The 72,089-nt window shown below is 50.0% G+C and overlaps 1 long non-coding RNA gene across 1 annotated transcript; it reads right to left on the minus strand.

Annotated features, from left to right (window-relative positions):
• Positions 1–12,110: 12,110 nt before the first annotated feature.
• Positions 12,111–40,648, minus strand: LOC134420488 (uncharacterized). Its single transcript, XR_010028365.1, has 3 exons — positions 40,562–40,648; positions 38,243–38,378; positions 12,111–12,226 (listed from the first exon to the last, which is right to left on the minus strand). It is a non-coding gene; the product is annotated as an uncharacterized LOC134420488 (long non-coding RNA).
• Positions 40,649–72,089: the final 31,441 nt, after the last annotated feature.

A 72,089-nucleotide genomic window follows, 5' to 3' on the forward strand; every position in this document is an offset into this window, starting at 1 on the left:
TCTGCCCACAGCATTCCTGAACCCACTGACACCATTAGGATGAGAGACAGAAACTGCTGTAAAGCACAGACGAGCCACCTGGTGTCTGACATCTCCCCTCTTTCTCTACCCCCTCCCCACATCTATACGGATCACACAGGCTTGGATTCTACCCTAACCCATTCTCCAGTACCTCTCCTCACTGGATCCCCCTCAGATAGCCCACAAAATGGAGTCCCTCCTCTGGAGGGGGTCGTCAATGTCAAACTCCCTCCCACCCCCAGCGCTCTCATCAAATCCTCCCCCTGTGTTGGATCCCACCCCTGCGTCAGGTACCACCCCTGCATTGGGATATCCAGCGCTTCCTTGCCTACTCCCGCTGCCCTACCCCCTCCAACTCAGCCCCGTTGCGGATCCCATACTGTCGGAGCCGGAAGTGTGAGGGGCGGTAACCGGAAGGCCGCCATCTTGGCTACCAAAGGCCCACAAGACCAGGCCTGGCCAGGCACCCCAAGGCCCCGCTCCTCGGCCAGAGACCAAGTTCTGTCTTCTGGAGAGGAGAGGGAAGGTTCATCCAACCTTCAGCATGAGCCTGAGGATTCTTGGACAAGAATGTCGAAGCTGGCAGCTGAAGAGGGGGACTGGGAATTGGTAGCTAAAATACAAGCAGCACTGCTGCAGTAGCAGAGGGGGACTAAGCCCCAATTGGAAGCTCTAATACATAGCAGATGAAAAACCTTTATAAAGCAGCGCAATACCATGGGAGGGGCTTGCCCTATATTAATCATTTGTTAAATAACATCTATCCAATACATGTGTTGGTGCCCCACAATTTGCGCCATTTTATGCACATCCTACTTTCTCCAACTGATATTATTCTGTGGGAAGGAATGGGGAAAAAATTACTACAACAACTATTAAAAGACTATGCTAGAGAAGACAGGCGGGCATACCTAACACTAGACCATCTAGCCAGGGAGGAAGATTTCACTAAACCTAATTCAATAGACCTTCCCTGAGCTCTGTTAGAAGAGACCTGCAGGGACCTGGGAATTCCCTTCTAAAATTTATTGATCCCCTTACACAAGCAATAGAGAAGAAACTTGAACATCCAAAAGCCAGGAAGGTACTGCTTACTAAACTTGCTGAAACAAATGCCAACAACACCTTTAAAGACATTTTACCTTCTCTACCCCTCAAAAGAAAGCCTACCATTGCACAAATGGTCGAGGCATGCACCATTAGGCCATCCTTATACTGTGATGCTAGCCGAGATAATGCTTCCTGTCACGGTGTAGTAGAGGTGCTAGTAGCCTCCCAGCTTATTCCCTGGCACACTCATGAAAAAGGATCTTGCTTTAAATGTGGAGAGATGAGGCATTCTCAATAGAATTGTAAAAATACAGAATATTACGAGGGACCTTCTAGGTGTCACAGCCACTGCCTCCCTCGTCCACATGCTTTATAACACCAGCAAAACCACTGGCCTGCGGGAAACCCCACACAGACACAGAAAGGCCCCGCACAATGACACCAAACGCGAGGCCGTTCCACCCCATTCTCGCCAACACCATGGAGAACCAGCACAGTGACCTTCTCAGATCCAGCGGGACAGCTCAATCACTGCAGAAAACTTGACAGAAGACAGCTCTGCCCTGGAACCCACAGGCAGCTGGTAAGAGCCTTTTCAATGCCAATCCACGATATTTATGTTCACCATATTCCAAAAGGCAAATACAGGCCTGAAGGATGGCCCAAAAACATTTTGATTTAAACCAACACCAGGGAAGGGATGGAGACATTAACTATACTACCTAAGGTACTCGCCTTGACGTCTTTGCAGGAGATAACTGTCCAGGCTCTATGCTTATACTGTCCACTTTTCATTGCAAAAGGAACAGTTATAGCCAGTGCCTACCTCCTACGGGACATGATCACCACACCATCTCATCCAATGGTGATGTGGGCACAGACAACAGGCAGAAACAGTCCCATTCTAAAGTGTGCTTGGTCATTTAAAGCGAGAAAGAGATGTCTTTCATGACTTAATAGATACAGGAGCTGACATCATGAAAACTTCCTGCTCTGATTGGCTAAAAGAATGGCCCCTGGTTCCAGCTGCTGGGGTAATTTTAGCCATTGGGAGAGCCACTACCAGCTTCTGGAGTCAAGGTACCATCTGCATCAAGGTCCTGAGGGCACAGTTGCTACAGTAAGATCATTCATCACCCAGGCACCAATAACAATTGGAGATAAAGACCTCTTGTCCCAATGGGGAACAGGGCTAGAGATCCTATCAATACCTCAGCATTTCTAGACGGGGCCACTGAGTAGTGTGCCACCCTTCAGTCAACCTGGAAGACCAACAACCCCATATGGGTGGATCAGTGGCCCCTCCCAGGCAGAAAGTTGAAGGCCCTGCAGTCCCACGTGCAGGAGCAGCTGTCTGTGGGCCACATTGTACCATCTACCAGCCCCAGCAATGCCCCTGTCCTTACCGTATGAAAGCCTGGCAAAGACAAGAGGCGGCTGCTGCAGGACCTCAGGAAAATCAACGAGGTCATTGAGGACATGGGTGCCCTCCAGCCCAGCCTGCCCTCAGCCTCCATGATACCCCGAGACTGGTAGATATGTGTTATACTTCTAAATGACTGCTTTTTTGACTTCTCCTTGCACCCCAATGAAAGCCCCTTGTTTGCTTTTTCCGTCCCCAAATCGACAAGCACCTTAACAGAGGTACCAGTGGACTGTATTGCCTCAAGGGAATGAAGAAGAACCCAACTACATGTCAATGCCTTGCAGCCCAACTTCTTTCGCAAGGCCGGAAAAGATGTCCTAATGCTATCATTTTTCATTACATGGACCATATATTAGTTTGTGCAGAAGCTGTGATCATTTTGGACTTTGCAGTACAGGATGTCATCACTGCGGTACAGCAGAAAGGTTTTGAGATTGCAACAGATAAAATCCAAAAGACAGCCCCCTGGAAGTATCTCGGCCAAAAATGCTCAGAGAGAACCATCACAGGCTAAAAACTGCACATGAAGGACAACCCAAAACTCTGCATGAATTCCACCAGCTCTGTGGAAGCATCAGTTGGGTATGCTCACTGCTGGGAATCACCACAGAAGATCTAACGCCACTGTTCCTGCTGCTCCTTAAAGGCAGTGAAGGACTCGATTCCCGTGATCACTGACACTGGAGGCAAACGCAGCTGTACGAAAGTATCCTGGGCGATTCAAACTAAACAGGTACACAGATACCACACTACTTTTCCTTTCTCCCCGGCAATCCTTGGTGTGAGTCCAAAATTCCATTCAGTATTGTTTCAGGGGGACTCAACTATCTCAGATCCCCAAATACAAATTGAATGTGTCTTCAGAGCACACCAACCTACTACAATGATAACAATCCAACAGAAAGGTATTACACAATTATTCAGGAAAGCTAGAAAACATCAGTGCTCCCTTGCAGGAAGAGACCTTGTGAATATATACTTACTTCTCACTCCAGAGCACCTCAATTGCCTACTTGAAACATCTGAACCACTGCAATACGCCTTAGACAGTCTTTAAACAGGCAAAGATCAGCCACCAATTCTACCATCAAACCATTTCTGTGCTGCACAGGATGTTCAAAATTACCCGAGACCTGGCAAGATCCATTGTAGCCACCGGCCCAAATTGTCAGGAACATGGCCTTGCTTCTCTCAGAGCAGGAGTCAGTCCAGGAGGACTAGAGAGTCTCCACATCTGGCAATCAGACATCACACACTAGGCACCTTTCGGCAGACTAAAATACATCCACGTCTCAATCGACACCTCTTCCACTGGGAATTTTGCCTATGCCCATGCTGGTGAAAAATCAAAGATGCTATAAAACATTACTTTTTAGTTTTTTCCACCTTAGCAGTTCCACAGGAAATTAAAACTGATAGTGCTCCTGCATATACCTCACACTGATTCCAACAAGTTTCTGTCCACTGGGGTATAAAACATGTCACAGGCATGCCACACTCCACCACAAGACAGTCCATTGCCGAAAGGGCCCAATGTTCCATCAAAAGGATCCTTGATCAACTAAGCTGGGGAGTCCAGATATTATCTTCCATTGAGAGACTGGCCAAGGCCTTTTACGTATTCAACTTTTTTAACCAACTCAATTATGGAGCCAACTCCCCCAGTCATCAGGCAGTTTACTAATTCAGCTGCAGCCCAATTAAAAGAACAGCCACCTGTGTTGAGCAAAGACCCTGAATCTAAACAAATTTATGGGCCCTTTCCCATTAAATACTTGGGGAAGAGAAGATGCCCTTGTCTTTACAGCAACACTCCTAGGATCGATCCCAGCAAAATACAGAAAAACTCTTTCTGGGAACGGTGAGGAAAACACCAGAGCCACCATCAGAAGAACAGAATGGAAGCCTAAGAGGGACAGCAGCAGCCTGGAAAAGAACAAGGAGAAGGACAGAAGAAGATCTCCTAAGCAGCGCTGACCACACACACCAAGACCAAGATAGCTCAGACACCACTAACCAGGATCTATGTCTTACATTTGTAAAAATTATATTTTAGCATTGATCCATGATTCTTCTAATAAGCTGTGTTCACACCCTTGGCTTACGGGAGAGAAAGTTTAGTGGCACCAGAACTTAAATTTCATCTCCTGATCACTTTATCTGTTTATGTTTTGGCCACCAATGCCTCCAGATACTAAATTACCAAAGTCAGAGGATGCTGCCGTTGGTTGCCGCTGCAGCAGGAATCTGGATGCTCCTCACTGAGCCACATGCCTTCAGAGGGGTGCTTCCACAGACAAGCCACAATTTCTTGTCCATGGCCATGCCTGTCAGGCATTTGAAGGCATGTGCTTTTTCTACCTGTTCTCACATAGGGAGTCAGTATACCAGGGCATCCAGCTCCTAAAAGATCAAGGAAAAAAGATCCAGATGGAAGGCAACAACGACTGGTTTACTAGACTTTCCAAACAAAGGGGGGATGAAAGGCTGGCTTTCATCTTTAGTTAAGACTCTTGTGTGGACTTTGTTTATTGTATTCATTGTGTTGGTTATTTCGTCCTATTTTGCTAAATGCCTCCAAAATTCTAGGGTAGAAACCTTCTTTATAGACAACAAAAAGAGGGGAGTTGTGAGGGCCCAGGGGCCTACCACTGGAACTGTAATACCTCAGGGCAAAGTGACCAAGGAAAAAGAGAGACACCGCTCTGAATGCAATGGTGCCACCCATGGGCATTTGCAGGCTCCGGATGATACAGCTCGTTTGTTTCGTATTACCGAGTTAAACTGCTGTGTTTTCCTTATATGTAGACCCCCTGGAAGGTTCTCCCCTCTCTTCTACAGTTTTGGTCCTGGCTCACTGCAATGCTACCCTGATTTTTCTCCCATTTTCCATCTGTGTGCCCAGCCCCAATTTGTCACCTTCCTAGGCCCTCTTCAGGGCAATCCACAGTGTTTGCAGTTCCACACAAAGATCCCTCACTCGCCTTGTTCACCAGCAGTTTAAGCAAGTGTGCTCCCAGCTCGGGGAGTGCAGGTCCCTCACAGAGGCTGGCTGTGGGCAGGCGGGAACACAGAAACTGAGTGCACGAGGGAACGTTGCCTCTAATACAAGGCATGAATCCCGTTGCCCACCCCAACCAATGCCTTGCATTTTTCTACATTTTCCGTCTTCTCTCGTCTCACGTGTTATTTTCCCCATTTTCTCTTACTGGGAACTTGGCTTCCCTGTCCTTTCTGCAGGTCCAGCCACATGTGTGACCCTGCAGGAACAGCCTGACCCAGGGAATTAGGAGATGACTCTTGGTCAGGAACTGTAGTGACAGGACAAGGGGGAATGGGATCAAACTGCAAGAGGTAGAGGAGACTTGATGATGGGAAGAAGTTCTTTACTCTCAGGGTGCTTGTCCCTGACACAGGGACCAGTGCAGAGAGGCTGTGGATGCCCCATCCCCAGCAACATCCAAGGCCAGGTGGGACAGGGGCCACAGCAACCTGCTCTGCTGGGAACTTGCTCAGCTTGGAACCAGATCATCTTAAGGGTCCCTTCCAGGCCAAACCATTGAAGGATTTGATCATTCTGCCATCCCCACCTCCCACTGCGCAGCGGCCCTGAAACTTCAGTGACATCACAGCTCACAGAGGGTTCCAGGTGGAACGTCCAGGACCCAGAAACGAGCACAGCAGACACTTCACCGGCTGCCAAGGGTCAGTTGCCACTCGCTCTGCGCTCTGACCCTCAGCGCTGAGGTTCTGTTGCTGCCTGGGCTTTCCCTGCCGCCTGATCTGGAGCACCAATCCCAGCAAGACTTGCTCTGCTGTGCCCATGGAGGTACAGTGCCATGCCAGGCAGGGGGCACCTGGCTTGGGCAGGCTGCAGCCATGTGGGAATGGATGGTGTGGGACAGGAAGCCCACTAGGAGATTGTGCTGCCCCTTGCAGGCTGCCAGAGACACTGTGGAGGAGATGGATGTGGAGCAGGGGCTGGATGAGGTAGAAATGATGGAGGTGGACTCCTCCTCTACTTCCATGTCCTCCAATGTTGAGGACATGGAAGTAGACGAGGAGGAAACCATCGAGGAGATAGAAGTAGATGAGGAGGATGACAACGAGGACATGGAAGTTGACGAGGAGAACGAGGAGGAGCCCATGGTCCTTGGATGAAGATGCAGCCCCACAGGTAAGACAGGCAGATGCTTCCCACGCCCTGCCCACACACACATCGGGTCCCCTGATGCCAGGCTGGGGCTGGGCTGGATGGCCCCGCTCAGGGACACGGTGCCCGCAGGGGGCCTGGATTGTGCTGCCACAAGCACCAGCCCCGGCCTGCCCTGCGCTTGCCTGGGGCCACGCCAGCCCTGCCAGCCCCGGCCCAGCCCCTGGGGCCCAGCTGCCAGCCCTGCTGGGCCCAGTGCTGCCAGCTGAGTCCAGCTCTGCTGCTTCCTTTCTTCCAGGACTCATGCACATGATGGCACTGCTCCGATGCCTTTGTAAATACGTTTGAGAATTCAGAAGTTGCTTGTAAATATGTTCACGGCGTTGGAAGTTCTTTGTAAATATGTTTCGAAGATTGTTAGCCCATCAGATCCCATGTAAATATGTTCTGTACATTATTCCTGTTGTTGTAATAAAATTGTCACAACTAAACTTCTTCTGTAAATCTGAGATTTGCGGATCTTCGGCAAATAAATCCTGTTTTTTTTTAAAACCTGACTTCTCTTGGCCATTCCTTTGGGCACGGGCAGCCTTTGCACACTTGTGGGTTCCACTTGTTCCGCGTTCCCGGGGCTGGAGGTCCCTGGGGGTGCTGGCACGGCCACCCTGGGGCTCGGGGCCCCTGGGCACATGGGCTCCCACTGACACGACACTTGGCACTGGGCACTGCTGCTCTTCCTGGCCTGGGGCACAGCGCTGTCCCCAAGAGCTCAGCTCTCACCAGCTCTCACACAGGGCGCTCTCACAGCACTGGCCCCTGCAGCCATGCCACCAAAGCAGGCAGCAAACCTTCAGCCACCCTTCCTGCTGCAGCCACCGTCACTCCTGCGCCCATAGCCAGCAGCAGGCCACAGCCCTGCAAAATCCACCTGCATGCTCTCAAGGCCACCACAGCCTTGGCAACTGGGCCACCTGCATCTGGGCTGCTGCAGGGGCTCATCTTTAAGCCTTGGTGCCTCCAAAGGCCCTGGGCTCTGCTTCCCAGCCTGCTCTGCTGCCCTGAGCCCGCATTGTTCCAGAGACAAAAGTCAGGCCAGGGCATCCTCACCCTGCCCACATTCCTGCTGCTGCCAGCGGCCACGGGCCCCTGGGCCCCACTCGGGTGACAGCTGCAGGGACAGGGCAGCCTGTGCTGGGCAGGGGGCACGGGGCTTTGGGCCCTGCTGCTGCTGCTGCTGCTGCTGCTGGGGGCCATGGGCCCAACAGGGCCCCGAGCTCAGCCCCGTCCCGGGCAGCTGCCCCCAAAGCCCCACACTCCCCGAGCATCCCCATCACAGCTGCCAGGGGAAAATCCCATGGGCTTCAGGAAAGAAATTCCCCATAGTGACTAAACCAAAGGGTCCAAGGGGAAAGTCAGCAGCAGCTGAGGTTTACAGCACCTTGACAATGGTGGCTGCAGGGCAGGTGAGATCTCCATCGCCTCTGGCAGTGCCTGCTCTGCACGTGAGCCTGTGCGGCTGCTCCCAGGGGGACACAGCACCTAGATCAGGCCAGCCCTCAGCCCCTCACAGCTGATCCCAAGGAACAGGCTCAGAAAGCAGTTTCAGACCACTGCCTGCAGATATTTCAAAGGACTACATGTCATTCATGGAAGCCACATTGTACATTTAGTTTTGGTGTTGTGGCACGAGAAGCCATGAAGTTGCCTCTGAATGTGCACTCAGGGCACTTTTACTGCCATCCCACAGGGATCACAAAGGAAAGGCCTCTGCTTTCAGCACTGCTGAGCTCCTCACTACAATGATATCTCAGTAGGACGCAAGGTTGTGGAGGCCCAGGGGCCTATTACAGGAATTATAATACCACACGACAAAAATGACAAATTACAATAAAGTGAGGCAGCCCTTTGAATGCAATGTTTTATCAGTTTTACCAGGGCTTACTGAATGCAGCGCCGGCACCCTGCAGCAGCAACAGGGTCGGCTCAGCTGGTGAAGCCCAGGGGATATTTTGAAACATCTGCATGCAGCACCACCAGAGCAGTGAATGTGGGGACAGCCACCTGCAGTGCAGGATCCTTGGATGATTTTTTAGTCCTGTGGGTGGGCCACCCTTTACATCAGGGGCAGCTCTGGGTAACAAATTATCCAAAGCTGAGAGGGACATATATGTTGGAGTTAGGGATGTTCTCCTTTCACAGTGGAAGACTTTTACAAAGGAAAGTTGGAAGTCATTTGTTCATTGGCTGTTTACGGAGTTCCCAGACATTTCTGTGTATTCTGTTCATTTTATAGCATTCTGGGACTGAGTTAGGAAAAGTCTCTATTTTTAGAAAACTCAGGGAATGATAAGAGTCGCAACATTTTACCCAATTTTTCATATGATTTATGGAGTTTTCTCAAGGCTTCAAAGTTCTTATATTCAATCCAGTCTTTGCGTTCCACCTCCCCTCATTCCTGAACCGTCTGACACCAATAGGATGAGAGACGGAAACTGCTGTAAAGCACAGACAAGACAGCTGCTGTCTGCCATCTCCCCTCCTTCTCTACTCCCTGCCCAGGTCACACCGGCCTGGATTCTACCCTAACCCATTCTCCAGTACCTCTCCTCACTGGATCCCCCTCAGATAGCTCACAAAATGGAGTCCCTCCTCTGGAAGGGGTTGTCAATATCAAACTCCCTCCCACCCCCAGCTCTCTCATTGGGTCTTCCCCCTGTTTGGGTCCTACCCCTGCATCAGGAACCACCTGCGCATTGGGATCCAGCGCGTCCTTGCCTAATCCCGCTGCCCTACCCCCTCCAACTCAGCCCCTTGCGGATCCCACACTGTCGGAGCCGGAAGAGTGAGGGGCGGTAACCGGAAGGCCGCCATCTTGGCTACCAAAGGCCCACAACACCGGGCCTGGCCAGGCACCCCAAGGCCCCGCTCCTCTGCCAGAGACCAAGTTCCCTCTTCTGGAGAGGAGAGGGAAGGTTCATCCCACCTTCAGCATGAGCCTGAGGCTTCTTAGCAGAGGATGGAAAAGCTGGCAGCTAAAGAGGGGGACTGGGAATTGGTAGCTTAAATACAAGCAGCACCGGTGCAGTACCAGAGCGGGGCTAACACCTGATGGGAAGCTGTAACACACGGGGAGATGAAAGATCTTTGTAAAGCAGCGAAAGACCACGGGAGGTGCTCACCGTACTTTAATAATTTGTTAAATGCCATCTTCACTGCACATGTTATGGTGCCTCACAATCTGCTCCATTTTATGCACATCCTACTTTCTCCCACTGAAATTCTTCGGTGGGAAAAAATGGGGAAAATCTAGTAAAACAATTATTAAAAGACTATACTAGGGAAGACAGGTGGGCACACATAACATTATTCCATCTAGCCAGTAAGGAAGATTTCACTTAGACTCATTCAATAGACCTTCCCTGAGCTCTTTTAGAAGAGGTGAAAGTGCTGCAAAGACAGCTCTCATGCAGACACCCAATGGAGAAACACCTACTCTAGATTTCACAGACATTCTGCAGGGACCTTGGCAATACTTTCTAAAATGTATTGACCACCTCACACAAGCAATAGAGAAACAAGTTGAAAATCCAAAAGCCAGGAAGGTACTCCTTACTAAACTTGATGAAACAAATGCTAATAAAACCTGTAAAGACATTTTACCTTCTCTACCACTCAACCCAAAGCCTACCATTGCACAAATGGTCGAGGCATGCACACTTAGGGCATCCCTACACTGTCACACCAGCCAAGCTAAGGCTACCAGTCAGGGTGTAGTAGAGGTGCTAGTAGCCTCCCAAGTTATTCCCTGACATATACATAAAAAAAGGACCTGGCTTTAAGAGAAGGGAGATGGGGTATTTTCAACAGAATTGTAAAAATAAAGCCTATTACCGGGGATCTTCTAGCTGTCACAGGCACTGTCCTCACTGCCCCCCTCGTCCACACGCTTTCCAACACCAGCAAAACCGGTGGCCTGCGGGAAACCCCACACAGACACAGAAAGGCCCCGCGGGATGACACCAAACGTGAGGCCGTTCCGCCCCACTCTCCCCAACACTGTGGAGAACCAGCACAGTGACCTTCTCAGATCCAGCGGGACAGCTCGATCACTGCAGAATACTTGACAGGAGACAGCTCTGCCCTGGAACCCAAAGGCAGCATGTAAGCGCCTTTTCAATTCCAATCCACGATATTTATGTTCACCATATTCCAACAGGCAAATACAGGCCTGAAGAACAGGCCAGAGACATTTTGATTTAAACCAACACCAGGGAAGGGATGGAGACACTCACTCTACTACCTGAGGTACTCGCCTTGACGTCTTTGCAGGAGATAACTCTCCAGGTTCTATGCTTAGACTTTCCCCTTTTTAATCCAAAAGGAACAGTTATAGCCAGAGCCGACCTCCTACGGGACATGATCAGCACACCAGTTGATCCAATGGTGATGTGGGCACATACAACATGCAGAAATAGACCCGTTCTAAAGTGTGCTTGGTCATTTAAAGCGAGAAAGAGATGTCTTTCAGGATTATTAGATACAGGAGTTGACATCACCATAATTTCCTGCTCTGATTCCCTAAAAGAAAGGCCCCTGGTCCTAGCTGCTGGGGTAAATATTAGCTAGCAGGGGAGCCACTACCAGCTTCTGGAGTCAAGGTACACTCTGCATGGAAGGTCCTGAGGGCACTCAAGTCACTTCCACTGCCATCCCAAAGGGATCACAAAGGACAGGCATCAGCTTTCAGCACTGCTGAGCTCCTAACCCAGCAATGAAATCTCAGGAAGAGGCAGGAATTATGTGCTCCAGAGATTCTGGACTCCAATAATTGGCATAAATTCCACAGGCTATCTAACCCAATGACCTGCATGTTTCTTTTTCCTCTTTCTCTCATCTCTCATGTCACTGTCCCCAAAACCTACCATTGCACAAATGGCCGAAGCATCAACCTTTAGGATATCCTTACACCATGATGCCAGCCTAGCTACGGCAACATTAGTTTGAGCAGAAGCTCAAATAATTTTGCATGTTGCAGTACAAGATGTCATCACCGCTGTACGGGAGAAAGGTTTTTAGATTGCAGCAGATAAATTCCAAAAGACAGACTCCTGGAAGTAGTTCGGCCTAAAAAGCGCAGAGAGAACCATCACACTCCAAACACAGCAAATCAAGGACAACCCAAAGACTTTGCCAGAACTCCACAGGCTGTGTGGAAACTGTTTTGGTGTCGTGGCCTGAGAAGCCATGAAGTGCTCTGAAAGTGCACTCAGGGCACTTCCACTGCCATCCCAAATGGAACACAAAGGACAGGCCTCTGCTTTCAGCACTGCTGAGCTCCTCACCCAGCAATGAAGTCTCAGGAAGATGCAGGAATTGAGTGTACCAGGGAACCTGGCCTCTAATAAAAGGCATGAATCCCACAGCCCACCCAACCCAAAGCCTTGTATAACTGTACCTTTTTCTTCTTCTCTCTTCTCTCGTGTCACCTTCCCCATATTCTCTGTCCGGGAGTTTGGCTTCTCTCTCTCCTGTCTGCAGGTTCAGCCGCACGTGTGACTCTGCAGGAACAGCCTGACCTGCAAGCAAAGGTCACGTTATTTCAGAGCACTGCACTGTTCCCGCTTGGGGAGGAACTGGGAACTGGAGACATGTGCTCCTCCTTGGGAGCAGCTCCTCCCCATCCTGCACAGTGAGGAGTGGGATATCTACCACTGACCTCCTCCCATGCAGCAGCACCCCTGAAGTGCTGCTTTTCCCTCCCAGAATTGCCACCCTGAGCCACCCAAGGTGTCCCTCCGCTGCCGGGCTGGCTCTGATCCACAGTGGAGGTGGAACCCTGAGCCCAGCAGACACTGATTCCTCCCCTTCTAGCCCAGGTCCTAGCAGAGCACTAAAACTCCACACCAGGAGTGGATTTGGAGGCTACATGGAGAAAGGGGAATTGTGTCTGATTGGGGCAGACAGAATAAAATGCAGCTGCCAAAGGGAAATCAAAGCATCCCAGAGAGTACAGCCAGGTACGCTGCACATCAAGGCTGTGCTGGTGTAGAAATACTGTATTAAAAGGAATTTATGATCACTACTATCTGCCAACAAAAATACACAGAATACATTAAGCTTCAGTTTTAAATGCAGAAAAGATACGAAATTCAGAGTGGTTTTCTCCACAAACACATCTCAATGGCCAGCCCAGCACTGGGGTCAAGGGGAGGCAATATTTTGTTGCTACCTCTTGATGGCATTTCTTCTTCTCCTAATGCAGGAATTCTGCCTGCCCAGGACAGCAAGGATGCAGGTGAACAGCCACAGAGCTGCTCACAGATGGACAGACAGACCAAAGCTTCTCATCTTCACCCTTCTGAGGAGGATTTCTTATTCAGCCTTTCCTTTCTCTCTTCCTTTTACCTAAAAAGATACCTGGGATAGAGTAACAACTTGCAGGAGACAGGGAGCATCTCTTACCAAAGGGAAGTGAAGGTAAGGGTAATTATTTTGTAGAATAAATGCATGTACTCACAGACAAAAAGCTCTGGTCTTGGGAACAACTGGATTGATCCCTCCCTGTTCAAGACCAAAGAGACATTTCCCTGATCAAAGGACCTGGTCCCTCCTGTGTAAGACTGGGATGTTTGTCACAATTCAGACACAAGCATTTCAAAGCCTGTAGTCACCCAATAGGTATAAATGCTTTTAGAAAATGCAGGAAAATCCATCTTGGAGGATTTCCCATTAAAACAAGGTTTGTATTTCTGGTAGACTCTCTTTCTCTCCATCAGTCCTGTCCACTGGAAGCTGCATTGGTTGGATATGTGAGAGGACAGGTGTGCTTATCTCCCCATTTTAGGGGAGGATAGGCTACATGTTCCTCCTCCACACTTGGGATGCTTTCCATGGACAGATCCCAACCTTCTCCTGCTCCTTAAATTTGTGATGCACAGGACCTTTAATCTCTGTCTATCTATGGGAGCATCCTCCCACGCTGAGAAATCGGGCTCTGCAGGAATTTGGTGCCCTCACCAATGTGTGCCCCTTGCTGGTGGTGGAGTGCTGGTCAGAAAGGAGTTTGTAGGATCTCCATGAAAAGGCCAACATCACATCTCCTGTCCCTGGCTCGGGCAACACCAGAACAGGGCTCTGCAAGCAAGGAAAACACAGCCAATGCTGACCTGCTCTAGTGGGAGACGTCCCTGCCCACGGCAGGGAGGTGGAACAAGGTGAGCTGTGAGGTCCCTTCCAGGCCAGGCTCTGAAGGATGAAATGCCATCGCGGGCTGAACGGGAGGCGGGAGGACAATCCCCTCCTCCGCAGACACAGCCAGGGCCCGGCTGCCTCCCCCCAAACCCAAAGCGTTCCTGACCGTGCCACCAGCGCTGGGCAGGCCAGGTCACAGCCCCAGCAGTGGCTGTGGCAGCTCTGGGCTGTCACACAGCCGGGAATGGCCCCTGACAGGGAGCACAGCACAGCTCCAGCTGCATCCAGCCACAGCAGCCTGCCAGGGAGGGGAAGGAGGTGGATGGAATCCCATCGAGGGAATCACCCAAAGGGAAAGCACAGGAGCAGGCTCCAGAAGGGTGGGGGACTGGGGGGTCCAGCCCTCTATTCTCAGTGTGAGAAATGCTACTCACTTCCAAAAAATTTAAAAGGTTTATTAAAATCCTATCAAAAATAAAACAGAAGACTGAATAGAGACAATATTACAGCGCTGGGAGCAGAGGATTTTCCCCACCATGTGCTCACCCACACCAGGGAGGTTTCACCTTTTAACCCTTTAGCCCCCCCAAAGTTCTGTCCATCGACTCCTCCTTCCCTGCCCAGGGGTGGAGATCCCTTCCTGACACCTTGAGTGGGGCTCAGGTGCTGCCACAGGAACGAGTGACCCTCCCAAATGTCCGAAACCCAGGGCATCCCTGATAACAACACAAGGGGGTAAAACACAACTATTAAACTTCTGTTAACATTTCCCTTTTAAATGTGAGAGTCAACCATGGCATTACTCATCTGTCTAATCAGCAAGCAGAAAACAAAACCAAACCCAGGCCTGGTGCTCATGAGCTGCACCCCCAGCACAGTCAAATCCCCGAGGCTGCATCAGCCCAGGCACAAACCCTTCCTGCTCCTCCTTTGCAACACTAAATGGGATTCAACCAGGAGCATCCGAACCCCAGAGCAAAACTCACAGCCCTGATGTGTTTAAGCAGCTCTTGGTGCTCCAGAGATTTCCCCTCCCCATCCAGCACAGCGACTCAGGCTCATGGCACAACAGGACAAATGTGCTGCTTTAATAAATAAACCACGAAAAACATCTCTGTTTTCAATAAAAAGATTGACACTAACACATAAAAATGTTGCAGCTGTTCAAGGAAGGTCTTCTGTCTTATTTAGTTTGGGGTATTTTGAAGTCAAAAGTGTGTTTGAGGGAAGGTTGGCTTGAATAATGTGATTAAAATTGCTGATTTAGACGAGTAAGTTGGAAATCTTGAATTTTAATCATGTTTCAGTATGTAGCTTCTAGACATTTCCCTTAAAAATATTGATTCTCTTTGATTCCTATAATTTGATACTATTCAACAACTGGGAGCACACACTGGAGCAATACATGTGTAAGCAATTACACAGCTTCACATGCTGCTAAAACAGAACCATTTGGTTAATAGCTTTTTCCCAAGAGAAATTAATTTCTTACTTATTGTTTGCATTAAGTTGCATTTGAGAAATGAAACTCAATTGAAAAAATACAAAACCACATTTTCATTTAAGCCATTTCGTAACATTTTTTTTCCTTGACACCTCAGACAAATAAAATATGTGTATCCACAGGTAGGCACTGCATAGATGTGTTACTGAATCGTCCCTCTTCCCTGAGAGCTGCAAATCCTACAGCTGCCAGACCTCATCCCTTGCTCCTCATAAAGGGAAAGAAGAGTTTCCATTCTAGTTAATTTCCCAGCTCTAAATCAACTACCCAGTGAGCAGAAATAGCAGTGAAATCCCCTCCACAAACCTGCAGAAGGGTTCCAGCTGTGGAGAGGGAAGCAGCAAATTCCTGCTTCCACAATTGGGTTGGAACCCTTACCAATTAAAAAATATCCCACTCTTGGGATTTTTTTAACCACAACTAAAATAAATTAAAATCAATTAAAAGAAAGATCACAGACTCACAGAATGGCTTGGGTGGAAAGGAACCTTAAAGCTAATCCAGTGCCATCCCCTGCCATGGCAGGGACACCTCCCACTGTCCCAATGTCCAGCCTGGCCTTGGGCACTGCCAGGGATCCAGGGGCAGCCACAGCTGCTCTGGGCACCCTGTGCCAGGGCCTGCCCACCCTCACAGGGAACAATTCCTCCCCAGTATCCAATCTGAACCTGCTCTCAGTTGGAATAGGTGTTATTGCATTGCCTTGGGATGATGGATCAGGAGAAAGCCCCAGGGTGTGAGCAGAGCTCCCAGTGCCGCTGCTGGGGACGTGCCTCCCACCTGCTCCTCAGTCACTCAGCTGCCTCACAGCCAAAAAGACAGTGTCCAACAGGAAAAGTACTCCCAAAGGATAAAACCCTTGCCACTGCACAAATGACAAGGCCTTTATTGGGAATAAATGTCAAAGCAGAGCAACAGCGTTTATTTTCCAAACAGGAGACACTGATCCTGTGGCGACGCTGCAGGGATGGTGTTATTCCTGCTCCTGATTTAATCCCTTTATCAGCTGCAGAAGCACCAGGACAGGCTTTGATCTCCCATGCCAGCTCTGACTGACACTGCTGTCCCCACGAGCTGTCCCCACCCCTGGGTGCTGCCTCTGCAGCCCAAAGCACCTGGAGGTCCCTCTGAGCACTGGCACTCCTTCATTTGGATGCACTCTGCCCATAAAGATGCTTAAAGAGACGCTGAGGAAGACTTTAATTTATAGCCCCATTCTTTTAATCTTGGTCAGCCAGATTTTTTCAGACATCTGTTTATATCTCCTTATAATATATTGGCTGGAGCAGCAGCACCAGGCAGCAGCTCCCTCGCAGGGGCTCTGCTGGTATTTATAAACCAAAGCGCTTTCTCTCGTGTGCTTTATGTTATCAGCTAAACCTGTCCACTTAAATTATTGCCTTGTAACCAAATCACAACTATCTGTTACTCTGCTCTGTGCACGTTTCCCAGGCTCTATACCAATATCAAGCTTTGCAGAGGCTAAAAACAAGATTATAAATTAATAAACAAATGGAAAACAGGACATGCTTCCACCAGGCTCACAAATGAGGGAGGATCAGGCACGTTGTGCACCGCATTAGTAAAAGCAGAGGGTTGCTGGTGGAATATGCAGCACGCAGTGATAACCAAAGAACCCCATCTCTCTTCTTCTAGAGCAACCAAATGATCAGCTGTGTTTCCTCACTAAAGGAGAAAGGTCTCATCCTGGGCTCCTTTCCAGCACATCATTCTACATTCCACAGGTGGGTTTGTGTTCCAGCATGGGGACAGGGCTGAGCCCCAACTCACTGCACAGCTACAGGCTGGCAAGTTGTACATCACACACTGACCTGCAAACCTCCCACCAAGGTTGTGCAGTAACTCACTGCACTCCTGAGAGTGGCTTCCCATCCCATCCCATCCCATCCCATCCCATCCCATCCCATCCCATCCCATCCCATCCCATCCCATCCCATCCCATCCCATCCCATCCCATCCCATCCCATCCCATCCCATCCCATCCCCACCCCTTGGACAAAGCTGACAGCCACTGACTGCCCATCAAGAGGAGCCCAAGAGGGACAGGAGACTCTCCCCCTGCAGCAGCACCCTGTCCCCTTGGCACAGGAATGTCCCCTGGGAAGGCTAGAGCAAGCGGAACAAAGGTGATCCAGCTCACTGAGGCAGATTCCTGGCTTGTCCCCAAGTGAGCATCCTTGTTTGCCATTGTAAGAGAATTCAAAAATCTATCAAGGGTTTGAAAACAAGCCCCAGTTATGAGTCAGTAAGTGGCCCTGCAGCTCTCAAAAATTACCACGGCGTGTGAGCAAGCCTCAGATAACATCTCCCTTCCTTTACTCTTTGTTTCTCACCACACAGGGAGTGAGGGAAAAGCGACTTTCTTTCTAGTACAGGCAACAAATTGGAATCAATATGTGAATGTTCCAGCAAACCACACCAGCAGTGCTGCAGTACTGAAATAATCACACTGCCACAGCATCCATAATAAGTTATCTGAGGGCGCCACACCTTCTCCCTTAATAAAATATTTATTAAAAACTACCAGGAAACAAATCCCAGCGAGCAGCAGAGCTCCCCACAGCTGCGTCCCCAGCTCCAGGAGCCACCAGTGCCAGGGCTGGGGACCTGGCTGAGGCTGGGGCATCCCGTGCTGGTGGCACATGGGGACACTGTGCCTGACTCCAGCTGTGCCTGGGTGGATGGGATGTCCCACACCAGTGTGGTCAGAGGAAAACAGAGGAGCCAGACCCAGTCTGGGGGCTCAGCTCACACCCTGACCCCAGACTCTGGTTAGAGCTGCTGAGCAAGGAAGCAGCAAAGCCTGCCTCCATTTTTCTTTCCTTTCTTTCCTACAAAGGCAAGTCTACCACTCTCCAGATTGTTTGTTACTTCAAAACAAAACATTTTTACACGCAAAAGGAAGACATGTAACAGACACAGGTAAGAATGAGATGGATTACTGATGAGAAGAAGAGGCCCAGAGCCTGAATCTCATTTTATTTCTTTCTGTCCCTTCTTCACTCAGCCTTTTGCATTAGTTCACTGTCTGGCATTTACTGCTCCTCCCAGTTAAGTGCCACTAGAAAATGTCATTAATATGCTCTATGTCACCTCCTCCTGATAGCTGGTGGGGAGGTTTCACAGCACCAGGCCTGGAAGCTCCCCCAGCAGCTGCCCCTGCACCCCCAGCATTCCCCACCTCAGGCAGGGAGGAAGCTCAGACACCTGTGTGCACATCCCAAGTACAAACTCCTGTGACAAACTCCTCTTCCTGGGGAAGAAGTGCTTTACAAATGCACTCTCTGGGCAGCTCCTCCTCCCACAGTACTGCTGGGGAGCCAGAGCTGCCTGCTGAGTGCAGCATCTCCTCAGAGCAGCACCAGCCTGGGCACTGCCTCTCCACTGCTCAGGTAACCAGGGACAGCAGGGGCTCTGCAGGGGATGGGATGCAGGAGGAACCCCTGGGGTGATGCACCATGCCCAGTGCCATGGTGCCACCTCTCCCAGGCGCTGCCCAGCTCGGGCTAGAGGAGCTGGGCTGCCTCTGCCTGCGAGTGACCAGCCCTGGTGCTGCCAGCCTGGTTTCAGCACTGTTCTGTCTGATCATTGCCCAGAGGGCTGACAAGGACAGAAATGTCCTTCTCTTCCTGGGATTGCAGAGGAAACCCTCAGAGAGGAGTTCTGTCCTTACAGCATGAGCAAACAATTGGCACTGCTGCTTCCTTCTGCCTCCCAGGGCACCCCGATGGAGCAACACAGGGGTTTGGATGGTGGGTGCTGCTGCCTATTTCCCAATAAGCATCTCCTTGGAAAAGCTGCTTGGGTGAACATTCAGGGAGAGCAGCCAAGTCCACACACCACACTCACCATGGCTAGTTCAGCCACGAGAGGCAGAAGGGCCTTTTGTATGACAAATTCCAGCAAAGGTTTATTCCAGCACGCCAAAGGGGAATCAGAGACAAAAGAGCTGGCCATGTGGTGTGCACAGGGTTAATTAGGGGTCAGTGGCCAATGGTCCAAAGGCACTGGGGTGGCACAAAGGGCAGGGCAAAGGGCACTGCCCTACAGGGGAGACGCAGAGCCAGCACCAGGGATACCACAACCAATGAGGGAACAGGGAAAGGAGAAACTACCAGAGTTTGGGACATATGGGAAAGGAAATGGGGTGGTTCATAGTGTTGTGCAAGGCTCCATGGGGAAGTTTTCTCTTGCAGCCTAGGTGGAGACCCTATAGCATAATTTAGGGCAAGGCCCTGGGGATTGCCCTGAGGGATTCAAAGGATTCCACACCCAGACATACAGGGAGCAGGCAGGGCCTGATCCCCAAACCACAGACCTTGCAGAGGCTCCTCCAGAAAGGCCTGAATGGGATGAATTGTTGAGAGACTGAATGAAGAGTTCAAAGCACCTGAATAAAACCAAGGAAATCTCATGTAAGAACTTCAGTTGGCTAGTTTATCTGACAAACCTTTCTGTGACATTCCAAGCTATGTTAATAAACATCCTGGAAATCAACCTGTCAGAATGGTGATGTCTAAGTATGACATCTTCTCCAGCATCTGATTTTGTTCTGTGCTGCACTGGAGCAGGGACAGAAGCCATCTGAAATGCTTTCAACCTTGCCAAGGGTGAATCTGTCCCCTGTCCAACATCCAGCACAGCTGCTGGCAGCAAAGGCATTCCTGAGAAAGCCCCAAAGCCACCCTGTTCTGGTACATCCCAACAGCAGGTGTGCTCCTGCCCAGGCTCCTCACAGGTCCCAAAGCAGCAGCTCTGCTTTCTGCTTGAACTCCACTTGAACAGGGGCAGGGAACGAATTATGGAGTGGTTTGGTTGGAAGGGACCTTAAAGATCATCCAGTTCCAGCCCTCCTGCCACAGTGATGCCACCCCAAAAGGGCTGATCCCATTGCAGTTTCTCATTTAGCAAGAGACAAGTGACCCACTGGTGCTTGCTGTGCTGCTGCTCTCCCATGGCTGATGCCACAGAGCTCACTGGTGGACTCAGGGTGTTAAGGGCTCCTCACACCAGGATTACAGGGAGACAACCTCCACAGTAACCCCTGGAAGAACTTTCTTGCACCCAGTGATTTTAATGCCAACCTTGCTGCAGTAACCACATCTTTAAGCACCATCCATCAGGCCTTCAGCTCAAACACTTGTTTGGCTGAAAAGGGTTTTAGAGCCACTCTTTTGTCACAGTGCTGAGAGGTCTTCTCTGTAATTCGTTCCCCTCAGCAAATAGAATGAAAACATTTTTAAAATGATGCCAGAATCCAATCCCTCCTCCCGTGATTCAATCCACAGCTAGCAGAGAACAAAGCCTCACAAGGAAGGGGCTCTCCACTAAGTAACCCTTGATAAGAGATGTGAAAGCACCATTCCATTTGGACACTGGGCTGGACGGCGCTCACAACTGGCCCTTTTCCCTGAGCCAGGGCTCTCCTGTGGCACTGGGATTTATGTTCTCCCAGCTGATCAGTGGGTGCTGAGTGCTCTGAACGCTGCTATTCAAACAGAGGCACTCTGTGGGGGAGGCTGGGCTGGGCTCTCCTCACACCGCCTGCCAAATCCACTTGGCTTCTCCTGCAGCTCCTGCAGCAAGGGGGAAGGAGGGGCAGGCGAGCCCCTGGGACAGGCAGGGCCGTGGGGACAGGCAGGGCCTGGTAGTGCCAGAGCAGGTCCCTGTGACTGCCACCCACCCTCAATGGCAGCCAAGGTGACGATGATGATGGTGGTGGCACACCAGGGGGCCCAGCCTCATGCCCAGAGCTGAGCCTGCTGAACACACACCAAACCTCATCCCTCACGTGCAGGGGAGCCACACGGACAGGAGGGGTGTCTGTCACACACAGGGCACAGCGTGGCCCTCCCATGATGTGCCTGGGCCCCCTGGGAAGTCTGGAAGTGATGGAATTGAAGGTGGAAGCCAGCGAGGAGCCTGGGGAGGAGGGATCTCAGGGAAGGAGGGGTGACAGGAGGGCTCCAGGGGGAAATACAGGGCCTCTGATGGAGGCACTGCTGCAGCATCTGCTGATGTACCTGCTGCTGCTGCTGCTGCTGCTCCTGCAGGAGGGAAATGCTTCCTGTGGCAAAGAGCTCCTCCAACAAGTGCTCCATTCTCCACCTCCTTCCTCGGAGGGCTGCTCTGCCTTGCAGTGCAACAGCAGCAAACACACCAGGAAAAAATAACCACAGGGCAGGAAGAAGAAGGGGTACCCTTTTGTAGAGTGAGGTCAACATGTTTTCACTTTTCCAGCAAACCCTTGTCCCCAGTTTCAAGGCAGGCACTGCAGTGAGTTAGGGTGCAGCAGGAGCCATGTGCTGAGGATTTAATACCAGGCATTTGATTTAGTTTTTCTTCTGATACTGGGCTTGAAGTCTGTGAACTGCAGCAGTTTAGAGAGTTTAATCCCACAAAGGTGCAAGCAGAAGAAAGAGAGAGACCAAAGGTATCCAGCCACACTGATATCTCATCTCTCAAATGGCACACCAGGCTGCAGAGACACTGCAGTGACCTTGGTCTCACCATGTCCCCAAGTCAACATCCATGAGAAGCTTACTTACAAAAGCCAGTTTTAATCCCTTTCCAAATCATTACATTATTTATCCCCAAGCCAATGCTACAATCCTTTAATAATTGTCATTCCTCAGGTCTATTTGTTACTCCAGAAAGACCATCTGGGATGCTGAAGGCTTGGCTATGTTCAGAGAAGATCAATGCAGGATGTAGGCAGAGAAGAACAAGGCAGCTGACCAGGAGAACCTGACAAAAGGAACTGAGGATGATTTTAATTTTGTGGAATTTTAAGCATCTAATACCTTTTGAGAGAGGCTTCTTTACTATGATGGAGGTTAGCACCTCCAGAACATCATCAACCATCGTGTCTCCCACATGTGTCACTCTCAGAGAGCCTCTCCTCCTCTCTCAGCGACTCAGGAGAGGGCCACCAAAGAACCTGGCAATGTGGAGGCACAGAAAGGACACAATAGGGGGGAAATATCCATCAGGACCAACAACAGTGTGAGAACCAGGAGGTTTAAAACAGCCCTGGTTAATCTGTTGTTGGAAACATGGAGTTAAAGGCTAAAAGGGCTCAACTTGAGGAGGGCAAAAGAGCAAAACAGGAAACTATTTTCCAGGGGAGGGCTAGGAAGCTCAAGAAGGGGATTCATGACCAGGCCTCAGCACTCTCTCTTCCTGTCCTCAGGGTCTGAGTCTGTAACTCAGCGCTGAAATTGCAAGGATGAGACACGCACGACACAAACTCCCTTCTCCCAGCTCCAACTCCGAGTGGGAGTGTTTCAGGACACGCTGTGCCTCTGTCAGGGTGTGCGGCTGACTGCCTTGGATCCCCTCTCTGCTCGATGGGTGTCAGCTGCCTCCCCTCAACCAGGCCCCAGCCCCGTCCCAGCAGTGCTGCCCCCTGTGAGAGTCTTTCCGAAAATCCTTCATTTTTGCCTCACAATTGTCATGAAGAGAAAAGACCACTGAAAGGTTAAAAACTGTTGAGCCAGTTGGGAAAGAAAGTCTTACGCTTATTCAGTGTGTTCACAGGGGGTGTTTGCAGAACATGCCATGCTGAACTCGAAGGGGCATGCTGCCCTTTCTGACCAATGGATCTGGACATTCTCCAAACCTCCTGACCTGGCTGGTCTGAGCTCTGGGGTGGTCCCCCCCCCAAGAGAAGACCCCTCTTGCCTGCCTTCAACCACCATGACAGACAAACAGAGATGAGAATCCCCTCATCAAGGAACCAAGACAAGACAAGAAACCCCCTGGCACCCCCCTGGCACCCCCTGGCATCCTCCTGGCACCCCCCTGGCACCCTCCTGGCACCCCCTTGGCACCCCCTTCCAGAGACTGGGACTTAACAACCCTCCCAGCTCGGGGAAGGTGTGCACGAAGCAGGGAATACTGTCCAGAATAAACGTACCTGCGAGCATTCGGCCATGAAAACAATAGAAATAAACACCCCTTCTCCTGTTCCTATTCTTTTCCCCTCCATGGAAACCTAATTTCAGCCACCCTCCCCCCAACGAAAAACGGTATATTTTTGGGGTGAAATCCGACCGTCCTTTGAGATCTCCCTGAGACGTGCACCAGTGAGCTTCAACGGCTGAACCCCTGAATGACAATGACACATTTCGGTAGCTATACCCTACCTGACACTTCTTTCCTCCCTCTTCCCTTGTCTTACCCTTTTCTTCCCCAGATTCCCTAACCAACGCATATTCAGCTGTGGTTATTTCAATAAAATTGCATTTTGTTGATTTGTTACTGTAAACCCCCTGTGTCTTGTTGGTTATTTTGCACCAAAAAATCATCCGTCACCCGTTCATTCGGGCAGACCTCGACACCCCCGAGCCCAGAGCCTCCCCGGGGCCGAGGGCTCCGCAGGGCTTGGCCAGCACTGCCCAGTCCAGCTCGGGAGGTGCTGCTCCCACCCCTGGCTGCCAGACCAGATGGATGGGCAGAGCTGCCTGCCAGCCCTGCTGCCAAGGCAGAGTGAGAAAAAATTTGGATAATAAAAGCTGGAATAAGGAGATGCCTTGGAGAGGGCGCTGGAATATCGCTTTGCCAAGCTTCAATTTAAAGCCTTGTTTCTATAGCTAACGCAGTCGTAAGGGACATTAGGCTAATTTCTGTCAAGAGAACTTGTCAACACTGCAGTATTTAAGATAGACACTAAAGATGTGTTTTATCTCACAGATAGATCACTGGGAAAGGAAGGAGCTGTGTCACACTTGGTTCACAGGAAAATAAATTGATGTTCTCCCTGGGCCTAATTCGTGGATGCTGTTTTATAACACCACATGCACGAGCAGCCTCCCATTTTATCAGTGTGCAGCTGAGATTGGTGCCAAATCCACTAGAAAGTGGAGTTAGATACAGGAACCCACAGGGACATGCTTCAAATGGGCACCCAAGGACACAGAGCTGGGCATTTTCCAACCACAGAGTATCTGAAACATTGGGCCATGTCCTGAAGGGTCAGGTCCTTCTACTGATGGTGCTCACCAGCTGCGCCATAGTTGGTAGGGGGGCTTTCAGGGCCAAGGGGAGAAAACTGGGGATAGAAGAAAAGAACTGTCTTGGCTTCCTCAGGACCAGCAGCAGGAACTCACCTGGCCTGGTTTTTAGAGATGCTCCATTGTGAGTCAATAGAAAGCAAAGAAAAGAGAGGCTGTACCCTGAAGCTTCAGGAGAAGTGTTGCAAGCTCCTGCTCCCATCATACCCCACTCTGAGGAACTAAAACATTCCCAGGAGTCCGAGTATATTAAGGCTGGCATGGCTCCACATGTCCCACGTGCCAGCCTTGGAGCTGGGTTTGAGACATGCCCAAGATAATGCTGGTGCCACGGCACAAAGTCTTGTCCCAGACTTGCAGCTTCTGCAGTGGAAAGTTGAAAATGCCCTTTTATTTGCAGTTGTTACACGGAAATAACAGCCATGCAACCTTGTCCCAGCCTTGGAACAGAAATCAGCTTGCAGAGGAAGCCTGAGGGAGCGCGACCCTGAGCTGCAGGCTCGAGGGCAGGAGGGTGGCTCTGCTCTGCCATGGATTCTGCCCTTGCAGAAGAACTAAATCACTACATCAGCCAGAAATGTCCCTCGGGAAGGAAATCCTCTCAAAGACAAATCAATAACTCAGTGTAATTTTAGTATGCAGCCAGGAGAATTTACATTGCCAGGAAGGCTGAGAGCTCTGCCACAGTGACAGAGGCAACAGCATCATCAAACAGGCCTGCAGCAGACCCTGCACAGAGCACGGGCTCTGGGTGTTCACTGCCAAGCCACGAGGCTGGGCTCTGCATTTTGGGACCCCACAGACCCAAATCACAGGGACAGCAGCAGGGATGTGGTCCAGCCAAACTCCCTTGGGACAAACCCACCTTTCCCTTTTCTCCTCTGCGGCAGCAAGGCTGCAGTCATGGCAGTGCTGGCAAACACTCCAGATCCTGCAGGGTGAGACACACAAAGCTCAGCTAAACCAGGCTCAGGAGCAGAGGGGGAGTGCTCCAGCCACAGCCCCCATCCCTGGCCAGGGGTTCCCACCAGCCAAGCCACCCACGAAACAGCACAACAAGGATGTGCTGCAGCCCCCAGTGATTAATGAGACTGCAATTTACATAATTATATTAATGCTAAGTACACTTGGAGCAGTAAGTTCAAGGGAAGTGATGACACTGTAGAGGACAGTTCAACACTGAGCAGTAACTCCAGCAGAAAGGGAGAAAAAAAAAGCCCCTAATTATTCAGTAGCTCTTCTCCCAGATTCTCAGGGTCAGCTTGGAGGAGAAGGTGGCCTGAATTATATTTTCATTTCCAGAACATCAACAGAATTGCTAAGTGAGTTCCAGCGGCAGTGTCAGAGCCTGCCCATTGTTATGGGTGCCAGCCCTGTCCCCTCCCTGGCTCGGCAGGGCCAGGCAGGGCTGGGCTGCCGTGTCCCTGCCAGTGCTGCCACCACTGAGCCCTGCTATCCTGGGGACACAGAACCAGCTCCTGTGCCAGTGCCTGTCCTGGTCCCCAGCACGGACAGACAAACTGCAACAACCAATTCCTCAGGAGCCAGGTGTAGCCTCCAGGTCTGAAGGTGCAGGAGCCTGTCCAGGATAAGCCTGAGGAGCAAACAGCCCAGTCCAGCCAGCAGACGTTTGTGCACAGCCAGCCCTCTCCAGAGTGCCTGTTGGCACAGTCACAGCCCCTGGCAGATGTGGAGCCTGTGCCAGGGCATGCAGAGCTGGGAAGGACTGTGCCCACACACACACAGAGCTCTTCCCCTGTACACCCACCTGGAGCCATGGACGCATTTTGGAGCACCCGTGCTGGCCACAGTCCTGTCACTCCTCACAGGTTCCTCTGGTGCCAACAAGCTCTCACACAGATTGTGCCATCAGTGCTGATGTGCTCCAAGAGCCTCAGTCTGCAAATCCAGCTTTACAGCAGTTACCAATGCACACTGGGCTTCTGCATTGCTTCATTGAGACTTGAACCTTTACAGGGGCCTGGAGTGCCAGGACACAGGGAATGGCTTCCACTGCCAGAGGGCAGGGATGGATGGCATATTGGGAATCAGGAATTGTTCCCTGGGAGGGTTGGCAGGCCCTGGCACAGGGTGCCCAGAGCAGCTGGGGCTGCCCCTGGATCCCTGGCAGTGCCCAGGGCCAGGCTGGACACTGGGGCTTGGAGCAGCCTGGGATGGTGGAAGGTGTCCCTGCCATGGCAGGGGATTGGAATTGGATGAGTTCAAGGCTCCCTTCCAACCCAAACCATTCTGGGATCCAATGACTCTGCACCTCTGAAATGCTGAGATCTGCCTGCAGAGCTGCCCCAAGGGCCAAGGTCAGTGCTGGAAGCTAAAGGTGCATTATGACCACCCCACACAAAGCCAGGACAATGACTTGTTTTGCTCCTACAACACATAACACGAAGCTGCCTGAAAAGCCAGGGCAGAAGAACTCTGCAAAGATTACACAAAAGAGGAGACCCCACAAGCCTCATGTGACCCCTGTGTCTGATTGAAAACCAAACTGATTTAAATGAGAAGTCACAAGATTGGTGTCTCAGGATTGCACTCAGAGCTCTCCTGGTGCCTTCCACGCTCAGCAGCCGCATCCAGCAACAGGGAACATGCAGAAGGCAACTCAGTGATGATTAGGAAGACACATATGAAGTTATCCACCACAGAACAACCTGTGTGCACCTACATGTCCTGCAGTACAATCAGAAATCAATAACAAGATGCAGAAACCCTCAACCACTCAGTAAAATATGAAGAACAATTGTAATATTGATTTTAAAAGCACCACTGTAAAGACAGTTGAGAAGAAGCCTGAGAAAGCAAAGCAAAATGCCTGAATTGAAACTTTTTTTTTTCCCTCAGAAAGACATTAATAATGGATTTTAAATGCAAGAAGAAAAACTGAAACCCACACCAGATTGTCCTGGTAATAACAGCTTTCTGCAAAGCACAGCTATTAATGTAACAGGGACGTCCATCAATCAAGCACACAGAAAGTACTTTGAGAGCTAAAAAATGAGCATGCAAACATCTGCATTTGGCAACTTAAATTTTGCCTTTAAGCATAAGGAACATAATAAATTATCAGGAGGTTGGGCTTGAACTTGTTTTCCTCCATCCTGCACCTAAAATGCTGAGGATAAGGATGAAGGTACACAAACATGCTGCTGCTGAGATTTGTCATGACAAAAAGTGGGCGAAAGGAGCACAATTTCATTTGTGTTTTCATTTGAGAACACTGGTGCAAGAGGACACCAAGCAGGGGTGTAGCATCTCCCTGTGTGCAGTTCAGGGAGCTCCTGTGAACCCTTTTCCACCTCCAGCATCCTCAGCACATCCAAGACTGCTGGGGTGGTCCCACAGTGGAGTGACAAATGTGCCAGTGTGCTCCAACATGCCCATGGCTCCCTCCTCGCCCAGCTCCTTCCCTGCTCCCCGTGGAGCTGTGGTGATTTTGGCAGCTCCTCAGTCCCTCAGTGTTCTCTTCAACCATCACATCACACCTGGGGTCCATCCACGCAGCCAAGCACTGCCTGGGGTGTCCCAGCAATCCCAGAAAAGCTGGATTGGCACGAGGGGAATGGCTGCAGAAAGCAGCTGGGGTGTCCCCACGCCTCCAGTGTCTCCCCCCTTGTAAAATACAGCAGGTCAGAGCAAGTGCTGGAGATAATGAACACAATTTATGGATTCCAGCACAGGAGGCTGCAGGCATGGCTGCAACCAAGTCTTAATAAATTCTGAGGAGTGACACCATAAAATGGCATTTTGTAAGGCTGTATTTATTGTCTCCCCATGCTTCCGTCTCCAAGGTGCCACGTTACACTTAATAACAGTTTTCTCCCCAGCTGCCAGTGCTGCAAACCCTGACAGGCTAATGGCTGGGCCAGCCCTCCCCAAACACACACATCTCACCCAGTACACAGCTTCCATGGCAGGAACAGGCAAAAAGGATTAAACCAGTGCTGCCCAGCTGCTGCCCAGCCTGTCCCCTCCGTGCTGGCTCTGCAGGGCTCCCTGCCATGCAGCGGGACAGGAGTTCTGTCCCTGGAAGTGATGCAGAGGAGGAGCAGCTGCTGTTGGGTGGTACCTGCATGCCCAGTGTCCTGCTGGGACAGGAGCATCCCTGCCCTGCCCTGCTGGGAACACCAAGGCCCTGCCAGCAGAGCAGCCCTACCTGAAACTGCTGCCTGCTGACATAGCAAGCTCTGGGCAAGGCACCAGCACAGCCCTGGGGGGAACCATGGGGAACCAGGGATCCTTATGGAGAACCAGAGATCCTCATGGAAGACCATGGAGAGCCAGAGATCCTCGTGGAAAACCATGGAGAACCAGAGATCCTCAAGGAGAACCATAGAAAACCAGAGGACCCCTGGTTCCTGGTGCCAGAAGGGCAGGAAACCTCCCCATTCAGCATTCCCACCTCCCCTACCACTGCAGTGTGCACTTCCATGGTTCCATATTTAGCTTTTGGGCCACGCATACCGTTTTTCTGGAGCATAATCTCCACTGAGTTTCTTGTTCTCTCTGCTGGTGTAGTGTTCTAAGCCTGCAAGAAAATCACTTTGAGCTTCAGGCAGTACCGTAGGTGTGGATGAACACTTGACAAGTATAAAGATGCTGCTGTTCCATCCCTGCCTGTATCACCTGCACTGCAGAAGGCACAAAAAAAATCATGTGAACCATCTTTAGTTCTCTTCAGAATACAAAAAGGTAACAAAAATGCCCAAACTCACATATATCAGTTTATCAAGTACAGCAAGCCGTACAAACAGGAGTGCAGGTGTGTTTGGCACTCGCAGTGGATGGAGCTGAGTGTGAACATCTCCTCACCCAGTGTCCCCCCCTCTGGCCTCCATGTCCCTCCCCTCTTTCCAGCTGACAGCCACCAGCTCTCCTCAGCAGCCTGGCTCTGCTCCTCCTCCAGGACAAGTCCTTTCCCCTTCAGAAAGCAAACCAAAGGTTTAGAGAGGTTTAGAGAGCATCTGAAGAGATCAGTGTGTGGAAGGATGATGAAACAGGAGTCAAGTGAAAGCCCCTTGGCTTCTCTTCCAGCAAAGGCTTTGCCCTCATGGGCCCCCTTCCCTGCAGCCTGTGGCTCCTGGCTCCAGCCCTCTGGACCCGCAGCTCCCCAGCAGCTCAGACATTTCCTGCTGCCTCTTTTCAGAGGAGCCCTTTCTGTGCTTGCCCTGCTCAGACTGCAGCTATGTTAGTGGGGCAGCAGTCAGCACCACCACCAGGGCTTGCAGCCCTCTGTGAAGCCCCCGTGAGATTTTCTGTCTCAAAAAAGGCACTGCCAGACAGTCCCAGATAGCTGAGCCTGGAAACACCTCTGGGATCAACCCCTGCTCCAGCAGTGTCCCCTCCAGCCCTAGGGCTGTGCTCAGGTGGGTCTGGGATGTCCCAGGACTCCATCACCTCTCTTGTGGAGATGGCCTGCTCCAGCCACCCTGCAGTAACCATTTTTCTGTGTTTAAGCAGTGTTTTCTGTATGTTTTGCTGCTGGGATGGCAGCACAGCCAGTGGGGCAGCAGCCACTCATCCAGCATTTCCTCAGACAGTCTATAAATACCTGCACTCCACCTGTAAAACCCATCACCATGTGCACCCCCCTTACAGCTCCAGCTAATCCAGATACAGCCAGGGATAACAATTTTTTTGTGTATTATCTGGTGAAGAACAGACAGATAACTGTAATTAGTAGCACCCTGGTTAGGTGAAATGATAGTGTAATTAATGAAGATCAGGTAGGCTTTGTTTCAGATAAGGAAAGCAGCAGATTCTATCAAAATGTAAATGCAGCTCAAAATCCAGCCTCAGTGATCACTTAGAAGTGCTTTTAGAAACACCACCAGCCTGAGATGCAGAGGTTTTGCTTGGGCTGACTGACACATCCTGAAAATAAACCCTGGTCCAGGGCTAACATGTAAGTTGTTGATTAGATCTATTTATTCACACCCCGCAGTGATGGGGGAGACTTGCAGCTCCCTGCTCCTCCTCTGGCTTTGCAGGATCACTGGTACATTCCTGTTATTGCTGCTTGCAAGGACTCTGCAACCCCTGGAGCTCTCCAGCAGCGGAACAGCAGCAATTCCAAGTGACAGGCTGCACACATCAATTCTGTATTCACATAACATCCTGTTGCAAGTGAATGACCCAAGCAAAACTTCCTGCAGTCTGAAGGATCAGGCAGAAAAATCAGGAGAGAGGAGCCTGAGTCTTTTCAATCAGAAATGTTGTCCCTCATTAGAATTTCCAACACCACCACCCTTACTCCTTCCAAAATGTAAACACATAATAAAAAATTAAACGTTAATCTGGCATGGAAGAGTTCTTTCAATAAATGGGAATTAGCTGTACAAAACATCAGGACAGACCCAAGGAGATTACATTTCCTTCCCCAGCTTTTGCTGGTAAAGCAGGGCTGGAAAAACAGAGCCATATTTATTTTTTAGCTAGGAAGCTTCCTCAGGATGCCAAAGGAAGCAGCTTCAGTAAAGCAGAGCCATTTATCTCAGTGTGCGTTCAAGTAAAAACAAATGCAAAACTAGCTTCTAGACCTCAAGGAGCATCAAATACCTTTTTAATTTATGTCCCAAATTCCCTGCAGATTCTGAAATGAACAGAGGGCAGGGTTCAGAGAAAATGCCTCGCTCAGTCAAGACAGCTGGATGGATATTCTGAGTTTTCCTCAGAGGAGAAGGTGCTTTTGCACCAGAATGGAGCAGGCACAGCACACGGCTCTGGAAGGATCTGTGGAAAAAGCAGACCTGTTGCATGTGTGACCCTATAAATAAATGTGTGGAAAACTGAATAACTTAGGAAAGAAAAAGGAGAAAAAAAAAAGAAACTGGAGCCCCATCTGAGCAAGAGGACAATTTGCAGGCAAGAGCTGTGAAGGAGCAAGTGAAATATTCCTCACAGGAGCCATCTGACTGTGCTGACTGCTGAAAACCCTCTGGCCTTGTCCCTGCCCACCCAGAATCAGCTCTGTGGAAGTTTCAGTAAGTCAGGCCTTAACCCATGGGGGAAACTGCAGGGAGGAAGGGCCTGAGCAAGACCATGGAAAACACTCCCTAATTATGGAAAAAGATAATGCTGCAAAACTATAGTTAAGGGATGTATATGATGCAGACTGAACAGCAAGGAAAAACCAGGGATTAGCCCCTAGAGCCAAGTTCTTTTGTAACAACTGCCACACACATCCCAAGGCCCAAATCCAGCATCTCCTGGAGCATATGGCCACAAGTATCCTGGGAAAAGGGCTCAGAAATGGTCATCCTGGCCACAGGCTCAGACACCTGTGCTCCAGCAAACCTTCAGTCAGGGCAGGGTCTGGGTACAGAGACAGCAATGCCAAAGGGACAGATGTGGAAGGAGGTGGAAAGATGGTGCAACCCCTCAGGGCTGGGGCTGCCTCCTTCACCACCAGCAAATGACAGCAAACACAGGAGAGTGGGCTGAACACACAATGTCTGCAAGATATCTATAGAACAGGGCCGAATTTATGACATTACAGAATAAAGTTGACAAATTTAGGACAAAAAAATCTCTGCAGGAATGCCTGACCCCAGAGCTGCCAGCCTCTCCCAGAGCGTGTGGTCAGTCACATCCTGCAGCAAAAACCAAACACTGCAGTGCCTGCAGTGCCTGTCCCACACAAGATCACACATTTGAAGCCTGAGGCAGTTGCTGTGATTATGTTTGATCAAACCTTCATAACTGTTTCAGTAACCCTGGGACCCAAGTCCCATGTTTTGAAAGCATATTCCCCCAGGAATTTCCCATTTCCCAAGGAAAATGTTGGAGCTTTGGGCCTGCTGTGGCTTGCTGGCTTTGGAAAGAGGAGAGATGCTAGCCAGACTGGAAATTCAAGATAACCAAGGCTGGAGGCACTGCCAAAACATTTCAGAGGAGGGAAAACATTTTTTTTCCAAAGCACTGTTACAAGCTTGAAATAATTGTGCAGACTGTTAGATAAAGAGAGAGATAAAAATAGGTCTGTTATTAAATACCTCTTCTTTAATGAGGTTCATCCTTCTAAACAGCCACTCGAAGGTTATTGGAGCTATTGCAGCAAATCCAGCCTACTTGCACATAAAAACCAGAGCAAGGTATTCCTCATCACCCAGCACACATTTGAGCACCTCTCAGCAGCTCACAGGCTCACGGCATACCCAGCTTGGCAGGGAGGAGATAAAAGCAAGGAATGAGAGATGTCTTCCCTGGGAAACAGTCTCTCTTCCTTCAAAGCACTTTTCCCCCACCAAACAATGTACATTTAACCATGGGAATGGCTCCCACTGCTGATGTCTGCTGCTATTACACCACCAGCAGCCTGAGCATCATTAAAGTGAAGTTTGAAATTATTCTGAAAGCTGCAGCTTAACCTCCTCCTGTTGCACTAAAACCACTGCTTGACTCTCAGCACCTCATCCCCTGGTTTATGGCCACTCCTGACCACCTGGAATACCCTGCAGGGCTCAGAATTCCACAAACCACTAGCAGGAGTCATGGCTTGGCTCATGGAAACACAGCCCTGCACCCTTGTTTTGGCAGTGCCCACAGCCTAGCCCATGGCTCTGTGTTACAGAAGCTCAGATTTTATTCTGGCTGCTCGGAAGCACAGTTAGTTTTTGGCAGAAGGAGCATCCCTGCCAAAGTCTTTTGTAACCAGTTTGAAACCAGAACATCATGGCCAGCAAGGGACAGGACTGACCTGACACACCAAAAACCCACCCCAAGCCCACTCTGCTCCTAAACCTGAGCAAGCATTGTAGGGCTTTTCCTCACCACACCAGTGCTGCCAGGACACTGCCACTTCTGCAAATGACAGAAGTTTTACCTGCATTTGGGGGGCAAAAGCTGGCTCCCAATTAATGGAATTGGGGGTCCCAATTCTGTACAGAAATGCTGAAACCAAGCCGCAGGGCAGGACATTTGTGCTGTGATTCCCTGCCCAGAGCTGGCATCCTTCAAACACATCCTCCTGCTGGAGCAGGGGGCTGGGAACCCCTGTCTGCTCACTGTCCCAGCATCTCCTGAGCCCCAGTCCTGTCCTCTCACCAACAGCTGGAGGGAAACATCACCATCCCTCTTACCCAGACCAGGACCAGGGCATGGAGGGTGTGCTTGGTGAGCCCCATCTGCCTGGCACTGCCCCACACGCCGGGCAGGAGCAGCACCTGGAGCTTCAGCCCTGGCACTTCTGCCAAGGACTTGGAATTAGGCACAAGTGTGGACACTGTGCTGCCTGTGATGTGAGGATGAGGGGCAAAGGGAAGCTCACAAGGGTAGGAAGCTGAGAGAGGAGCCCATGAAGGCAGCTGGCAATAAAAAGGACAGGCAGGAGATAAATTAAGGAGATGGAAAGCCTCCTATGCTAGAAATCAGATTGAAAACAAGTAGAGGGAGAACTACCAGGGACCATAACTCAGCTTCCAAGCACTGAACATTTGCTCTCAAGTCAGCCTGGCCTTTCCTACCTGCTGGAATCATCCTCCAGCTCTCCTGTTGCTGGCCAGACAAGATTATAACAACTCCAGAGTCGAGATTCCTCCCATCTGCACATCACTAACAAGTCGTTTTATAAAGAAACGTGGAGAAGAAGCATTTCATCTAGTATAGATGAGGTTTTTAAAATTCCATTTGCCTTCCCTCTGTATGCAAAACCGTGCTGATCTGATGAGGCTTCTATTTCCTGGATTAGACATGTCAAACTTTGCAAAAACGAGCATACCCTGGTGGTTTCACTCTGTATTTCACAGCCCTCTCTTGACTGTGCTGCCATAAATATTTCAGAGACCTGCCCACCACTGTCTCAGTTAGGTCTGGGTCAGTGAGAAGCCAATGGTTTGGACAGTGATGAATTCAGCAGAGCAATTAGCAAGAGTTGTTGCAGCTTAGGACATCCCAGCGAGCAGCAGGAGCAGACAAGGTGTGAGGGGACCCTCAGCAGCAGCCAGGTCACCCCCACGGGCTGTGGCACAGGCCTGGCACAGATCATGCTGCCTCCTGCCTCCCCTGCCTCAGGAACCTCCTGTCAGCCAAATCAGTGCTGCCTCATTTGGCCACTGGAATCCCCTGGAGGACAGACTGGCAGTGAAACTGGGCCGAGGTACTGCCCATCCTCAGCCCTGTCCTTGCACAACAAGCCCTTCAAAGCAGCCCTGAAAACGCCTCCCTGCCGTGGCTGCCTGCAGAACTGGGCTCCCACAGGTGTAAAACCTTGTTTGAGCAGCAAATGAGACGGGAGAAGATCTGTGACAAGCAGGAGCAGCAAAGGCAGCCTGAGGATCCTTGGGAGCTGCAGCCATGGATATTTAAATGCCAAGCAATGTATCACTGGCTCCCTGTTGAACATGAGATGGTTTCATCTTTGCAGAAGCAGCACCAACAGCATGCTCACATCAGCTTCACTCTGGCAGCCTGACCAGCAGCAGCAGCTGTGGCTCCTTGGTTTTTAACTGGGAAATCATTGGGCACTGCAGAAAATTACTCTGGGCAGCACAAACAGTGGGGAGTCACTGCAGGTTCAGCTCTACAAGGCAGAGCTTTAACCACAGCTGAAGGTGCAGGCCAGCTGAGCTCCCTGCTCTGCCCTGAGACATCCATCCAAAGCCCAGAGAGATCCACGCTGCACCATGCCAGTCACAGTGCCAGGCTCTGCTCCCATCCCTCCAGTCTGCAGGGAGCTGCTCTGCAGCAAAGGCAGCCTCTGTGCCCCACTGCCACCTCTCTGCAGAGCAATCTGTAAATATTTTGATATTTGAGCAGTGGAGGTTCTCACTTGTCCATCTGGATTGGAAACTGGACTCATTAACTCCCAACTGTCAGCTGGAAAAGCTGCCAGAGGGTTTCTGCCACATTAGGGAGCAGCAAAGGACTGCTGCCACGGGGATGGGCAGAGCAGAGCCTTGTGCAGCCCCAGCTCTCCACTTATCACTGCTGGGGGGCGATTAATGCCCTTTTCCTTTCCCAATTAAACCCCTGCCTCTAATATCCTTGCTCTGAATCTTCACAGCAAACTCTCCCCAGAGGCGCCACTGCTGCGTGGAAAATTTCCCACCACTGCTGGGTGGAAAATCTGCTGCTCAGTGATACAACTAGATGGCCAGAGAAATCCAAATTCCAATCATCATTAGGAATGCTGAACAAAATTTTGGGAAATTTGGTGCCCAAATAACAAAAGTAAAATATGTTCCAGCTCCCAAGGGTACTGTCACATGGAGAAAGTGTATTCTGAAAGAAAAAAGACTGCAGAGGAAGCACAACTTCAAACAAACTCTGTTACCTGACCATGAGGAGTCAGAGCAGGGGTGTGAACCTTCATTCAGAGGAAACAGCAATCCCACTCACTAAACCCCAAAAAACCTCCAGGTTCCTGTGGACTCCAACCATGGACAGAAGGAAAAGCCCCACAGATGATGCCCAAAAGTCTAAGAGCAGAGGTGCTGGAAGCCTCTCTGGGGCACACATCTCCCTTCAGTTTGAGCCTGCACCTGGTGCATTATTTAGTGCCAAGTGAGAAAGAAGCAATGCCTAACCAAGTGTTAAAGGGCTTTGGGAAGTTTCACCAACCTTTCCAGAGCTGTCAGCTCCGGCTGCCTGGCAGAAGAGACAACTGATCTTGCTTCCAGACTACAGGCAGCACAGCTCTTAGGGCAACTGTCTCTCTGTGTTTGCATCCAGCCACCTCCAGCAGCTTGAAGTGTGCTCATAGCGCAAGGAAGCACTTGATCAAAATCCAGCTCACACTGTAGACAGCGAGGAACCACCGCCCAAAGCATTACAGACACAACAACAATCGAATTTGGGGAGGGATTTGACAGGTTACAGGTTGATGACACTGCTGCAGTCCCGGTGGAAATGTGGATTGATGCAATTAGCAACAGGGAACTGGAAACTCAGCAGAGGAAAACTGGGAACACATCTATAAAAGATGAGCTGCTGCACCATTGTAGAGAAGCACAAAATCCTGCGTGAGCTCAGAACAGGAACAAGTTGAAAGAGGAGTGAGATAGGGGAAACGCAGCTCCAAGCTCCCTCCCAGTGCTCAGAACTGTAGATCCAAATTCTAAATTCAAACACTTGAATTTGCTTCCCCCAGAGAGACTGGCCTAGTTTGCCACAGGCATACAACGGGAGAGGGAGTGGGGGTGTCCTGGAGACATGGGCAGCAGCAGGCAAACCCTGAGCCCAGCCAGGCTCTGCTCAGCTGCCAGTGAGTGCAGCCACATGGAAAACATGGCAAGATGCAGAACCAGTGGGATGGACACTCTGCCGAGTTGCGTGGCTCTGCTGCAGCACCAAAAGGTGAATCCCTGTGCAGCCACAGCAGCAGCTGTGCCAGTCAGCTCCCTGCCAGCCAGAGCTGTGCTCACACTGGGAAAATGTGGCCAGAGGCTACAGGGATGGGCTCATGCTGGCAGGAGGGCCCCAGCCTTGGCTAACACGTGCTGAAGGTGTCAGTGCCAGTCCTCACAGGGATTTCACTGCAGAAGAACCCCAGGAGACAGAAACCCAGGCTGGCAGCAGGAGACCAAGGCCGGCTCCTCTTTGTGCCACGTTCCCAGTGCTGGGGTCTGTAGCAGTCAGAACATGAGGCAGGACACCATTTAAGTCTTTACAAGAGTAACCAAAATTACTCTCCTCTGTGAATACTGACAAGCTCCCCACTTCTACAAGCCCTTCACTGCATGTGCCCAACATGGAATAACTACAAAAATGAAGCGGAATAAGGCACCCGAGCAGTGGAGAAGGTGCTCGTGAACAAACCCTGCAATGAGGTTTCTAATGATTGTACATACATGTTCTGCTCCAGCAAAGCTGGTGGGGATCTGCCAGGCTGAATAATGAGCAGGGACACCACACGCCTTCCATACATAATGGTACAGAAATGGAATATAAGTATATACTGCAGCTCTGTGGAACGCAGGGGCTTTTTTAGCCATTTACGTTATACAAAGATTTACATTTGGAAAAGTCATTCTGCTATATCTGGCAGAAATTTCAAGACAAACGGAACCCATACTTATTCTTTCAATGATAATACTGAGCACAGGATAAAGCTCTTAAATTCAGAGCACATTATAAAAATTAATTACTACTTAGTTCACCCTTGTGAGGTGGGAAGGTATTACACCTGCATATACATGAGGACACCAAAGCACAAGTGGATTAAACAGCTTGTTCAGGATCCCAGAGACAGGCTAATTGTTGAAATATGTATGCACATGTGCATCTGTGTGTGTTTGAATGGGTTTGGCCCCTCCAGAGCCTTCTCAGCACACAGAGGCCAAGCTGCTCTGCTGGGCTCCTCTCACCACAGAGTCCCAGGCATGTCTAATGAAAGACACCAACCCAAAGAAAGGGAAGAGATTTTTTGTGGTTGCACAGATGGAAATAAAAGCTAGCTTTCAAACAGGCGAGGAACAGAAAAGCCATTGTTAAAAAGCTGTGCAGTGCTCCAGTGACAGCTCCTAATCAGCTTGCCACTGAGCAGCGTCACACCAGAGCACAGCAGACCTGGGAATCCACGTGCCAACAAACGTTATAAAACCTGGCCCTTGACAAATGAAGAGAGAAAGGGCTGTGGAGCCAGTGACAGAGACAGCCCCCCACCCACAGGGGGCTGGCAGCCCACTCCTCCTGCTCCAGTGACCTGAAAGCCCTGGAGCAACCTCTCCCCTCCTTGGACGCTTTGCTCACCACCTCCAGTCCCTGCACTGGGTCACGAGTCCTCCTCTCTGTGTGAGCACCAGCAAAAGCACACATTGTCATGGGAACAAACAGCTCTTGGAGCGTCTGCAAGGCTCCTGTCAGTGCCGGCAGGTGGGTTCCAGAGGCATGCTATAATTAGCAGTTACCTGGACGCAGGGTTTGCTACTGATCCGTGGGGTAAAACACTTCCAGGTCTTCAGGATCAGCGTCAGCCTCTGTCCCCAGCTCCTTCCCACTGTCATCTTTTATGTCGCTCTCTTCTATTTTTGTAAGGGCAAACTCCTTTTGGAGAGAAGAGATTCAGCTCATTAGCAATTGGATCTGGGTAATTTAGTGCTGGCTGAGAATACAAAATTTTTTCCCTCACCAGCAGATTTTTTTTTTTTTTGACATCTGAGATTCTTTCCACATGGTTAAATTTAGATTTAAAGTATATTAAAGGTTAAACATGCATAACTAGCATGACATTTGTGCTGAACAAAGCAACGCAGCTTATTTCCTATTCCAGAGCAGGTTGCAGGTTTCAAACCAGCTCTCACAGAGCCTTACCTGTATTTCCTCCTGTCAGAGGCAGGAGCCCTGGCTATTATTAGGGCTATATAACATTGTAAGACCCCATTTTCCCTTGCCTAAAAATATGTCAAACTTTTAACTTTTTCAGCTGAAATTTTCCACACAAGTGGAATGCCTCAAGGCTTGTTGGTTGGTTTGGGGTTTGGTGCGTTTTTTTCGGTTTTGTTGGGTTGTTTTTATTTTTTCTTTTTCTTAAATGCACTTATTTCAGGCTTGGAGAAGATTTCAGCTAAAATAGTTCAGCTGTTTCCAAAATAGGACACGGGAAAAAACACACTGAGCTGCCCACATGATACAAATGTGAGGATCCTCTTCTCCACCCTCTTCCAGTGTTCTCCAAGGCTTTTAAAACAATGAGGCAGGGATTTAATCACCACCTCCATGGCAAGCGCAAAACGAGGCTGGCAGAGGTGTGGGAGAGCAGCCAGCACGAGCGGCTCGATGTTACACCAAGGGAAGAACAGCAGGGAAAAAAATCCTTGCTGTGAGGGAAACCTTGGTGTTCAATGGAAAGCCTCCCTAGGGAGCTGGTGGGAGTCACAAAAAACTCTGGAGAGTGCACAGAAATGACCTGTACTCTCACACCTGGCACTGATTCTGGGTCTGGGCTGTTCTGGTTCCAGTAGGAACAGATGAACTGGTCCAGGCTCATCATCCCCACAGCTCAGTGCCTGCTGAAGGGAATATTTTCAGCTTCTGAGATCACCAATTCAGTCACCACTGAGGAATTTGAGTTAACCACCCTACAAGGAACGATTAGTCCTAATTGTTGGCAATTAAGATGGAGTTACAGTTCACTTCATGAAGTGTTTGGTTCTTAATCCTTAGGATGTTTTCACTGGGAAAAATGTAAGTAAATTCAGAGGTTAACTGGGAAATTCTGGGACACATTCTGCCTTCAGTTCTTCCACTCTTTGGGAAAAAATGCATGCACATTTTCTGTCAGAGTTTGGATGCTCTGCATATAAATATCTGTTTCCAGCCTAGAAGAGTCTTTCTGAGCAACAGAAATGTCAACCTGAGCAAAACACGCAGAGTAGCAACAACAGTGTGGATGTGGCACTTGGGGACGTGGGCTGTGGTGGCCTTGGCAGCACTGGGTTAAAGGCTGTACTCAATGATCACAAAGGTCTCTCCCAACCTACACAATTGCACAATTCCATGATTGTGGTAGCACACAAAGAAGGCTGACAAACCCATAGAATGTTTTTATTTCAGCTATGGAAAGCGACTGCGATTTCAGAAATGCACGAGGAACCAGATCTTAACTCCTGCTTTTGCTGAGTGCATCAGGGGCTTGGAATTGTTTAAATTGTAACAAATGGTTAAAGCTCAGGAACAATCACAGCCATAAAAGCCCAGGTTCTGCAGATGAAAATCAATGTTACCATTTTCTGAGCCAAGACTCAACAGGACTAAAAAAGAGTGAGTGGAGCAGTTATTACTTAACTGATTTCCACAGCTCTGTGATTATCCAAGAGGGAGTTAGTGATACAGGCTATTGTAAATTTACCACCAGGCCTCCCAGTGCTGGATCTGTTCAAACACATAACGGAGACAGCTGATGTTTACCAGCTCTGCTCAGGAAAAGTGTGGGGTTTAAACGCTCAGTAAGGATAAAAGGATGTGACTTGGTTCATTTAAGTGCTGCTGTCACTGCCTGGCCACAGTTGCTTTGCAATACCCCATTTTCATTAGCATTTCTAGCAAAAACGGGCAGCACCACACAAGCGATTCTTCATTTACACAGAAATCAGCAGAACCCTTTCTGGTTTGTTTTCATAATTCAAGCAGGAGAAAGACATTTCCTAAAGAATAATGGGCATTTCCTTAAAGGCAAAAATCATCTGTGTTTTATCAGTCTGAAGTCAAGTGGAGCAGCCAAAACTTACAGACACTCTCTGTCCCAGGCTGGAGCAGGAGAGGAGCACAGAGCCCAGCAGCAGCAGCAGGCTGACCCTGGAGGTGCTGGAGAGGAGCCTGGCCCAAGGAGACATTGCCACCAGCCTGAAATGCAAAGCAAAACAAACCCAACAGTATTTTTTTTTCCATTTTTGCAGGTTTCAGGACTCTTTACACAACACTTTGCCACACAGCGTGGGATCAGGGGTGTGACATGGCAGGAGGCACAACACCTCGAGGTGTGAGCACAGGGACTCGTGGGGCTCACTGCTAATGGGGTTTGTGACAGGAAATGCCAAGAACTCATACTGACCCCACAGGGGATGATATCTCTCCTGGAAAATATGAGGAGACCTGCAAGACTTGTTTAAAATCTCTGTGTCAGTGCCATGGATGACAACTGGAGGGAAAAATAAAAAGCTGTGCAATCCCTAGGTGAAGGCTTTTTATGCCTGTGCCTCATTTTAAGCACTGAAGTAGCTGCGTTAATTCAAATTAAACAAAACAACCAGCTGTCCAAGGAGCAGGGGTTCATCTAATCCATATGTAGGTTTTTCTTGAGGAAAACAACATTTTGCAGAGGTCAGCAAGGTTTACTCAGTGGTTCCTACAGCACAAGGCTTTCCCTGCTGCTCAGAGCAGAGGCTCAGCCCAGCCATGGGGCCAGGAGCTGGCTCTGACCATGCTCAGGTGTTCCAGGGAGCAGAGCCATGGCACAGACCCACTCTGATGGGGCACAGAGCCACCCTGATGGAGCACAGAGCCACCCTAATGGGGTACAGAGCCACCCTGATGGGTATAGAGTCACCCTGATGGGGCACAGAGCCACCCTGATGGGGCACAGAGCCACCCTGATGGAGGACAGAGCCACCCTGATGGAGGACAGAGCCATCCTGATGGGTATAGAGTCACCCTGATGGGTACAGAGCCACCCTGATGGGGCACAGAACCACCCTGATGGGTACAGAGCCACCCTGATGGGTACAGAGCCATGGCACAGACCCACCCTAATGGAGCACAGAGCCATCCTGATGGGGTACAGAGCCACCCTGATGGAGCACAGAGCCACCCTAATGGGGTACAGAGCCACCCTGATGGGTACAGAGCCACCCTGATGGGGCACAGAACCACCCTGATGGGCACAGAGCCACCCTGATGGGTACAGAGCCACTCTGATGGGGCACAGAGCACATCACGGGGAAATGAGGGCTGCTGCTGCTGCTGTGGGTGCCAGTGCCCGGGCACAGAGCAGTTGTGCCCACCCTGCGTGTGAGCACACACACGTGAGCCCCCAGTGCCTCACACGAGGCTCGGGATCCACCTGCAGCCTTCAGCTCTCTGCTGGGCTAGGGAGTGCAGCAGCCTGCCAGCACACAGGCTGCACAAGTATTTCCTTTGATTGGCTCTAAATTTACATGCTGCTAAATTAAACTAAATGAGGTCTTTTGAAAGAAGATAGGACTGATTAGTTCCATTCAAACACTCCTTCATTACTCATCCCTCCATCAAGTCTGCTCCTACTCCTATCCAGGTTTTAAAGAAGTTCCTCCCCTACACACAGTCCAAAATTGCTTTGCTGTCCATCAGGGTGGCACATCAGATAGCAGAGCTCTCCCTCACTGAAGCAACCACTTTGCGTCCCACAAAGCAGAAAACCTGCTCACAGCAGCACCCACCACCAGCTCCTGGCACCAAAGAGCCTCTGCCCCCAGAAGCCTTCAGGGACGTGGAGGGAAGCCTCCTCTCCTTCCACCCTTTCACTGGTACCTTGTCCCTACACTCCACTTTGTTATTTCTTCCTCTCCCTGCTTGGTTTTTGCCAGAAAAGGAAGAGGAAACCAGGAGAGGGACAGAGCAGAGGTAACAGTGCACCTGATGTACTTCTGCAGCCTCCAAAAACTCCTGAGCCAGGGTCTTCCTGAGCAGCAGCCTCTTCCTTTGAGCCACCTCGACCACATCAACTGGATTTTTCTCATTAATTGGTTTTGGAACAGATCTGGATTTCTGACACCCACAGCATGCCTGAGCAATGAGCATCCCCCTGCTTAACTCACACAGTTCAGGAAAGCATCACCTCCCAGTTCCTACTTCAGTGTCTCCTCTTTCCTAAAGGGTCAAAGAATCACCTCAAGGGCCCACAAGCCCTTATTAAACCACAGCTGGAGTAAAAGAAAAGCTCCCTGTTTTCATAAGCCAACCTGTGGCCAGAGCCTCCAGCTCTCTCCTGGGACATGGCCAAGCAAATCCAGGCTACAGCCAACACCCAGGCTCCTGAGCTGGCACACCCAGAGCACAATGCACAGCCTCAAACTCCCTCTGCTCCCAGATCTTGATCCTTGTGCCCTTCTGGACAGTCCCACGGTCCTGACCTCAGTCCAGTGTGACCACAACACACAATTAATTCCCTCTCACCTCAGAACAAACTAAAGCTTTTTACACAGGAACAGGTTTCTTGGTTGGATTGAGGTTTTCCAATTATAAAACAAGCAGCAAAACTGGAATAATGAAAAATAGATGTATCCCTCAAACTTTATCTGCAAGCCTGGAAATAAAAAGAGAAAAAAAAAAAAAAAAAAAAAAAAAAAAAAAAAAAAAAAAAAAAAAGAGAAATTCAACAAAGCAGTGGCTGAAAGCGAACGCACACTCCCAATAAAAATAGAGCTCACGTGTACCAAGGAGGCTGCTAGCAAATGACAGCACAGCCTCTTCCAAGCCTCCAGCCTCCTGCCTGCCTGGCAGATGACATCTGCACAACAATTAGCACTTTGCTCAGTCCCAGGTAGGCAGGAGGAGCCGACATGTGCAACAGGGGCTCTGGAGCTCCTGGAGAGGAGCTTCTGCACAGGCTGACATCTCCTTACAGACAGAGACACATAGAGAGCAGGAGAGGATTTCCACACAGAATGTTCTGTGGATACAATGAGAGCAGGAGAGGATTTCCACACAGAATGTTCTGTGGATACAATGACAGCAGGAGAGGATTTCCACACAGAATGTTCTGTGGATACAGTGGATTTCCAGAAACAACTCTCACAGCCTGTGAAGCAGAAAGGGTGGTCGTGGTGACCCCACCTGCACACGGAATGTTTGCTTGGATTTGAGGGCATCTTTGGGGATCCAGCACGTACAGCAGCCAGGCAGCAGCAAAACTGGACTAGGAAGGTCACAAATTCCCCTTGTGCAGAGTGGAGGGGCTGGTTTTTTCTCAATAATCCTTTTTTCAAACAAAATCAGGCACTAGGGAAAGAGCAAAGGGTCAGACTCTGAGAAGTCTCCTCTGCTGGCAGTAACCCTCCTGTCAGAGATGGGGATGTTGCTGGCTGGGAGGTTCTGCTCCACAGCTCCAGAAATCCTGGTCTGCACCAACAGCAGCAGAAACAGCCCAGAGCTGTGCTCCCCATTAGCAGGGACATTCCAGTGAGGGCAGAGCTGTGCACAGGGGGCTGCACAGCCCCGGGAATGCAGCTCCCACAGCCACAGGTGACAGCCCCAAGGCAGCCAGAGAGAGGAGCACATGTCATTGATGCCTCCTGCTGCTGGCAGCACTGCCCCCACAGCCCAGCACAGAGCCCACACTGCCCGTCCTGTGCCACTCCAACAAATCCTCCAGGAGCCTCATCTGAGCCCTGACATGCTGCTCCAGGAGAGCACACAGACATCCCAGAGCCCCTCAGCCCCAGCATCAGCCTCTGGCTTTGCAGCCAGCTGGAAGCAGAATTCCAGAATCACTGAGCTTGGAAGAGACTGCCAGGACCACTGAGTCCAAGTTGTGCCTGATCCCCACCTCGTCCCCTGCCCAGAGCACTCAGTGCCACCTCCAGCCCTTCCTGGGCGCCTCCAGGGATGGGAACTCCAAACCCTCCTGGGCAGCCCCTCCCAATCCCTGAGCCCCCTTTCCATGGGGAAATTCCTGCTGTGCCCACCCTGAGCCTGTAGGCAATTTCCTCTTGTCTTGTCCCTCATTCCCTGGGAGCAGAGCCTGACTCCAACCTGGCTCCTCCCTCCTGGAAAAGGTTCCCCTGAGCCTCCTTTTCTCCAGGCTGAGCCCCTTTCCCAGCTGCTCCTCACCGTTCCATACACTGCTGGGACTCTCCAGCCCCTTCCCAGCTCTGTTCCCTTCCCCGGACATGTTCCAGCCCCTCCATGTTTTTCTTGCCATGAGAGCTCAGAACTGGACACAAGACTGGAGGTCCCTCAGCAGGGCCAGCACAGGGGACAGGCACTGTCCTGCTCCTGCTGCCACCCCAGTGCTGATACAAAAACACCAATTATCTCCAAGAATATGCAATACCAATAAGCTAATCCTTGTTTTCACCTAGGGATGACCTGAGGGAGCAGGACTGGTATTATAGCCTTACAAACTGTCTGCAGGTTAACTCAGGACAGGTTTCTGTCCAGCCAGCCTCACTGAGATGGCAAGGGGAGCACCAGCAGCACACTGTGCCATCCAGCACAAAGCACCAACAGAGCTCCCTCGGTGAGAGCAGGGCAGGGATGGGAACCCCCAGGCACCTCCAGCTGAAGCAGGGCACAAAGCCCTGGCGGCACTCACAGCCTCTGAGGCTGAAGGAGAAGTTTCCTGCAACAGCAGCTCAGGGAATGAGCTCCAGCCAGCCGTGCACGGGGGCTGTGGGACTGGAGAGGCTCTCAGGACACAGAGTGCACTCACAGCGAGCTGAGATCCCCTTCACACACAATGTCCTTCCAATGGTGGCATCCAGGGCCGAGCCCCTGTGACAGGCTGAGTGATGTGCAGTGCCACAGACAAAGAGAAGGAAATGCAGCTGACCTGACCTGCAATTTCCCTCCTCTGAGCAAGAGGGTCCCCAGGTCTGTGAGGAGCACTCATGTTTGCTGGTGTGCTACAGACACCTGGGGAGCACCCTGTGGCCAGCTGTCCCTCCTGCTTGCCAACCGCACAGCTACACCAGCAGGAGAAAGAGGAGGCTTGGAGCTGAAATTCAGCCTATGCCTAGGACAGGAAACAGCTGGACGGCAAAGAGAGGATGATTGGGAGGCCACAGAGGATTACTGGGAGGCCACACTCTAATGCCCTTCCCCAGCCACTAGCTGGGTGTGCACAACCCTGTGCTTTCACACAGGACAACCTGCACACACCATCACCCGAGGCCAATGCCCAGGATGATCCCAGCAGCTCTGCTCCTCCAGGCATCCTGTCCTCAGGAAAGCACCCCTGTGCCTCCAGTGGGTGTCCCAGCCCCACTGCAGTGAGAGCCCCCAGCCCTGCCAGAGGGTCCCACCTGGGCACAAAGCCCCAGCCAGGTAGGGCAGCCCAGGGAGCAGCAGTTGTTTTCCAGCCCACTCACACCTCCAGGATCCCAGTGGAGAGGGTGTAGCTGCCACACAGACCATTCCATTCATGTCGCTTATGAAATGGCTTTAAAAAAACATTTATTCTTCTCGCCTGCTCCTCATCATTTACTCCTACTAGGACTCTGCTCTGGCATGTTAAAAACACTCCTACACAAAGGGAAAAGTTGTGGGAACACCTTCTTGCTGCCTACAGAGAACCCACACAGCAAGGAAGCCACACTTTGAGGCTGGTAGGAATAAACTGGGCTGGCTGGGCCCAGCCTGAGCAGGGGCAGCAGGTCCTGCTCCAAACTTGAACTGGCCCACAGGAGGGAATTGTAACACGGGCACAGGATGGCAGGGGCAGGATAACCATGGCACAAACACATGTTTACAGAGCTTGGCATCTACTGAGCACTGATGCAACCTTTGTAACCGCTGCTAACAAATAATAACAATAAATATCAATAACTCCTCCAGGCTACCTGTGCAGCCATCAGCTCACATCAGCCCCTCGAGCAGCAGCTTGGCCATGGCACCACCCAACACAGCTCTGACAGCCCTGCCAGGTGCCAGGAGCAGGACAGGGATGTGTCCAGCAGCAGGAGACAGCCCAGCAGTGCCTGGGCACGGTGGGGGCAGCTCCTGGCACCAGCAGCTTCACCAGCACTGCCACAGCTCCCCCAAGAGCAAGGGAGGCGTTGTTGTGTGTTGGATAAAGCCAGAACCGCCCCTTCTACGCTGCCACAGCAACCCTGACCCTGCTGTTTATACAGCTCGCACAGTTTAACACTAAGCATCGTTTAGTCTATCATTTAAATTGACTTCATTCATTCATTCAGCAAGCTGCATTCACACAAAACGCTGCTCTCCAGAGGGCAGGAGCACAGCTTTGAGCGGGGGTGGTGTGAAGGCTGAGCAAGGCTGCCCTCACCCTCGTTAGCGGCCGTGGCACAGGGGCCACGCTCATTAGTGCTGCTGGCAGAAGGGGCCACGCTCCACCGGGGCTCAGCACGACCCCAATTCCATGAGCTGCCTTCCCCAGACCCTCCACGCCAGAGACAGACTGCTGAGTCCAGCACGGGGAATCTTCTCTGCCAGCATGGAACATGCAGAAGCAGAGCGTGCCTCGGAGATCAGAGGCTGAATTTATCATTTATTATTTATAAGCAGCGCATCTCTCTGAATTTCTGTCAGCTGCTCTCGCAGGGCTCTGCTCTGCCTGCACACCACATGACACTGACTCCTCAGAGCTCTGGGGTTGGCAGGGACCTCTGGGCCCACATCACAGCACTGGTGCTGATTTGCTCCAATTTAGGACTTCAGGACTTGCCTGGAGATGAGAGTGCACAGGGACCTTCAGGACAAACATCTTTCTAAAAGCTGTCACACTGCCTGACCTCCACCACATGAAACAGCTTTTCCCTTCCTCTTCGCCTCCCCACCACCCCGAATCCCAGCCAAAACACCTCTCATCCTACCCATACCTATTCCCTTCTCCCACTCCTTGCTGCAATTTCCCATGCACAGCACAGACAATAAGTGATGTTTTCTCCCCCCCTCAGATCTATCCTTTCCACCAGTTCCTATTTGCAAGGTGACACATTGCCTCACACTATCCCAGAAACCTCCTGCTGATGTGGAACACTCTGCCCGAGCTTCCCCACATACACTCTGTACTTGATTACCCCACGCTTGCTGGGAGAAGAGGAACAAAATGCACTCCAGAGCCACTTACTGATTCCTGATTTGAATACGACCATGGCAGCAACACCATTTTTCCCTCCCTCTCCAAGGCTGGCACATGCCATGTCCAGTTCCCAGAGACAGGAACCTCACACCCAGCCCTTCTGTTCTGTCACCCTCAGGAGGGCCCATCTGGAGGAGCCATCACACACTAGGTACCAACACAGTATTCAAAACTACATGCAGAACTTGCAGAAGCACTTCGATCACCCACGGCTCCTGCTGGAAATTTTCCACAGTGTAAGAGTTTATTTTGTGGGCAGGAAGAGAGCAAGAAAATTAATTAAGGCAGAGTAAGAAGAAAAAACTCCTCCTGAAGTGAGTTAAATACACTAAAGCAGCAGTTGTGAGCAGGCCAAGTCCATTTTAAGGGCTATACATTTTCACTTCCACAGTCTTGAAAAGGAAAATAAAGAGACTTAGTTCTGTATGCATATTGTCCACCATTTGTTATTGTCTGTCTATTGATGCTCAGTTGAAAAACAAAATTCAATTAAACCCCACAGTACTGCATTGCCTGCCTTTGAAATATGCCTGCATTAGTGGATCATTACAGTAAATGAAATACAGCTTCATATCGGATTTTTCAAATGACGTCCTAAAACTGTTACAAATTAAATAATACTCCTGCAGAGAGAAATTAAGAAACAGTGTTTTTAGCAAGGGCAAAGAGATGTTTACAGATGAAGTCTGGAATAAGACATGGAGGCAATGAGGCAGAGTTGCCACAGGGCCCTTCCAGACCTTGTTGGGAGGGTTCTGTGTACCAGAAACTAGAAAGGAAAGAGTGTGCCAGGGGCAGGCACAGAGAAAGGGCAGTGTCCCCAACCCCCCAAGAATGTCTGCATGACCAGAACAGGGTTTTGGGGTGTGCTCAGCCCAGAGAGGTGTTTCTGCATGGGGGAGAACTCACCGCAGCCACACACCCTCCACGTCCTCCCCAAACCCGGCCAAAGCAGCAGCAGCCATGGGAGGTGAAGCCTTGTAACCACTCAAAGCATTGAAAGCCTGGACACTCAGTGGGCAAGGAAAGGGATTCAGGAAGGTACTGTTGTGGCAGGATGACAAATACCTACACAGGGAGGAGAAAAGCAACAGGAGCTTTGTTATCTCAGGGTAAGTAAAAGCACAAGTGGGTCAGTGAGTCAGCATTGGGCACAGCAGCAATGCCTGATGTGGAACACAGCAAAGCAGGTGAATATTGTATGAGCCTTACAGCTCTGGCTTCAAGAGATCTTCTCCTTAATAGCACCTGAGCTGATGCCAAGTGTTCTTTGACAATTTATTTACTCCAAGAAATCATTTTCCCTAAATAAGAGGAGCCCGTTACCGCATCCTTCTTCACGTGAGCCTGGAAAAGGCTGCGCCCTGCAGCTCCTGTGGCCTCATCTCCATGGTGATGCACCAACAAACACACACACACTGACTCCAGCAAGAAGGCAAACCTCCCCAAAGGAAAGGCTGAACCTGCTCAAGGGAGAGGCTGAACAGCCCCCAGGGAAAGGCTGCAGGTGGCAGAGCTCTCAGCAGCACCAGGCCTGGCACAAGGTGTGCTGCAGGTGTTGGCAGGCAGGGCTTCCCTGAGAAGCAGAGCAGGTCAGCCTATCAACAGGCTGGAAATAAAACCTAGCAAGGGCACCTCTGGATCCATTTTATAGGAAAACAGCACATTTCCAGCTGCTGTCCATGCCAGGGAGCAGCAACTGAGAGACAAGTTCCTAAAGCTCTCATCAGCCTGTGAATCAATTATTTATAGGAAGAAGGTTCAGCATATAATCATTGAAAGCTGTCAACTTCCAGCCCACACAGAGCTTCCTCTGTGGAAAGGCTGCTGGTCTGTGAGCCAGGGACTCCTCACCCCTCATGTCACAGGATTAAATGAGCAGCTGTGACACGAGGGGATCCATTACACTACAGCCACAATGAGCACTGGCACCTCAAGGCACTAACAGCACTCAGCAACATCGGGCAAAAACCACAGGAACACAGTAAATGCAGCCCAGCATCCTTCCTAAAGGAAAAATAGTGGTGAAAGGGCATTGGGAGTGATGTAACAGGGCTGGCACATGGAGCAGCTGGGGAAGGAGACTCTGACAAGGCTCTGTGGGGCCAGCCTGTCGAAGGCAAGGCAAGCACAGCACTCAAGCACCAGCCCAGTGCTCTGCTACCCCCACAGCAAAGCCTCTGTAGGGATCAACAACTCTCAGCCACTCACCTGCACACCCCCAGTGCTCTCCATCAGGAGACTCTGGCTTTGTGCTTCCCAGGCTGTGGCAAAGCCACCCCTAATGGTTAAGAGCAGCACAAGCAGCTTGCAGAGAGGATGGAGATTGCTGAGGCTCTGCAGCTTCCGAGGGTGGGAGCAATCCTCGAGTGCCACAATCATCAGGCTGTGGGAGCACGCCAGGAGCAGGGCAGACAGAGGCTGAACACGAGCAGGCTTCACACTCCCAGGTACTGCAGGAAACCTGCTCATCCTCAGCTCACCAGCACTCTTTGAGCACAGCCGAATGAGGTCTGAACATTAACAACACACCAGAGTGCTGCTCCCAGTCTGCTGGAGGAAATAGAGGGAGGGGGATGTCTGATGGGGAGGAGAGGGCGCAGCACAGGCACCTCTGGAAGAGCCCTGCCTCTGCAGTTCAAGGTTAAACACCTCCTTTGCACTCATCTCTGAATCTGCCTCTCTTTAAAGCTGCACCAGGTAATTAGAATCATTATAACTATTATTAGACCATAATATTATTATAGCATTTTTGCTACACTTGACATCTGTTGGCTGATAGATTTAACTGGTACATAAGATTTAACTGGTAAATAACTGTGCAGAGATTTCTTGAAAATGAGCACCAACACGGAAGACATTAAAGCATTCTGCATTCAAAAAGTTAATTTTATGGAAGGACACTTGAAATAAAAATTCTAAAATTAGGTTAAACCTTTAAAACCTGCCGTTAAACGAATTATTTGGGCTTTAAGTAGGCAACCATTTAAAAAATTCTGACTTTTATTTAGATGCTGGAAGACATATATGTGGCTTGGTATCTCCTTCAGATCAACATATGCATCTTTTTCCCATCTACTCCAGAGATTTCTAAATCATCCTTCCATCTTCCTTTCCCTCTCTCTGCAGCAGGCACTTGAATTATTTGGGCAGAGTCTGACTGCACAGGGAACCAGTATAATCAGGGCTTTTACAACCTGCTGTCTGCAAATCCTATAGAATTATCAGCAAACACACATCCAGAATAAAATACAGCTTCCTGCAGCCCATGAAGCCCAAAGGGCTTTGCAAACTAGACTTGGGATGCAATTTATCCACCACTGAGATTCAGCTATAATCCAGAGTGGAACACAACCTTTCCATCCATATTTAACTACAGCACACAGCCCCCTGGAGAAAAGTGAGGAAGAATCCAACAGAAGCCATAGGAAGGTTTTAGGGAGACTGAATTTTCTGCCCTGGAACTGAAATTAGGTCAGGGCATCCACCAAGTTGGACACAATGATGCTTGTAGGTGCCTTCCATCTCAGAATATTCCATGATTCCATGACCTCTACCATCAGCCACAGACCAATAGAAAGAGGGCACAGCATCTCCATCCTGTTGATGGTGTCCCTGAAGCACAGCTGGATTGAACAGCTGGGTACCACAAGTTACCAGCCTGGAGAGGAGGAAGACATGAACACCCTGTGTTGTCCTTAAATTCAGTGGGGCCCAAATTTCACCCCACAGTTACACTCATGTGCAAAGAAAGATGGAATAGCACTTCAGAAAAGGACCAATTCTTGAACCTCAGGGAGCTGAGCCCAGCAGCTCAGTACTCACAGAACTCAGGGAGGGTAGAGCTAGGCAGAGATGTTTGCTCCAGTGAAATCTATTTCAGCTCTTCCTTCAGCAGTTGGCACTGAGGTGACAGCAGAGGCCTGGTGCAGTGAGGTGTCCTGCAACCACATCCACCATGACACACTATTTAGGAATAAAAATGAGTGTCATTAATTTCTCCAGAGCAGGTAGTTTTATCTTTTCCAGAGAAGAGCAACCACACAAGGAACTTGGAATTGCTTGAGGAGAAAAATGCATTTTTGCTACCTTAGCCACATACAGACAAGCCCAACTCTCACTGAGGAGAGACTTATAGAGAGAAAAGGGGAGCAGGAGATGCTGGACACAACTTCCCCCATGCACAGCCCACTGCTGAGGCAGCTCTGAACGGGAAGCGGGGCTGAGGATTGTCCCAGAGCTGTGACAGCCCCAGCAAGCATCAGCAAGAAGCCCCAGGTGAACAAAGTTTATGAAAGCTCTTAAAAATCACCTCAGCCTTCCGAAGGAGAGCACAACACAGTCCTCCCCTACAGAGACCTGCCCATCACACCTGTGACCAGCACAAAGCAGGTTTTTCACTCTATCCATCTGATGCTTTCAATAGCCAGAGGAGCTGGGTCTGGGCAAGCTCACCTTCATGAGGCCCAGTGCTCATTAATAAGAAAAAAAAAGACCAACCAAAGCAACTCAACCCCACACACTTGAGGGGTAGCCATCAGCAATTCCCTGTCACCACAAGAGAAATCCTTGTGTATGAGCCCTGGGAGCTCAGCCCAGGTCTGCTTCTGTTCAACCTTTCCATTAATAGTTTGAACAAAGAAGAGAAAGCACTTTTATAAAACCTGAAAGGATGCCCAGGAGTTAAGAGCTGGAGGCACTCTGGAGGTCATGATCGGAATTGATAAACTGAAGAAAAGTTCCCAAAACACCAACAAATCAATAGAAAGAAAAGCTAAGAAAACAATGCAAAGAAGTGTACTTGGAAACAGCACAAACAGAGATCAAGCACACAAACAGAGTCCAGGGGAAAGTTCTCCAGACAGAGGGAACCTAGGGAAAACTGGGGACCAGACTAAATGTGCCAGCACTGTGACACCACAGCTCCAAAGAGCTGAACTCCCCTCTGTGATCCAGAAACATAAAATACCCAGTTCTGGGCTCTGTGCTGGTATCAGCTCTGAGGTACACACAAACCAGAGGGTCTGGGCAGCCAGCAGAGCAGTCAGCAGTATAAAACATGCTGCCCTACACCAGCTGTGGAGGGGTTTCTCCATCCCTGCTCCCTCCAGGGCCAGTCCCAGCTCTCAGATTTTAACAGGGTTTACTCACAAGGAAAACCAGCCACAGGACTCCCCACTCTATGAAGGCAAGACACAAACTGGCTGCTCAGTTTGCTGCAAGGACAAGTTAGATGGGCTGTCAGGCTCTGAGAGTGGGATTCCATCAAGGCCCAGAGGGAACTGGGCCCTGTCCAGATCTGCACTACCATCCACCGCTGCCCAGCCTGGAGCCAAGCATCTCTCACCTGGCTCAGGACAGGGGCATGGACAAGGAGGCTGTTCCAGCCCTGTATTTCCTTTTAGCATCCTCCATCTGGCTACTCCTACAGCAGTGACAAAGCCACATGAACAGCCTTCTCTTCCCCAAAATACAACAGAGCTCCTCATCCTGCTGAGGGGCACCCACACAACACAGAGCCAGCACTGCTGTGGCCGTTTCCATTCACGCCTCCCTTATCCCTCACTAACAGAGCTCATCAAGCTTCATTTGCCACCTGCTGCTGCAGCAGAGAAGCCAGCAGGGAGTGGGATGCTGCCCTGGGGGAGGGCATGGTTTCCTAGCTTCCCTCCTCCCTTCCACCCCACTGACCTCTGCAATGCCTGAAGCCCACAGGGGCCATCACCCAGCCCTGCCCACCCCAGACACCTTAATTTGAGGGGACAGTTGTTAAAAGCCATTGCCACAAGGTGTTACAAAGCAGGTGACACCAGAACACAGCTGCACCAAACCCAACCAGCAGCTTGGGAGAAACCCAGCGAGGGGGCAAAAGCTACAAATCTCATGCAAAAGCAGGGCTTAGCTCTCAGGAACGTTTCACATTTCCCAAAGACTCAGAGGGATTTGGGGTTTTGCTGAGCTGCCTCGTGAACCACAGCCAGAATGGATCTCACGGTGAACAGGCGCCGTCTCCCTTGGCAGGGCTGCTTCCCGGAGATCGCCAGCCTTGTGTCACTTCCCACTGCAGGTGCTAAGAATATCTGCGTGCTCATAAAAAATAGCAACCAGCTATTGAGAACTTATCAACAAAGTGCTCAACAAATCTTAATTAAAGCTGATTCACCTCCCTCACGAGCCCGAGTGGAGCGTTATTTCTCAGAGGAGAACGCTGGGTGTAAGAGCTGAGGTGGGTTACAAAAGCCACGGAGGGAGTCAGTAGCACAGAGGATTAGCACATGGAAAGGCTGACTATTATCCCTAAATTTATCCAAATTATCCACTGCCTCACAAATTCTCAAGGTATGGCTGCTGTGCATTCAACCCCATCTGCTCAACCCAAGCAGAAGCAGAGACAGGTGTGGGGGTGCTGGAGTTTGCCAGGTGTTTTATTGCTCAGGCTAAAGGAATTCTCCACTGTAAAAATGAAGAAGGTGGTGGCAGTAGCACCAGCCCTGCTCTTGTGCTGCTTCAGGACACAGGGACAACACTGTGGGTTCAAAGGCTGTTCTGACAGTTCACCAGGAATTGTTTCCAGCTGATTTCTTACCAAGAATCATATTTGTATCCTTTCAAATTTAGTAAATACATGGTCACACAGACTGCAGCCTCCACGAACTCGCAACACTGCTCTCCCACCTCTGGTAGCTGGACTCCTACACTGAAGTTTCTGGGACAGCATTTTGGATACTTCCACCACAGAAATACCCTAGAGGCTGCTGAAAAACCAAGTGGATCAGGCTGGGTCATTTTAAGGCAGGATTGGGGGAAAGAAAAGACAGAAACTTAGAAGTGCATCCCTTAACAGTGCTACTCCCAGAGAAAAAATGAATTCAAATGATCACAGGGTGCAGGAGCACTGCGGCAGCAGGTTGGGTAAATGACAGGGCATGTCACCATCTTCTAACATCCTCTGGACACTTATCTGCACTTAAAAGGCTCCTGCCAGGCTGTGCACAGACCAGCCTCTTCCACAGACAGCTCCACCACAGAAATGCCTCTGCTGATCACCCTCCTTTGGCAGGCACACTGAGCAGCACCAGCGCAGGCAGCTCTGCCTCTGCGCTGCACTCAGACAGGGTTAGTTCTAGCAAAGAAACACTGCAGAATAAATAACTTAAGAAATTGTGTCTATAGAGCTTGGTGTAAACCCAGACCCTCCTGAAGGTGGGCAGCATCAGAGCTCTGTCAAAGCTCACTCCTAATGCAAGTGTTAGTCAACCACTGAACTTAAACATTTTAAGGCAACATTGCAAACAGTGTTTATATACAAAGTCCCATTTGCTCAGCGTTCTCCTTCCTGGCCTTGTGGAATGCATCGTTTCACCAGTTCCCCTGCCAGAAAACCATATGCGGGCTTGTACCAAAACAATTAAACCAGTTTTAAAATTCATACCTCCTGTTACAGAGCGCACACCCTGAAGAAACATTTATTTTAATATCCCAGAGCTACTTCAATTTTTCCAGCACGTTTTTATTCCACAGCAGCCTGGGCACACAGCAGGCCAGAGGTCACGCAGCCTCGTGCTCCAGGTGTTGGAAAAGAAATGAAATTTAGCAAAATATTTAATTATAGTGAGTTGTGTGTGAACTGGTTTGTTAAAAAAGCAGTTTTGTAGCCGTTGAAAAGTGTGTTGAGTTTTGTGTGTAACCTAGCAGGTAGTCTTAGGGATTTAATAAATAATTAAACTAGTGCAAGAAAGTAAGAATGCTAACCTGTCTAGAGGCAGCATACAATGCTCTTAGAATAAGATAAGCAGAGGATTAATGATCTTGTTTGTGAACCAAGGAATGTATCACAAGGGGTCTGTGACCAGGCAAGGGGAACGGGGAACTGTTTCTTGGAGGCTAGGCAAGGGGAACGGGGAAACTGTTCCTTGGAGACTTTGTTTTGAATCGCATGTATAAGAGGGAAGCACCCATACGTGAATTTGGGGGCTCGGACTTTAGGGACGTGAGTCCCCCAGTTCCCCGGGCCCTTAATAAAGCACCCACAAAACTTATCCGAGTTTTGTGTCATTTATCAATCGGGCAACAGTTTTCTGGCGACCGCGGCAGGACTCCGAGGGCTGCTGGGGCGGTTCGCGTCCCGATCCACTCCAAGCCGGCACCGAGCACTTCTCGGGGAGTCATCGGTCGTGCCCGACCCCCCGCGCCTGTCGGACCAACTGCATTAAGGTAAGCCCGAAGGTGCTTTATATTGGAAAAAAGGTGATAATTGGATTTGGTGGTTGGTAAAAAGCCTAGGCTCCAGCCATAAGACGTCTAAGGACGCAGGACCGGAACTCGCCTCCTGTTTTGTTTTAGGGAAGGACGGCGAGAAGGTATATTGGTTTAAGGTATATTGGTTTATTGGGATTAATAGTGGAATTAAAGGTTGTAATATGATGTCTTTTAAAACTTTTAAAACCTTAGTGCAAGCCAATGGTAAAATACCTGGAAATACACCATTAGGTTGTATATTGAAACGGTGGAAAAGTGAGGGGTATTATCAAGAATTGGATAAAAGTAAAATGATAGATTATTGTAATCATTGGTGGCCTGAATATGAGATTGGGGAAGCGGGATGGCCGGTGAATGGTACACTGGAATTGGGGATAATGGAATCTTTGATGCAATTTTTAAGGAGGAATGAGAAATGGGATGAAATACCATATTTGGATTTGTTTTTTGTTTTATATCGGAAAGAGGAATGGCAAAAGGAATGCGGTATTTTTGTTTTAGAAGTGAATGATGAAAGGGAGTGTGTGGGATGTAAAGAAAGAAAGGAGCGTAATTTGTATCCTTCAATCGAGGAAGATTTGTCTTATTGTATAGCACCTCCGAGGGTTCCGGTTGCTCCTAATGTGCCCCCTGCTCCCTCTGCGGATATAGCTATAAAAACGGGATCTAGTGAGAGTGATAGTGATGGTGGTGATGGTGAAAAGAAGGTATAAAACAACAGGGAAAAAGAAACTGCAAAAAGACAACAAGCTAGTATTCTGGCTGTAATGCAACAGACAGGGGCAGGAGGAAGACCCATTAGGGGTCGAGGTCGGGGAGGAGCTAATCGCGGACAGAGGGGGTTGGCAAGAGGTCGGGGAGGATTTGGGTTTGCACCTAACATGGGGAGGTTGGATCCAAACCAGTGTGCGTTTTGCCGACAATTGGGACACTGGAAAAATGAATGCCCGGTTAGAGGAGGTATGGGCATGGGAAACATGGGATTAAGGACAGCCCCAGTGGGAAATGCCCCTGTGGGAGAATTCACGGGAGGACCAGCAGAAGTCGCTCAAGCACTAGTTTTGGGAAACTATCAGAATCAAAGCTGACTAGAAAAGGATTTAAGGGTAGTTTTAGAAATAGATGGAAAAGATCAGGAATTTATGGTAGACACTGGAGCTACTTATTCTGTACTCAATAGACGATTGGGACCTTTGAGTGACACAACGGTACAGGTGGTGGGGGCAACAGGGAAACTAGAGGAACAACCATTTTTACAACCTTTAAATCTTAGGTTTGGGGGGAAGGAATTAGATCACCAATTTTTGTATATGCCAAACTGCCCCACACCCCTTCGTGGCAGAGATCTGTTGTCCCGACTTAATGTGAAAATAATATTTGAAGGGGGAAGGGTGAAATTGGAAATACCTGAGGAACAAATAGCAGGCATTTTTGTAATCAAGGAAGTGGATGCCTCTCCTATTCCAGAAGAAATTGAGCAGGCTGTAGTACCCTGGGTATGGGAGTCAGGGGTCCCCGGAAAATCTAAAGCTGCGCAGCCAGTAAAGGTGGAACTAAAGGAAGGGGCCCGACCAGTGAGGATAAAGCAATACCCCTTGAAGCTTGAGGCAAGGAGGGGAGTAGCCCCGTTAATTAAACAATTTTTGGCTCAAGGAATATTACAGGAATGTGAATCAGAGTATAATACTCCAATTTTTCCAGTAAAGAAACCTAATGGTAAGTACCGTTTGGTACAGGACTTAAGGGCTATTAATGAAAGAGTGAAAGACATACATCCAGTTGTTGCTAATCCTTATACTTTGTTAACATCTGTATCAGAGGAGTTTAAATGGTTCTCAGTGATTGACCTTAAAGATGCCTTCTTCTGCATCCCACTGGCAGTAGAGAGTAGGAAATATTTTGCCTTCGAGTGGGAGAGTCCTGATTTTTGGGAGAAAGAAGCAGCTTATGTGGACGAGACTCCCACAGGGATTTAAATGCTCCCCTACTATTTTTGGAAACCAACTGGCCAAGGAGCTGGAGGAATGGAAGATAACCCAGGTAACAATATCCCCATCCTTGTATGTAGTCTTGCAGTATGTGGACGACATTTTTCTGGCTACTAAGGAAAGGGAAATGTGCGTGGAATTAACAATTAAATTACTCAACATGCTTGGCCAAGCAGGATATCGGGTTTCTAAGGAAAAAGCTCAATTGGTCAAAAATAGCGTTATTTACCTCGGTTGTGAGATCACACAAGGGCAGAGATGTTTGGGAGTAAACCGAATAGAGGCAATATGTGCTATTCCTTTGCCTCGTAACCATCAGGAATTGAGATCTTTTCTAGGAATGGTGGGATGGTGTCGACTGTGGATCATGAATTTCGGTCTCCTAGCCAAGCCACTATATGAGGCCTTGAAGCAGCATCGGTTGGAGTGGACGACACAGCAAAAGAAGGCCTTCCAGGAATTGAAGCAGGCACTAAAGGAGGCCCCAGCCCTAGGACTCCCTGACGTGACCAAGGAATTCCAGTTGTACGTGAATGAGAGGCAAAAACTGGCATTGGGGGTCCTCACCCAGAAGGTGGGATCCTGGAAGAGGCCAGTGGGATACTTTTCTAAACAACTGGATTCGGTAAGTTCCGGGTGGCCCTCGTGTTTACGAGCCATGGCGGCAACAATAATTCTTATTCAAGAGGCCCGGAAATTGACTTTGGGGCAAAAAAGAAAGTGTTTGTTCCCCATATGGTCATGGCCGTTTTGGAGCAAAAGGGGGGTCACTGGCTATCATCCAGTCGAATGTTGCAATACCAGGCCATCCTGAGAGAACAGGATGATATTGAAATAAGGACTACTAATCATGTTAATCCAGCAGAGTTTTTACGCAGTGACCAGGAAGCTGGGGGACTGGTGCACGATTGCGTAGAGGTAATTGAACAAGTATATGCCAGCAGACTCGACCTAAAGGATGAACCATTGGAAGAACCTGAATGGGAACTATACACTGATGGATCCAGTTTTGTCGAGAATGGGACTCGCTATGCCGGGTATGCAGTGGTAACATTGGATCAGATAATAGAGGCAAAGGCTTTGTTACCTGGAACTTCGGCCCAGAAGGCAGAGGTGATTGGACTCACCAGAGCCCTGTATTTGAGCAAGGACAAAAGGGTTAATATCTGGACAGATTCTAAATATGCCTTTGGTGTGGTTCATGTACATGGGGCGTTATGGAAGGAAAGGGGGCTTTTGAATTCACAGGGAACCAACATCAAGCACCGGGAAGAAGTGCTACAGCTACTGGATGCGGTACACAGTCCCAAAGCAGTTGCAGTAATGCATGGGACATCAGACTGCGGAAGGAGACGTTTACAGAGGAAATCGATTTGCTGATGTTACAGCTCGGCAAGTGGCACGGGAAGTATGGACTCAAATGGCATTGGTACCGGTAAGAACAAATCCGGCTACCCCATACCTGAATCAGGAGCCCAAATATTCAATAGAAGATGGAAAACTAATAAACTTGCTAGGGGCACAGAAGAATCAACTTGGGTGGTACGTTACACCAATGGGACAAATAGTGGTACCTACGCGCATAATGAAATTTATTTTGGAATCAGAACATAATAAATGTCATTGGGGGGCAGAAGTATTGGTAAAATTTTTGAAGAATGAGATAATCTCTAATCAGATGTTAACAATGGCAAAAAGAGTTAATGCAATGTGCCCGGTATGTTTGAAAAATAATCCAGTAGTTAGGAGACAAATACAAATGGGAAAGTTGCAAGTCGAGCCACAACCAGGAGATTACTGGCAAGTTGATTTTTCTGAATTGCCTAGGGCACAGGGATACAGATACTTGTTAGTGTACGTATGTACGTTCTCAGGGTGGCCGGAAGCTTTTCCATGTAGAACTAATCAGGCTAAGGAGGTGGTAAAAACCTTGTTAAAAGAAATAATACCAAGATTTGGAGTACCTTTAGGATTGTCATCAGATAGGGGTCCGCATTTTATAGCCGGGGTAGTGCAGGAATTAGCACGAATGTTAGATATAACCTGGAATTTGCATACCCCCTGGAGACCTCAGTCTAGTGGGCAGGTGGAAAGGATGAATCAAACCCTGAAAGGACAAATCAAAAAGATTTGCCAGGAAGCTAAACTGCACTGGCCTCAAGCTTTGCCTTTGGCCCTACTCAGGATTCAAATTAAACCAAGGGAAAAGGTAGGTGTAAGTCCATATGAGATATTATATGGCAAACCATATAATGCAACTGTATTAAAAGGGGAGGTACATGTGAGTGGGGACCAGGCGATTGCAGAGTATGTTATGTCACTTAATAAGATCTTGAATTCTTTAAGAAATACGTTACAGTGGAATAGACCGCTCACGCTAGAGAATTCTGTCCACGACATCCAGCCTGGGGACGAGGTGTACGTCAAGAAGTGGATCACGGATCCGCTACGGGAATCATGGAGCGGACCCCACCAGGTGATGATGACGACCTACACGGCGGTGAAGGTCCAGGGGATGGATGCTTGGATCCATTACACCAGGGTAAAGAAGGCACCGTTCCAATGGGAAACCCAGATAGTGTCTCCAACCCGGATGATCTTCCGCGCAAAGCCGCCTTCTTAATTATATTACTGCTAGTGATCATGAGACTAGTACCCGTTCAAGGGTCTACTCTTGTACAGGTTGAAGAAACAAAGGTTACAGTCATGGAAGGGATGGATGTTCAATTAACTTGTGTTATCTTTGACAGCCAGAGAGTTGAGGCCGGTGAAGTTATTGCAATATGGCAACGGGGGGCTGAAAGAAGCCGAGGCAAGATAGGAGTCGGTTGGGATCAGGATAAACAACAAGGAAACACGGTACTGAATCTTACCAAGGTAACCACAAACGACACGGGAGAATATACATGTTTGGTCAAAATACAGGATAGTTTTGATTACAAAAGAGTGAGTATGAGGGTTTTGCCATGGACAGGGGATCGTGCTGAAAACATAAAGGTTAATCCAGTATCAATGGCAGTGGACATATGGGATGGGCCACCTCTCAGAATAAATTGTTCCTTCCTAGTAAGATCAAGATATCAAAGGAACCTTTGGGTCAAATAGTGGAAGCAAAATAGGGAACTGACCTGGGACAGAATAGAGGACGAGACCAATTGGTGGGGGAAGGAAGGCAAAGGTTGTGGGTGGTCGAGTGTCACTAATCCTAGAATAGGAAATGCATGGTGGAGGCATGACAGAATGATGTTATCCTTACAGAGACACGGTAGGAGTAGACCGGAGGTTAATGATACAATAGAACAAAATACTGAGCAGGAAAATTTAGTGGTAGGATTAATCAGAGATTTTGGGATCATGCAGAATGTGACTAAAATAACAGCTTGCCTGCCATTACCACAGGCTGCAGGTGAACCAATTCCCTGGGGAATAATACCAGTAACCAAAATGCCTGAAACATTCAAGAATGTTTCATGGTCCTGCCAGTCAGTTCCCAAACCAGTAGATGTATGGAGGGATTTGTTGATGACCATTTGGGCCATGACTAGAGAGGAATGTGAAAAGAAATCCAATCATTATGGTTAGATTCAAAATACCAGGAGGTGTTTAATTGCAACCCCAATAGATGAGCCATGCAATACAGTACGAATAAGAACGAAATCCCAACGAAATGAGATGAGTTGTCAGAATGTCACACAGAATTTTGACACCTGGAATAGTTGGAAGACATTATGGGGACCTAGTGTTTTGGAACACTATAATGACCTTGGGGAAGTACAATGGTGCATCCAATGGTCAGGAGTAAAGAATCAGTCACATTATAGGGCCCTTATCACGTCTACATCTTCCCGAGAGTTCAGACCGCAGAAAGAGGATTGGAATTGTACTGAGGTTTTTACATGTGATACACCGGAAGACCGAATCGGATTGGTACTGGTGAAAATGGCATTAAAGTGGGGATGCGAGTGTAGGGGGTATGATCACGGTTAGCAGAGAGTCCATGGATGGGCCTATAGATTGCAGATATACTACTGTGCATAGCCCTGGAAATCTAGTCTGGGTGTTGGGACACGGACAGTGGACCACACATTTACCTCTAGATGGATCAGTAACACAAATCACCCTAGGGGTTCCCACATTGTGTCCATACTGGAAACAGAACAGGTTGATCCAAAGGAAAGGACTCAGAAAGAGGGAAGAATCCCTAGAGGAGCAGTGGCATGAACCTGGCTCAGGAGTGCAATTTGGATGGATATTGGAGTCATTATTCCCTCCGGTAGCGACATATTGAAACAGGGAAATGCTCAACAATTTGTTAGGACAGACAGAAAGGTTGGCAGCAGCTACTAAGAAGGGATTTAAGGATCTAAATTTGCAATTGCAAGCTACATCAAGAATGACCCTACAAAACAGAATGGCATTGGATTTGCTACTGTTAAAGGAACATGGAGTTTGTGGTTACCTGAGTAGAAGAATAGATCATTGCTGTGTACACATTCCAAATGTTACACTTGAAGTTGAGAAAGATATTTCTCAACTGGCAGAAGTGGAAACAAAAACCAAGGAAATTGAAAGGGAAGCACAGCATAATTGGATAGGAGCAGTATTTGATTCTTTGGGGCTTCACCTGTCTGGCTGGATTACGTCTGCTATACAGTATGTACTAATGTTTTTAGTATTTTTAGTGACTATATGGATTGTATATAGATGCCTCTTGGGTGTGATCGAAAAGGAAAAGAGGCGATCTCTCCGGTCGCTGAAGGCGATGACCCGCGGGCGGCAGAATGAAGAACACTCCCCCCCTCGTTATGAAGATGTTACTGTCAATACTGTTGATTGAGCATCCTTGCAGCAGGACTGAAGGATGCTCAAAAGGGGGGAAATGTTGGAAAAGAAATGAAATTTAGCAAAATATTTAATTATAGTGAGTTGTGTGTGAACTGGTTTGTTAAAAAAGCAGTTTTGTAGCCGTTGAAAAGTGTGTTGAGTTTTGTGTGTAACCTAGCAGGTAGTCTTAGGGATTTAATAAATAATTAAACTAGTGCAAGAAAGTAAGAATGCTAACCTGTCTAGAGGCAGCATACAATGCTCTTAGAATAAGATAAGCAGAGGATTAATGATCTTGTTTGTGAACCAAGGAATGTATCACAAGGGGTCTGTGACCAGGCAAGGGGAACGGGAAACTGTTTCTTGGAGGCTAGGCAAGGGGAACGGGGAAACTGTTCCTTGGAGACTTTGTTGTGAATCGCATGTATAAGAGGGAAGCACCCATACGTGAATTTGGGGGCTCGGACTTTAGGGACGTGAGTCCCCCAGTTCCCCGGGCCCTTAATAAAGCACCCACAAAACTTATCTGAGTTTTGTGTCATTTATCAATCGGGCAACACAGGCAGGATCCAAACTGTGCCCGTTGGGGGAAACTCACGTGTAAGATTTTTGTTTAAAAGCCCTGAGTGTAAGGGACCCCTGCCCTGCTCCGACTGTGTGCCTAAGTGCCCTTCACAGGGCACGCGTTTGCTGCAGCACTCCAGCCGCACAGGCTGCCCGTCCTGCCGGGGCTGCCGAGCCTCCGGGGCCGCACACGCAACGTCCCCAACGGCCCGGCCACAGCCAATGAGGGGAACCGGGCCGGCGGGCAGCCTCCACCCGGCAAGGCCTTACCGCCGGGTCCGCTCGCGCGAGGGCAAAGCAGGGAGGCAGCAGTGGGTACCCCCGAACCGGGACCAGGGCTCCGTCCCGGATCGCAGATCCCCGACCCGGAGCTGCGCCCCGGCTCTCACGGGCCGCCAGCACCACGGCCCCCTGCTACCCCCCCACCCTGACTCACCGCTCCGCACTGCGCACGCGCCGCCCGGCCCCAGCCGCCCCGCCCCGGCCCCGCTCTAGCCAATCAGCGCCGTCCCTGCACGAGCTCCTGCCATTGGCCCCGCCCCTGGCCCCGCCCTACTCACTCAGCACGGCCCCACTCTTGGCCACACCCCCTGACCCGTGCCTGTCTGTCACCACCGCTCTTGGTCCCGTCCCCTGGTCCTGGCCCCGCCCCCTGATCCTGGCCCCGCCTGTGCCCTGTGAGGCGGCGGTGGCGGCGCTGTCTGGGCCCCGCCGTGTCCCGGACTGGATTCGCCGGCCTGAGCCTGAGCCTGAGCCGTGTCCCGGGCCGATCTGAGCCATGTCCCGGGCTGAGCCTGAGCCTGAGCCTGAGCCGTGTCCCGGGCTGAGCCTGAGCCGTGTCCCGGGCCGATCTGAGCCATGTCCCGGGCTGAGCCTGAGCCTGAGCCGTGTCCCGGGCTGAGCCTGAGCCGTGTCCCGGGCCGATCTGAGCCATGTCCCGGGCTGAGCCTGAGCCTGAGCCGTGTCCCGGGCTGAGCCTGAGCCGTGTCCCGGGCCGATCTGAGCCATGTCCCGGGCTGAGCCTGAGCCTGAGCCCGGTCCCGGGCCGATCTGAGCCGTGTCCCGGGCTGGGTTAGCCGGGCTGAGCTGTGTCCGCTGCCCTGGGCTGCGGGAGCCTCCCTGGCTGTGGGAGCGGCGTGTCCCGGGCAGCAACCCCATCCTGGAGGATCTGTCCCTCAGGAGTGAATGCCTGCTTTGGCGCGCCTCTGTGCATCGTGTTTAGTTGGACTAATGGAGGAATTTCTCAGTGGAAAGGGTGGTCCGGCCTTGGCAGGGGCTGCCCAGGGAGGTGTTGGAGTCTCCTGCCCTGCACATGTCCAAGGAAGGGCTGGAGGTGGCGCCCAGTGCTCTGGGCTGGTGACAAGGTGGGAATATCTGGGATGGATGCCTGGGATCAGGAGGGAATAATTGCAATGATCTTGCAATTATTGATATATTGGCTTTACACATCACATCATCCCTGCCACAGGCTACTTCAGCACCCCCTTTATTTTTCACAGGTTTTGAGGAAAGTAGTGAGGTTTCAGGTAAATACAAGGGTGTAAATTCTCAGTCTTGGCACCCCTGGTTGATGCTGAAATGAGGTGAGAAAGTCAGAGAAGGCACAGGGAGCTCACTGGTCCCCTCACCTCATTCACTCAAAGCCCTCTGCTGATTAAAATCATGCCAAAGCATTTCCCACCCCTCTCCCAACTGCAACTGAGTGATGGCATTGCAGAGATGATGGAAAATCAGCCACGAGCTGTGCAGCCCTCCCAGGTAAGGGCTGGGCTGTGGCTGAGGAACAGGCCATGGGATCCACTGCACAGCAGCCAAAACCAACGTGCCAGCCCCAAAATTAAACCTGCAATGCTTAATCATCTAGTGAAAGATGCTCAGTGACATCAGGGGACCTGTCCCTGGGCCACTGTCCCCACGGCTCTGCTCACCCATGCTGTGTTTCACTGCTGGCACCCACAGAGATCCTGGAGGCAGGAGATTGACTGTAAGCAAATCTCAGCTCTCCTTGCCAGTAATTGAATATTTTCAATCTTTCCACGTTGGTTGTAAACATCTCAAAAACATAATCTGGAATCAAATCCCTCAAAGCCTGTCAGGAGTGCACCAGAGCTTTATAGATGTTTATGATTTTTGTTGAGGTTTATAGTTTCTCAGGCAGCTATGTGATTGCTGCCTGGGTGTAACTCCTGGCTTTTGGATGGGGGAAGTACTGCTGTACATCATCCTCTTCCTTCTCCTTTTGGGCTCCACACACCAAGCCAAGGCTGGCAGCCAGGCAGGACTGGTCTCTCTGCTTGCAGCCCAGGAGCCAAATGTCAGCTGGGGCACTGAGAAGGGGATTTTCCCCCTGCTTGTCTCAGGCTGCTGCACACCAGGCACTTTGGGAAGCCTCACTGAGATGCTCAGTCCATCCAGAGAGGAGCACTGCTGCATCCCTGGGCAATCCCAACCAAATCCCACATCTGAAACTGCTCCCACATCTAAGAGATAAGAAAATACACTCTGCATGTATTACCTTCTGCATCTGGAGTTCCTCTCTCTGGTCTGATGGGATGAAGGGCTTTTTCAAAAGGTATTAGAGAAGATGGGTGTGAGAGAGTAATTTGGGACTGGGAGTAATTTTTCATCAGTATACTTAAAGGCAGTCACAGCACTAGGAGGGAGGCCTAATTGTGGAGTTGTGTAATTAGTTTTTATGTCACTGCAATTATTCTGTTGGCTACATATAAAGAACATGGGAAAATGCAGCACTTAATTTTAAATCAAGACTTGATTCTCTTTTAGTAGGTAATTGATGTTGATCACATCACTTAGCAGCAACTATAAAATGTGCTATTTAGATTGTAAAAGGATGGAGAAAAGGACTGAGCAGATAGGTAATTGATGAATCGCGGCAGCGTTGGTGGGAGGCAGCAGGAATCCCTCAGCTGCCTCTGCCTGCAGCTGCTCCTGGGCTTCCTTAGTGCCCAGGGCTTTAACAGGCACTGAGCCCCTGTCCCAATCCCACAGCATTGCTCTGTCCTGGACAGCAGTGGAACAGGGCAGCTGCTTTTCATGGAATTGATCCCTCCTGGGAAAACCCCTTCCTTTAAGAAATCCAGATCTTCTTCCTGGAATTGATCCCTCCTGGTAAAACCCCTTCCTTTAAGCAATCCAAGTTTTCTTAATGGATTTGATCCCTCCTGGTTAAACCCCTTCCTTTAAGGAATCCAGATTTTCTTCATGGAGTTGATCCTTCCTGGTTAAACCCCTTCCTTTAAGCAATCCAAGTTTTCTTTGTGGAATTGATCCCTCCTGGTTAAACCCCTTCCTTTAAGGAATCCAGATTTTCTTCATGGAGTTGATGCTTCCTGGCTAAACCCCTTCCTTTAAGGAATCCAGATGTTCCTCTGGCAAAGGCGTGTGAGTTTGTTCCCAGGACTGCCATATGCTCATCTGGAGCCACCAGGCTCCTCTCCTCTCAAGGCTGTTTGGCTTCTCCAGTGACTCAGTTGTGGCAATGTGTCCCAAATTTGGTCACAACAGCTAAACACTCCCAGATACATAACTGGACATTTAAGTCCACAAGCAAAATTAAGTCCCAAGGTGCCAATGCTGTGAAGCCTCACAGTGCTGCCCTTGACAGGTAACTTAGTTTTTGGTGATGGGTTCATACTAAAAGTACCTGCAAGTAGTTTTGGTTGGGGGAAGACCCAGAGACACGGCCCACAGCAAGGCACAGACATCCAGAGGGTTCAGTTGCCCTTTTCTCTCTGGAAGGATGCCAGGATGAGCATGAGAGGTGTCTCTTCTGGGTACAAAGCAAACTCCACAGGCTACAGGAGACTCTTGAGGTCACATTTCCAGGTGGCAGGTCCAGGCTTTGCACTTGCACCAAAACAGATGGATTTGTGGCCAGACAAGCCACTGCATAGAGTCCTACCAGGATTTTTAAGTGAAACACTTTTCCCCTTCAGCCTTTCCTTCCCCTGAACCTTTTTTGTGTGCTGTAGCAAAATATGAGATGGAATTTGGGCTCCAGTGGGTGTAATTGCTGAACAGCCTGCCCTTGCCAGCCTCACCGCTGCCAGAGCGCTGCCCACAGCCACTTTCCTGCTGTCACAATGAAATGCATTTTTACAGCCCAAGACATGAGTCATGACCCAGCCTAAATTCAGAGCAGAGCATTTTTTAAGTACTTGTGACTCCAAAGAGGCCAGAGCGGAACCCTGGGCTTGAGATAGGATAGCATCATAACTGCAGAGTTTCCCCAGTCACTTTTAAAAATGCTTTTTCTCACCCATTTTGTGTGCTGGGACATGAACACTATTGTAGGACCTGTTCTGCCATGTCAGCATCAGCCTCTCTGAATTGCTGTGAGGATCAGATGAGTCCATCTTGCAGTCTCTTATCACCAGCAGCACAAATCCTATTTCATTCACTGCCAAAATAAGAGACTCATCCAAAGGCTTTTGCCATCAGTCCCTCGGGGGCTCTGGAGCCATAAGTGGGATGCAATGAGCCCGGGGCCATCCCTGCTCTAGAAGGGCTCTGCCGGCGGGGATGCAGCTCGGGGTTCGCGGGTGAGCTGCTGCCCATGCAGCCCTGGTACAGCTCGGGGTCAGGCCTGCCGGGTGACAGCCCCTGAAAGTCCCTGTGCCATGTCCCCAGGAGTGATCTGTCCTGGCACTGAGGGCTCAGCACCCGCTGGGTGACAGCCCCTGACAGTCCCTGTGCCATGTCCCCAGGACAGCTCTGTCCTGGCACAGCTTGGGGTCAGTCCCGCTGGGTGACAGCCCCTGACAGTCCCTGTGCCGTGTCCCCAGGACAGCTCTGTCCTGGCACTAAGGGCTCAGTGCCCGCTGGGTGACAGCCCCTGACGGTCCCTGTGCCGTGTCCGCAGCACAGCTCTGTCCTGGCACTGAGGGCTCAGCGCCCACCGGGTGACAGCTCCTGACAGTGCCTGTGCCGTGTCCCCAGGACAGCTCTGTCCCCGTGGGAGCTGTGCCAGAGTGAGAGGGGCGATGCCGGGGGGCTGCCGCCTTTCACCCCCGTTATTAACAGCACCGCTCGGCACCGACGGGTTCTTCACAGCATGCCGGGCCCGCGGGCTGCCCTCGCTCGCTCCCTCGCCTGGTTAAATTTGGATTAAATCAGCGAAGCCAACACAGTGATCAATTCCCAGTGCTCTCCTCCGGAGCCGGGCACAAATGAGGGGAAAGCAGGGAGGAGAATAAAGCCCAGAGTGAGGGCACAGGGACCTGCAGGTACAGGAGGGATGTGAATGGAAACTCAAGTTTTCAGTGCCACCAGCTCAGCTGTGACTAGGCAGGGACAGCGACCCTAGGGACGCTTTTCTAGAAGCCATCATGCCAGATGATCTGGGCAGGGGCCTTTATGGGTGCTCAAGCCAGGATTTAGGTGAAAAATTGGCCAGCACAGAGGGCCATGCAGGCAGCAAGGGGACAATTCAATCCCCTGCCTCCTCCCCATGGAACAGAGCCCAGTCACAGACACACAGTCCTGGTTATCCCCCAGCAAAGTCAGACTCCCTTAGTCTGGAGCAGTCACTCCCTCCCAGGGCTGAAGGTTTCAGATCACTGGACAGCTGTGGGCAGCACCATCCCTGCCTCTCTGGCTGCCTCCCCCAGGAGCCACATCCTGGCTGCCACCTCCTTGTCACTGCATTTGAAGCACGTCCACATCACAGCACACACGGGCTCAGGAGCAAGGCCAGGGACAATTAATAAAACGCCTCCCCTAAGGTGGAAATGAGACCACCCATCTCAGCAGTGTCACACCACTAAAGGAGAGGGGATGGTTATGAGCCATTATTCCCTGCACAAATGGGCTTTAAATCATCATCCATCACCAGCACCCAGCACTGGATGTTCCAAAGGTGTCCAGCAAACCCTTTGTGGCTCCTTTCCACCATGGCATGGGTGACCACAGTGCCCATCACCTGGAGATCCTCACGGAGCCTCCACACCCACACTCTGCTGCTGCTCTGGGAAGAAATCAGCCCTGCCAAACATCAGCAAGACCAAACGTGCTGCTTTGGGGTCTCAGGTCTATCTCCCTGGGGTGGGATCATAGGAGGGCAGGGTTCCTCAGCTGCCCCACTCCTCCTGGCCTGGCAGGGGAATTGGGTTGTTATAGAGCAGCAGTGAAAGCCTTTTTCCTTCTGGAAGCCCTTGAGGCTGCCAGTCTCAGCTGAGCCGCCACTTGCCAACAGTTTTTAATTTCTTCTCTGTTTCATCTAAACTTTCCAGTGGGTTCCTCATCCATCTGAGCTGCAATGATAAATATGGAAATAAAGAGGCATTTACAGCCCCTCTCTTGGGCTGATTCTGTGTATAAACAAGCTGTGCTCACAGCATCCTCCTCTCCACAGTGCTGATTCAGGAGCAGCAGGGTCTGCCCAGGACTCAGTGGGCACAAGGATTTGGGGGAAATCCCTGGGTCACTGTGGGGAGAAAACTGCAGCAAAAGGAATGGGGCAAGCAAGGCCCACAGGGACTTCTGTAAAGGACTAGAAGGGAAAGAACAACAGCTGAAGAGCTGGATGTGCAAAGCATGAAGAAAGGCTTTAATTTGCACAGAATCTCTTAATCCATTAATCACAGGGACATATGTGTATGAAAACCTCCCTCTCGTTTAATACTATCTCAAGTTTGTCCAAGAAGGTCATAACTGTTTGGCAGGGGAGTGGGAGGGGCGAGGTGGGACAGGCAAAGGCCATGGGCTTGTTTCCAGGGAGAGATCAGCCATTAACAGCGTGGAGCCAGCCCAGGGATGAGCAGGCATGAAAAGCACTGGACATGGCAGTCCAGGAGTCACAGTGGCACTGGGGACACCAGTCCCCTGAAAGAGGATGTCCCAGTGCCTCTTGGCTCTCTGGAGGTTGCCTGCAAAGGCTGGATAAACTTGCCTGGGTGCCTGGAATAGAGGGTTTGGGGGTTTAAGAGCAGACTCTGACATCTTCCCTTCCCCTCCACCACAGTCATTTCCTCTTCATTCGCTGCTCCAGTGTTCCTTTCCTCACCCTACAGAGCTGGATTGTGAGGATCATCCTGGAGGCAGGGGGAAGCTCTGGCAGCATAGCATGGACTGATCCGTCCCCTGATCTTCACCTGACGCTTCTTTCAGGTTTAACCTGTTCTGCTTTAATCCCACATTCTTTCTCAGCAAATCCAGCCTTGCACCAGACCAGCCAAAGTCTCCTTGTGTCCCATGATGGTCCCACAGACCTCAGAATTCCCTGTCAGCCAGTGGGTAAACATAATATCTACAAACCCAGCTGCCTTCCTGGAGCTGTTACCTGTGTTCCTCAAGGGAGGAAAACAGGAAAAATTAGTATGCGGCTTCTTCCTTGAGAAATCAATGCGATCTCAACTCACTGTGAAGTTCCCTGACTGTTAGAGATGCTGCACTGGTAAAATCTAACCCTCAGAGGAGAAAGGGTGGGAAAAAAGAAAGAAAAATAAATTCCAGTGACTAGACAAGTCTAAAATGTTGCAGAAGGCTAAACTGCCAGGGCTGGGGCTTGTTTGGAAGTCCCAGAGTGGAGAGGGCTGTGCAGTCCAGCTGTTTATCACCCCACCAAGAATCAGCTGTAATTTTTAATTCTAATTAGAACTGTTGGATAAAAATGTAATCAAGAGTTTCCATTAGGAAAAAAAAAAGACATTTCATCTAAATTAAAAATTTTGTTTTTTAAGAAAGGGGGTAAACATTGAAAATTTTGTAACAACTCATTTCAGCATTTTCAAGATGAAAAGGGATGTATTTTTGCCGTGAAATGCATCATCAATTCAAATTCTTTTATCTTACAGTCTGAAGAGCAAAAAATAGTTTTCAAATCAAAGCAAAAATGGTATTTTTAGGCATTTTCTTTAAAAAAGCCTATCTGGAGGTTTCTGTCCTAATTAAGAATGATTATTGGTTTTCTTTTTTTCTTAATGGAATAAGCTGTTCCTAGTTAGCTCTGCTCTAAAACATTGGGTTGATGTTGACGTGCCCACCCATCTGCCCCAGCACCTGACCCCAGGGCTGTGCTCACACCACCCCACTCTGCGTGTCAGCACTGCCTGAAATCCCTGGGGTTTGAGTCAGGCTTTATAAAACTCACAGAACTAAAGCAAATTCCTTGCTGCCAGGAGACCTGGTGGGGCACTGGAAGGACACAGGTGTGTTTGGTGGGCCTTGTGCAGGTCTCAATTCATGAGGCAGGCTGATTGTGGTGCCCACACTCGGGCAAGGCACCTGCAACCCCCCCTTGTACGTTTGACCCTGTGGCTGATGCCATGGAATTGCCACAGATCCCAGCAGGGGTTTGCATCCTGGGGGATCCTCTCCACACGATTAGCAGATCACCTTTATCACACTGAGACAGTGGCTTGGGATCTGGTAGATGAATAGCAGAGCTTGTGGTTTGTGATCTGTCCTCTGGCCAAGGAGAAGCTCAGAAGGAGGAGAGGAGGGTGGAAGAGGAAGGGAGCAAAGCTCAAGGGCTCTGCCAGAGATGAAATGGAAAAAGGAGTTGCTGTGCAGCAGTTTCAGCCCAGAACAGAGGGAACTGCACGGGCTCCTCGAGCTGCCCGAGGGCATTTTGAACAACAAAACCAGCAAGCTCTGACAGGGCCAGGAGACCCAGGCAAGAGTGAATGGACAGAGGGGCTGCAGGGTCCCACAGGCAGGGTCCCACAGGCAGGGCACGCTCCTGCCCAGCCACATCCAGAGTGGCACTGCCCTTGCTGCTGCTGCACCGCCCCTCTGGCAGCCTGATCGGGGTTATGTAACCTTTCCTGACTGCTCTTTCCCCCGATCAAGTGAGGTTGC

This window comes from Melospiza melodia, chromosome 7, assembly GCF_035770615.1.
Source record: "Melospiza melodia melodia isolate bMelMel2 chromosome 7, bMelMel2.pri, whole genome shotgun sequence".
NCBI lineage: Eukaryota > Metazoa > Chordata > Aves > Passeriformes > Passerellidae > Melospiza > Melospiza melodia.